General features: G+C 43.6%; 4 protein-coding genes across 4 annotated transcripts in view; 2 read left to right on the forward strand and 2 right to left on the reverse strand.

Annotated features, from left to right (window-relative positions):
- The first annotated feature begins 15,141 nt into the window (after nucleotides 1-15,141).
- On the forward strand, nucleotides 15,142-30,624 carry LOC306938595 (uncharacterized protein). The gene is made up of 5 exons (XM_079522848.1): nucleotides 15,142-15,405; nucleotides 23,215-23,304; nucleotides 23,586-23,827; nucleotides 27,164-27,246; nucleotides 29,302-30,624. Exons 1-4 carry the CDS (start codon nucleotides 15,330-15,332, stop codon nucleotides 27,212-27,214), a joined length of 459 nt encoding a protein of 152 aa, XP_079378974.1. The 5' UTR covers nucleotides 15,142-15,329; the 3' UTR covers nucleotides 27,215-27,246; nucleotides 29,302-30,624.
- An 11,692-nt stretch (nucleotides 30,625-42,316) lies between these two features.
- Nucleotides 42,317-42,823, reverse strand: LOC306938091 (neo-calmodulin-like; the record flags this gene model as incomplete). Its single annotated transcript, XM_079522106.1, has 1 exon — nucleotides 42,317-42,823. The coding sequence occupies one exon, from the start codon at nucleotides 42,821-42,823 to the stop codon at nucleotides 42,317-42,319; it is 507 nt and encodes a 168-aa protein (XP_079378232.1).
- Nucleotides 42,824-47,189: 4,366 nt separating this feature from the next.
- Nucleotides 47,190-60,620, reverse strand: LOC306938591 (ubiquitin carboxyl-terminal hydrolase MINDY-1-like). Its single transcript, XM_079522840.1, has 12 exons — nucleotides 60,489-60,620; nucleotides 56,125-57,360; nucleotides 55,300-55,539; nucleotides 54,675-54,850; nucleotides 54,289-54,346; nucleotides 53,193-53,257; nucleotides 51,665-51,823; nucleotides 50,655-50,757; nucleotides 50,426-50,568; nucleotides 49,924-50,109; nucleotides 48,810-48,968; nucleotides 47,190-48,235 (listed from the first exon to the last, which is right to left on the reverse strand). The coding sequence occupies exons 2-12, from the start codon at nucleotides 56,465-56,467 to the stop codon at nucleotides 48,155-48,157; spliced, it is 1,713 nt and encodes a 570-aa protein (XP_079378966.1). The 5' UTR covers nucleotides 56,468-57,360; nucleotides 60,489-60,620; the 3' UTR covers nucleotides 47,190-48,154.
- Nucleotides 60,621-66,261: 5,641 nt separating this feature from the next.
- The window catches only part of LOC306938092 (bcl-2/adenovirus E1B 19 kDa-interacting protein 2-like protein), a gene marked incomplete at its 5' end in the record, with an annotated part of 8,658 nt that continues 2,830 nt past the window's right edge, over nucleotides 66,262-72,089 (forward strand). Inside the window, 7 exons of the mRNA XM_079522107.1 lie at nucleotides 66,262-66,634; nucleotides 66,725-66,790; nucleotides 67,280-67,327; nucleotides 67,809-67,892; nucleotides 68,594-68,755; nucleotides 69,539-69,796; nucleotides 70,231-70,333. Of these exons, the coding sequence (XP_079378233.1) occupies nucleotides 66,262-66,634; nucleotides 66,725-66,790; nucleotides 67,280-67,327; nucleotides 67,809-67,892; nucleotides 68,594-68,755; nucleotides 69,539-69,796; nucleotides 70,231-70,333 (1,094 nt within the window). The remainder of the gene's footprint in view (nucleotides 66,635-66,724; nucleotides 66,791-67,279; nucleotides 67,328-67,808; nucleotides 67,893-68,593; nucleotides 68,756-69,538; nucleotides 69,797-70,230; nucleotides 70,334-72,089) is intronic.

Below are 72,089 nucleotides of genomic sequence, written 5' to 3' on the forward strand. Positions count from 1 at the left end.
GAAGAATGTTTCACGCACTTAAAAAGTTACGGATTGCAGCTTTAATGTAGATTTATTCAAATAAAAAAGCATCATTGAAATGTTGTTTTGTGAATGAATGATGATGACGATCCATCACTAGCAGACCTTGAGCATCACTGCCTGACTGTGCACTCGGCTGTTAATATACTGTACATGTACTATAGTGCATGATGTATTTATTGAGGCTTTTAATGTGTGTCAGCTGTAAAAACTACTAACATCTCTATGAGAGTATCCAACTGTGTGTGTGTGTGTGTGTGTGTGTGTGTGTGTGTGTGTGTGTGTGTGTGTGTGTGTGTGTGTGTGCGTGCGTGCGTGCGTGCGTGCGTGCGTGCGTGCGTGCGTGCGTGCGTGCGTGCGTGCGTGCGTGCGTGCGTGCGTGCGTGCGTGCGTGCGTGCGTGCGTGCGTGCGTGCGCGCAGCGTGGACAGTGGGAGACATGCGTGGGAGCATTCAGAAGATGGGCCGAACTAATTCCTTTGGGACCCCTGAAGGGGGGTCCTGGTGTGTGTGCGCGGGTTGTGCAAACGCAAGCATGTGTGTGGGTGGGTGGGTGGTGGGTAAGCTATCTGTATTCCATACATGCTGTTCACTGTGTGTGTGTGTGTACGTGCGTGCGAGTGTGCGTGTGTACGTGCGTGTGTGTGTGTGTGCATGCGTGCATGCGCGTGTCACAGCAGTGGAAGACATTAGTAACTTGTTGTTTACTGTCAGGGGACTCACAGAGTGGAATTTGGCCTCCGACCAAAAAACCTGCCAGTACAGCAAACAGAAACACATAGAACATAAACACATAGAATATAGCACTAGACATAAAATAACTACACAGAACATATTATCTAAAACTCACAGAACTTCATAGAAAATAACCAGCATATAACCACATAGAATAGAACTGCATAGAATATAACTACATAGAACACAACAATATAGAAAACAAAGCTACGTAATTCTAACGATGTGATTAGCTGAGTTGTCTTGTACATTAGAAATTGTACGAATGCACTTATTATTGTATGCCATTTCATGTGTCTGTTAGAATGTCTGTGCATGTGACGTGCTCTATATTACATTACCAGATGTAAAGACCAGTAAGCCATACATTGAAAGGCTACAACTTAGAAGTTCTTCATGATTTGCAGAGCAAACACTTCTTCTCTGGTTTTCTCATCAACATCAGTGGTTCTCAAATATTTTCAGGTCAAAGGATCACCAAAGTAATTGGCCGCAGACTCCCATTTGAAATGGGCCCCCATAAGAGAAGATATACCTCAAGGTTTTGTCAACATCCTTTAAAATTGCGTAGATGCAGGTGGGCTGCCCGTACGGGGACCTCACAGACACGCAGACTTGCGAGGTGCACCTCTGCTCCGTCTGCTGCCATGTGAATAGTCACACCATGGGGGACACGTCGGTGTCAACAACCCAGCTTACTGCTGCCAGGGGCCCATAGGGACCAACATGTCAAGGTGCACCATTGTACCAGTCTGCACCAAGCATGGCGCAACAAACACTGTTCAGGGGCCTGCCATGACAACAGTCACACCAGGGGCTGCATTGTATCGCCCAGCTTTACTCTGTCAGGGGCTCCCAGGGGCCATGTTGTACAACCCACCCAGCGTACTGCTGCCTGCATGCCAGCGACCACACGTTGTCAAAGCACATCGTTGCTCCGATCTGCACCAAACTTGGCACCCACTGGTTCAGATGTTCTGCTCTCTGGTATGACGACAAAAACCCTGCATTGCACACATAATGCTGCTCTATAGCGGTGTGTTACAGCAGTGAGCTTGTAGATATAGGCTATTTTCAAATATAAACTTAAAGGACCACTTCAGCACTTTTCAACCTATCTTCATATAATAGGTCATCACTAATAATCATGATAAAATGGCACGATTCTTTTCTACTCAGTCTGTGTCTCATAGGAGGGCTGTGGGCAGTTTAGAAACCGTCTTCCAGTGACATCATCATTAGGCAGATTTTTTTTTAAACAAGATTTCTTTACAAAAATGTTTAGATTTTCATTATCGTGAGAACGATGGCTTCCATTTTCGCATTGCAACTTTTCAGGACTAGAAAGCCTGCAGTTTCTATTAGCTTGGATTCCCCATCGATGATGTCACTGGAAGACGGTTTCTGAATGGCCCACAGCCCTCCTATGAGACACAGACCGAGTAGAAAAAAATTGCGCCATTTTTTCATGATTATTAGTGAGGACCTATTATATGAAGATAGGTTGAAATGTGGTGAAGTGGTCCTTTAATAACTGTTCCTCATTTTGCTGGGGACCCCCTGGAAGCCCAAGGGCCCCTCAGGGTTCCCTGAACCCAAGTTTACCAACCTTACTTGAAATGTGATGTGATGTCTTCTTATGCCCCCCCCACCCCCTGCCCTGTCTCCTTTATGCCCCCCCCACCCACCCCCCACCATTTTTTCATGATTATTAGTGAGGACCTATTATATGAAGATAGGTTGAAAAGTGGTGAAGTGGTCCTTTAATAACTGTTCCTCATTTTGCTGGGGACCCCCTGGAAGCCCAAGGGCCCCTCAGGGTTCCCGGAACCCAAGTTTACCAACCTTACTTGAAATGTGATGTGATGTCTTCTTATGCCCCCCCACCCCCTGCCCTGTCTCCTTTATGCCCCCCCCCCCCCCTGCCCTGTCTCCTTTATGCCCCCCCCCCCCCCCCCCCCCCCCGCCCTGTCTCCTTTATGCCCCCCACCTCTTCTTTGTTTTTCTGAGATGTACGGAGGTGAAGCTGACGTGGCGCTGCTCTGCGGCGACACGGACACACAAGGGCTCCGCAGCAACTTTCGCAGGGCGGGTCCTTGGGGTCCAAGACAAATTTCTCCCTCGGGAGACAAAATAAAGAAACCTCGAACCTTGAACCTCGAGAACCACTGGTCTGCATCAATTACATCTGGTGAATTAGCTGTAAAACGTGTGTGAAAGTTGCCGGGTTGTTGTAATTTTGAACGTATTGCGCTTGACAAACATGAATATTTACATTTTCACGTAAGAAAGCAAGCACTGCATGTATGATGGTGGGATATGTCCTCATTTCACCACCACTTAACTTTCATATTGTTTGCAAATCATTGATTTATTCAGGGAAAAAAAAGAAAAATACCAGAGCTCAGAAAAGGCACCAGAATTTGTTTTGTTTTACATATAAATCAAGTATGTTTAGTTCTAATCTAAAACAACTTTAAAACAACATAGAACACTGGTTCTCAACGTGTGGTCCTTGAGTGGGACCAGGGTAAGTAAATGATTGATAGTTAGGAACCAAATGGACCCTTGTGGAAACATTTGTACACTGTCAGAGTTAAAAACACTTTTGTTGTTTTTTTACTGTGGTTGCAGTCTTTAGAAACGGAGACAAATGAGCTCAGAGACCTGTCACTGATAGGTGCTTCCTGGCATTTATACATACACTTTTTAAATGATATGTAATCTATACCCTATTCATGACCTGCGACCTTTGAAACACAGAAATGAGTTCCTGTCGTTTGTCTCTCGGGTGGCGAGGACAATAGGGGACCTACAGGGTTGACGGGGGACAGCTCACTGGGGGACAAAAAGCTCATTGTCTTCAGAACACATGGAGATCCAAGGACACGGGAGTCCCAGTCGTTAAAGAGAATGAATGGCAGCTTGCAGGTGGTGAACACACAATGAAACATCATCTACATGATTTTAATTTTATCAGTGCGGTGGAAGAACTACTAAGATATTTGTATTTATTTAAGTAAAGGTAGCAATAACGCATTATAAACATGATTATTCCACAAGTAAAAGTCCTGTATTCAAAATTGTATACTTGAGTAAAAGTACAACATATTCTTCTTACATTCCAAAGTAAAGGTATTCACATTTTTTAGTGAAGAAAGCTGCTAGAGCGGATATTGCGTCAACCATCGCAAATCTCCCAAATTTGATTCAGACAGAGTTGTGTTGTGTTTTGTTATTTGTTAGGCTGTCTGCTGTCGTGAAAGTTTATAGTTTAGAGATATTCAAAGTCCAGCTGTCTGCCGTCCAGCCTCTCCCACCCCACACGCTGTGGAAGATTCCGGGAGGAAACCGGTGAAAAAGGCCCGGACGGTTAGCTCAACCGTCTGGGCACCTAGGCTGCCAAGCCAGCCGGACGGCGTGCCGCGGGTTCGACTCCCGAGCCCGACGGCCTTTGCCGCGTGTCACTCCCCATCTCTATCCCCCTTTCCTGTCTAGTTACTGTACCCTATCAATAAAGGCAAAAAACGCAAAAAAGAAAAAAAGGGGGTGAGTTGTCCTGTTACCCCCTATTCTGGGGAGATCGTTCGGCATGAACAGCGAATGTACAGCTATAGGTCAACTATTTACGCTCAAGCGATTTGGTGTAGGGGGAAATATAGAGCACCTATTATAGAGCCCTGGGGGACCCCGATCAACTAAGTAAACCACGTTTAAAAACCCATTCTGGACGGGAACCCCTTTTGGTGTTTTAACTAAGCATTATGTTATACTTTAGCTATTGAAAAATAGCAGATCTACGAGCTTGTAGGTCTGCTATTTTTTTTAAATCGTGAAAATGCGGCACAAATCTTTGAATATATATTCTTTCAGAAGACTTTTAAAAAAAAAATTACGTCAGACCTAAATGGGTTAAGTGGTTAAGCACTTAAGTGTGATTTATACTCTGTGGAATGATGACAATTCACGACATCACGCCGAAAATAGCCAATATAAACGCTTGTATATCTGCTATTTTTGCCGAAGGTTCACCCCAGAACAGAACAGGGACAAAGGGGTTCATGTGGTTAAGCAGAGAGGTTGCTTGCGGTGCCAGTTCGGCACGCTTTGGCACTTTAACTTCTCTGATTGGTCAGCTATAAGCCCTAGGCAGGGGTGTAGTGGGGAACGCTATTGTAATGACGCGCGCACACACACACACACACACACACACACACACACACACACACACACACACACACACACACACACACACACACACACACACACACACACACACACACACACACACACACACACACACACACACACACACACACACACACACACACACACACACACACACGCTAGTAAAATAAATAAAACATGATCAAAAACCAAATGCATGTCATGTCATAATGCACCGTATGAAAGGAACTGGCCCCACCCATCTCCTGGCCCCACCCATCTCCTGGCCCCACCCATCTCCTGCTCAACACGCAGCCATAAACTTCACATGTTAATGTTGTCTCAGGCCGCTGAAACAACATTATCATGTGAAGAGAATGAGAGAAATGTGGACGCAACTGTATGGGGGAGCACGCGCGCACGGACACACACACACACACACGCACACGCACATGCACATGTACACGCGCGCGCACACACACACACACACACACACACCAGTATTTGAACTGCTCAAAGAAGAAGGGGGGGACGACGCCGCCCGATCCCCTGCGTCCAACGCCCACATATATGGCTTTAGATTGCATTGCTCAGCACAAGCTTATCGCCTTCTCTGTCCATGATGGGGGCCTTTCTGTGTGGTATTTGCAGATCTCCCTGTGTTCACATGGTGTCCGTGGGGTCATTCCTGCCAATAAGTAGTAGTATGGGGAGCCAACAGTTCCTGAGCCCATATTAGTGGCCCATAGTTCAGGAGCCTGTTTCCTTGACGTGAGGCAACTTGATGTACAAGTACACCCTCTGGACACGATGCTAGTATGTCACATGAAGTAAAAAGTACACCCCCTGCCCCTGGACGTGATGCTCGTATCGTGTAACATGATTTACAAGTACACCTCCTGGACATGGCGCTAGACTTAAAGCCCCAATCCAACCCCTTGATGCTGAGTGCCAAGTGTATCAAAGAGGCTCCGAGGTTGATGCAGGGTAAGCAACTCAGAAGTGCAACGTCACACACCGAATACCGTGTGTGGGAACACGATGAGAGCACCGAATGGATGAGGAGGTATGCGGGGACGTTGAGTGAAACAAAAACAAGCGCTCCCCCTGTAAACCCGTGGGACGCGTCAATGAAGAACCCGTCACTGGCTTGTTGGTTTTGTTGCGGTGTGTTAAGGTGTGCAGACTGTTGCATTAACCGACTTCTGGAGGATCAAACTTAGAATTCATAGGATATGGAATATTAAATTAGGGAAAAGAATAACAGAGCAAAGTAAAAAGGTACCGTAAAATCTCCTTTTTGGGGGGAGAAAAATACTTTGAACAGAAAATTGTATTGTACTGTATGTGTTTTTGTATGTATTGTTTTACTACCATTTTTAAGAGCCTGCTCAGGGACTACAGGTGTAAATTAGCTTATGGCTAACTCTGGCCCATTTACATGGATGTGAAAACTGACATGTTGATTAATGAGCATTGTCCCTGTCAAAAAAAAATAAAAAAAATCACTATGGAACATGGAACTCACTGAACTCTCTCTCTCTCTCTCTCTCTCTCTCTCCCCCCCCTCTCTCTCTCTCTTGTATATACTGTACATATAGTTACAGTATAAGCCCGCAGCAATCAGGCCAATGTGTCTCTATCTATCTGTCTTCCACTCTGTTTCCATTAAAGCAGGCACCCCCTCTTTCTCAGGCTGTCTATTTCTCTTGCTCGTATGCAGGCATGCATGCATGCACGTACACGCACATGCACACACACACACACACACGCACGCACGCACACACACACACACACACACACACGCATGCAAAGTGCACACACACTGACTGCAGGGCAAGCTGAGAGTTATAACCTTGCCAAGTCACACGCTGTCTGCTGGGTTGTGTTCAAACCACTGTAAGATCACGTACAGAACTTTACAGAACGTTACAGAACAAAATAAAATGTTACAGGACATAATAAATGAGGACGTTACATGACACAATGCACAGAACAGAATACAATGGTACGGAACAGTTTGAAAACGTTAAAGGGTTTTATTGTCCCATATGCAATACAGCTGTCACAACATCGCAGGCAGTGTTCTCGTACTTAGAGTTAGACGTTCCTCCAAATTGTGGATCAAATTAAACAAAGCAAAACAAAACAGCATGTGTGAAACCGTAGACTACAAGGCTGTGATCCTGTACAGTGTACACAACCATGATAATAGACTATATACACATGTATACTGCATATGTAGCCATCTGCATATTAGTCTACTTGCCAGCCCATAGAGCCCCATTGTGAACCCGGACATGTTGAGTACACCACGGTTTTATGTTACAAATGTTGAGTATGGGTCTCCATGTAGAAACTGCCGGATGCTAACTTAATTGCATATGTTGAGCAATTTTCATAATTGGTATAATATGTGACCATGCCATGCCAAGGCAAAAAATTCAAAATTTCATCAAATGTGACATGTCAAACTAGGGGGTTTTCATGATGCTGAATCCAATCCAAGCATTAGTTTTGAAAAAAAGAAAACACTCATTGGGTGAACAAAGGGCCATAGCCACTTGCCCAAATGTGCTGACATCATCAGTGTGTTTTTTGTGAAAAACTAATGCTTGGAATGGATTCAGCATCATGAAAACCTCCTAATTTGACACATCACATGCTTCTTAAAGCATGGTGAAATTTAGATTTATTTTCCCCTTATAGGTTGTTAATGGTATGGTCACATATTATGGCAATTATAAAAATTGCTCAACATATGCAAGTAGGCAGTTTCTACATGCTGGGGACCCATACTCAACATTTCTAACATAAAACTTCGGTGTGGGTTCACATTCTGGCAAGTGGATATATGCAGCATTTATTTATATAAAAATCATGTGCATTTCGGGATACACATCATGGGAACAATGTGGCTCCAATGTGGATCTCAGACTTGCGGCTAGACTGTGATGACAGTCATCTAAGTCAGTCGTCTATGGCAAATGTCATATGACTCCAAAATTGGGCAAGGTTTCAGCCCGATCGGAGCCCCTCCATTATAAAAAAAAAGTATAAAACTTAGTGGAGGTACTTATGAGTTCTACTCAGTGGTGTAAAGTAACACATGTTCTCATGTACTGTACAGTACTGTAAAATATTGTACACTCCACTACAATTTACATTATTATTGCACAAAACGCACTATAACCACTTGAGCCCTATATAATTCGGCCATTTGAAAATAGCAGATCTACAGATGCGACACATTGTGACTGAGCTCGTAGATCGGTGTAAAGGAGTTTTCATACATTTTGAACATGTGAAATGGAACAATGATTACTTTTACTTTTAGTACTTTAAGCATATTTTGATGCCGATACTTTAACTTTTACTCAAGTACATTTTTAATATGGGACTTCTACTTGTAACAGAGTATATCTACATGGAATTATTGCTACTTTTACTTAAGTAAAACATGTGAGTACTTCTTCCATCACTGGTCCTACTGGTGGTGGGCACTAGAAATGTGTTGCTGATCAGTAGTCTGGATACTCAGACAGACACACAGACCACAGGGCAAAACAACCCTCAGATTGCTCCTGCAGAGCCAGATGGCAGACTGGGGATGTTTTTTATCCCACGATTTTGTAACCCATTTTTCACCCCTGTGTCAATTATCTACTGTGATCCTGGGCTCTACACACCGTCCGCCAACCTGGGGAGAGCAACGGACTTGAACTCATGCTCCCTTCGTGCATGAGTGTCCAAGTTGCTCCTTTACACCTGACAGGGGGGAGTTACCCTAGTTGGACATAGCACGTGGAAGGAACACGTTATTCCAATCAGTTCCTTTCCCCTCCATCAGGCGCCCCGGCTGGCCAGGGGGAGGCAGTTTAGAGACCAGGGATTTCTGCATGTTTTTTGTGAGGGTACCTACCCTAGGGGACACGGGGAGAACATACAAACTCCACACAGAAAGGCCGTCTCGCCAACCCCGCCTCAGGTATGGGCACTGATGACGCGGAGGAGAGGACACGCCACCAGCGCCCACAGCGTCCCCAGCAGGAATTGAACCCAGGACCTTCTAGCTGTGAGGCGACAGCACTCTGGGGGTGGTTTTTGAACAGAAACATGGATCTCCACCTCTCCACCCTTTTTTTGGTAGCACTTTTTAAATTTAGGGCGCTTTCACACCAGGATTGTTTGGTTCGTTTTAAAACGAACCATGGTTCGTTTACCCCTTTGGTTCGGCTGGTGTGAACGTGCATCCAAACTCTGGTGCGGATCAAAGAAACTAACCATGGTCTGCTAAAAAAACGCCAAACTCAGTTCGCTTCCAAACGAACCACGGTGCGGTTCGTTATACTGGTGTGAACGCATTCGGACTTTATAGAGGACCACAGGAAGATAGCCAAAATAGCCGCCGGGCGTCGGCAGTTGTGAGGTTGCATTAATAATTAGTTCTAGTCTTTTTTTACGGGGATCACTATTGATATGACAGCTGTCAGCTGATCTTTCTTCATGAGCTGCAAGCCTGCAATAATACTAGACCCGCATCCATGTAGGAGGCGCAGTGCAAATTTAATGGCAGCGTACAAGGTTCACATGCGCAAAAATAACAGATGTACAAGTTATCGACACGGAATGCCATGTGCGGTATGGTACAGGATATAAGCTTGCGCTTGTAGATCTGTTCATTTTAAGCAGCCCACCACGCACAGTTATGACGAAGCCTACATCATGAATGCATCAACTCGCCCCTGCCCAGGCTCCATATATGGAGCTGGCCTGTTCTGACATCACAACTCTCCATATTTGGGCATGCCTGACACAGAACTCCATAGGAATAAAGGGACACAGAGAGACAGATACAGAATCTCTATATATGGGCATAAAAGGGACACAAACAGATGGGTGGAACGGGTACTCTGACACGGGTACAACTGGGATTGGTGCTCTACAGCCGGGCAACGGTCTAGTACAACTGAATATGACCTTCACCACGACTTGAACTCGGTGGCTGCGTTCGAATGCGATGGATCATGCACTGACACTTGCAATCAATGGCAGAGGCTCTGGGGTTCACTCTGTTCCCGAGGAAGTCAAGGCGAGTACACCCCATCATGGTCATTGACCTCGACTATGAAGACGACATCGCCCTAATCTTGGATACAGTCGAGAAAGGAAGGGAGCTACTACTGGCAGTAGAAAAGGAGTGCAGGAAGATCGGCCTCAAGCTCAAGCAAGACGGGACGGTGCTCGAACAAGTCGAGAAGTTCAAGTACCTCGGGCCTGGACTGTCTCAACTGAACAGGATCTGAAGGTTCGGAGAGCACTTGCCTGGAAAGCCTTGCACGGGATGAGGAGTGTGTGGAAATCAGATATGGGAGAAGACCTTAAGAGGCGGCTGTTCATAGCTACTGTGGAGTCAGTATGTATGGGGCCGAGACATGGACCCTTACAATAAAACAGGAAAAAGCCCTGGATGGAGTCTACACAAGAATGCTACGAATGGCACTAGGTGTCACATGGACGGACCGCATCACAAATGTGGACCTCTATGGGGACCTACCACGGGTCACGGACAAAGTCAGAGAGAGAAGGATGAGGCTGGCAGTGCACTGCGTCAGGCACCCAGAACTTGAGGCAAATAAATTGACCCTATGGGAGGCCAACCCAGGGCAAAGCCAGGAGGGGAAAGAAGCGTACCACCTATGTAGACATGCTGCGGCGCGACAGCTTGGCCGACAACACTGAAGAGCTCAAGAACCTGATGTTGGATAGGAATTTGTGGAGGGCAGCGATCCAGGAATCCCGAGTTGGTGTTGGCTAGACCTCACTCTCGCAGTACCTTAGCTGGATAGATAGACAATTTGATCCCACGGTGATGTTGTCATGGCAGTACAGCAATTCAGCAACACAGGACAAATAATATTTATTTTAAAATTGGGATGAGGAAAAGAGTAACAGAAAGCCAGGTACAGCATACTACAGAAATCTTTCTTGGCCCTCTCAGCACGTGGACTGCCTTGGAATTAACGTGGTGACAGAGCCTTTAACATACCATAGTCAGAATGCACAGTATGGAAATGCATTGTAAAGCCATTTGGAGAAAAGCTCTATATGACTGCAGTCCATTTAACATTATATTCCCAAGTAAAGAAATCAATTAGAAAAATAATAAGAAACATACAATTATCATAAAGAAAAATCACACCCGTGTGAACTGAGTGGTGTAAGGTCTTATATAGACTGATCAGCTGTGGTCTGACATAATGTCTGACGTAATGAAATCACACCCGTGTGAACTGGGTGACCATAGCAACCATGCTCATTTTTTTTGGTACGGACAGACACGTAAACTAACAAAGCCAGTTGTAGGAGTGGTTTACACCAAAATCTGCATCTATATGTATAATAAAAATCACACCCGTGTGAACTGAGTGGTGTAAGGTTTTATATAGCATGATCAGCTGTGGTCTGACGTAATGTCTGACGTAATGAAATAAGGTAAGGTATTATGTAGCCTGATCAGCTCTGATCTGACGTAATGAAATCACACCCGGATGTGATTTCACAACTGGCTTTTTTTGCGCAGAGAAAATGACCACGGTTGCTACGGTCATCCAGTTCACCCGGGTGTGATTTAATTACGTCAGAAATTATTTTGAACATAGCAACCATGCTCATTTTTTTCTGCACACAAAAGCCAGTTGTAGGAGTGGTTTACACCACTCAAAAAAAGTGGTTCACACTCTATCTCTCTCTCTCTCTCATTAGCAGGCAACAGTGCAGCACTATCTCTCTCTGTTTCTGGCACAACAGCGCCACTTTTGGTAGTCATTGGTACTGGTGCTCATAGTCACACACAAACACACAAACATGAACACACGGTTGCACACACGGTTGACACGGACATTGCTGTTCCTTGGAGTGGTTGCACCACTCAAAAAATATAGTATTCTCATTATCTCATAGCAGAGTGAAAGAAGGAATACACAGTCTATGCCCCAAATAGACCTAAAGAGCAAAAAGCACCACTGTAATGAGCGTGAGCAAAATCCATGAGTCATTATGAACTATGCGTAGACCCTGGTAGCTGAGCTACTGGCCAACACTGGACCCTTTCAACCCCAACATGAATCATCTCTTTGGGGCAGCCTATTGATCATTCACTAAAATCGAGCTATTGTGATAACAGACAGACAGACAGACAGGCAGACTGTCCAGGACCCTTGGAACATTACGAAGTGTTACAGAATATGTCACAGAAGGATTATGAAATAGTGAAGTGCACATGAGGGTCACATATAATCTCACATTTCGTCCTCTCTCTCTTTCTCAACTCTATTGATATATGATATGAATTAGGGATGCACCGAAAGGGAAATTCTTGGCCGAAACCGAATACCGAATATAGGAAACAGTAGGCCGAAAGCCGAATACCAAATATCTGAATATGATTAATATTTTTAGCAATTTTCTGCCGAATATTTTCTGCGGTCGAATATTCGGTGCATCACTAGATATGATGATATAGTACTTTATTGTCACTTCACACAGTTTGTCTTGAGACCCAGCAGCCAAGTATGCAGAACACATACACACACATTTGACATAACAAAGAACAAGACAATTTACATACATAAAGACATGAAGACAAGAGCAATGTCCACCGCCTAGATTACCCCGTGGCTACTACAACTCCTGATTAAGCCTCAAAGTTGACTGGTGGACAAAGAACCTCTTTAGTCTGACCATATTGTATGCTGGTACACCATGTCTCCTTCCTGAAGGTAGCAACCTATATTCTCCATACAACACATGCTTAGTATTAGAGGTGATATTCCTTGCTAACCTTAAGATGCTGTTACCATACATGAATTAAATTCAATTGAACCTCTCTCTCTCTCTCTCTCTCTCTCTCTCTCTCTCTCTCTCTCTCTCTCTCTCTCTCTCTCTCTCTCTCTCTCTCTCTCTCTCTCTCTCTCTCTCTCCTCCTCCTCCTCCTCCTCCTCCTCCTCCTCCTCCTCCTCCTCCTCCTCCTCCTCCTCCTCCTCCTCCTCCTCCTCCTCCTCCTCCTCCTCCTCCACCCCCCCTGTCTCTCTCTCTCTCCATACTGTTCGGATCACTCTCAATTCAAGAAGCTTTGTTGACATAAGGTCACATTAGACACTAAAGCAGACGAATTACAGCTGATAAATAAACTATCTAAGACAAACACTGTTGGTACTGTAGGTCTTGTGTGTGTGTGTGTGTGTGTGTGTGTGTGTGTGTGTGTGTGTGTGTGTGTGTGTGTGTGTGTGTGTGTGTGTGTGTGTGTGTGTGTGTGTGTGTGTGTGTGTGTGTGTGTGTGTGTGTGTGTGTGTGTGTGCATGCGTGCGTGCGTGCGTGCCGGGCCATGCTGACCAAACCAAAACATGTTTCTTTTTCTTTTCTCTTTCTGAGTTGTGTGGGTGTACGCTGTGTAGTTGTGTGTTGTGTAGTAGGACTCTGTTCTTCATCACTCCAGATGTTCTGTGGTGATTTTAACGGGAGAAAGGAGGAGCCTACACCCCCACCCCAACACACACACACACACACTTCCTCTATCCTCTGTGCTCAGCAGGGGGTTAAGTGTAGAGACACAAAATGGGGGGAGGATAAAGAGAAAGTGGAAGAGCAAAAGAGAGAGAGAGAACGAGAGAGTAAATATGTCCATATTCAAACATATTCAATGGATACATATTTGACATTGTGTCGTTATCCGACTTCGTTTCTTTCTCAGTCTCGAGTCTTAGGTCTACTTTTGACACTGCAAAATACTGGACACTAAAATAAATCACTGCACTGTTTTTAAACCTGTACACTCATAATGTGTCTATAAAGTTGAAAGTGAGCCACCTCTGTCTCTTTTTTTATATGCCAAAACAGCAGATCTAGGAGCTAACAACACATCACAATCAGGAATGGATGCGTTTATGTCATCTCGTAATTCTTAGATTAAAAAATTAGAGATTTTCCACTAATAATGACATGCCCAAAACAGGGATGCCAGGTTTTTAAAGAGGTTAATCTATAGTCTACTACGGCTGGCTGGCATTTTGGCACCGGTGGCAACCCGCCAGCATTCAGGTGCTGTGGTGTGGATTGATAGAAGACCCCCTGCCGCCTGCAGGATGGGCCGCTTGATGGGAGCCCATCCATTCAAACACGCTCACTTCCTACACGACAGGAGGCCTGCAGCAGCACGACGACACTTGCAAATACACTCCTTTATGAGTTCATGATTCACAATGGGGACGTTTCCCTCACTGCAGGTCACAGGACACCACAAGAGGTGAAGTGACATTTGCAAGACATCAGTGTTGTTTTCGGCAGCAATTTTTTTATTTTAGTTTTAGTCGTAGTCTCTTGAATAGTGTTTAGTCTAGTTTTAGTCGACTAAATGTTATAAGATTTTAGTCGACTAAATCTACAGTTGATTTAGTCGACTAAAATGTATTTTGTCGGGCCTTGATGCCGTCGTAATGAATAGCCGATCTACAATGCGACGCGTTGTGAGCTTGTAGATCAGCTATTTTCAGCATGCAATTGTAAAACGACTTATACTGGATTTCTTGTCCACTAGTCCCTTCCTAACATTTTAGTCTATAGTTTTTATCTGTTGACGAAATTGTCAATATATTTAGTCTTAGTTTTAGTCACCATAGCTTAGTTTTAATTTAGTTTCCATTTAGTTTCCGTCAGTGAAAAAAGGTAGTCGACGAACATTTTTCGTCTTAGTTTTATAGTCAACGAAATCAACACTGTTTGCAAGACATGTCCTCTTGCACGAGATTCGCGGGACATCTGGTACGGGAGGAGAGAACAAATCCGATTTAGTCGTTCTAAAAATGGGCACAGAGATGAGAGACAAACAACTCGTCTCTACGTTCTTCCTTTGTTTGCAGCAGTTGTAAAATGTGTCTCTCTGTCAGTCTGTGGTTTTGTGAGTCTGATAAAGAATCCTTGGCAGGAAGAGTAGAGACTAGAGAGAGGGTCCCTCTTGCTACCCCCCATTCTCCTCCCCCCCCTCCCTCTCTCTCCCTCCTTCCTCTCCCCACCCCCACCCCCTCACTCCTTTCTCCTCCTCTCCTCTCCCATGCATGCAAACACACCCCTCCCTCCCTCTGTCTGTCCACTCTCTCTCTCTCTCTCTCTCTCTCTCTCTCTCTGAGTTCTTTCATTCACTGATCAGAGGAGAGTGTGGCCAGATCCCAAACACACTCTCTCTCTCTCTCACACACTTTCTGTTCATTGATCTCTCTCCCTCTCACACACACACACACACACACACACACACACGCACAAGACACACATACATACACACACACGCACGCACAAGTGAGTGCACGCACGCACACGCACACACGCACGCACACACACACCTACACACACGCCATGCACAGTCCGAAACAGTCCTGCTGGATGGGCTTTCTCTCAATTTGTCTCACAGGAGTCTTACTGCTGAACCAGGGTGAGTACAGAGGGCAGTTTGTGTTTGCTTGCTTGCATCCATGTGTTCCTACAGTATGTGTGTGTGCCGATTATCTTTGTATGTGTGCAGTCAGTGCCCTGTTTTTCCACGCACGTGTGAGTTTGTGCGCGTGCGTGTGTACGCGCGTGCGTGCGCTGTTGTCTTCTGTGTGTGCGTGTGTGTGTGTGTGTGTGTGTGTGTGTGTGTGTGTAAAATCAAAGCCTTCATGTATTGTATATGTTGAGAGAATGCATGTTAATATCATCATTAACTTATGACTGTTATTAGCTTTCAGAAATTAAACCCTATATACTTAGATGAGCGCAGCTAGTCCCCCAGAGCCCTATCCTGCCTTCGCTCTCTACTAAAGATCACTGCCAAAAATACAACAATATAATCGCATCAACTATTTTTGTTTAAAGATCAAGCTCAAAAATAGCGACGCTAGGGTTTCATGTATTTAATTATATATTAGTAGTAGTGATAGCAGCTACATTAGTATTACTGTCAGTAGTAATAGTAACAGTAGTAATAATTGAATGAATGAATAGTTCATTCAGTAGTAGTAGTAGTAGTAGTAGTAGTAGTAGCAGCAGGAATACTAGCCATGGTTCACATGATGCTCATACGAGTCGTACTTCACAAGCGTCATAGCTTAACTTCCACCTGTTTTACGCGATCGCTACGTTTACACTGAAAACGTGTACATAAACATTTAGATTTAAAATATAAAGTACTCACCACGTGTGCCACGGGTGTTAGACATTTGCTGGGACAGCGATTAGCATTGCTGCATTCCGCGTTGTTTAATAAAAGGCATTTTTATCCGAGCTGTTTTTTTGCCATTGGCTTTCAACTACGCGCCCCTATCGGTCGGGAGTAGTGTGGCACTCTGAAACACTGGGTGTGTTCGATATAGGCACGCTGACCGCACTGCCAATGTCCCAGCAAATTCCTAACACCCGTGGCACACGTGATGAGTTACTTATATTTGAAATCTGAATGTTTATGTACACGTTCTCTCTGTAAATGTAGCGATCGCGTAAAACTGGCTTCAGTTGCGTCATCATGACTGTCATGATTATGACAGTCAAACTAACAGTAAAACTATGCCTAAACCTAACCTTATTCCTAACCTTAACCTCAGTAAAACAAATACAAGAATACAAGAACCGCTGGGGGTGAGCGGCCGTGGAAAAAATGGTTACCAGCTGCACTTGGTGCCGCGCTATGAACTTGTAGCCAGGTCTGCTATGGCATATTACATCTAATTCTTGGGGTCTTTGACATAAAATATTGAGCACCACTGATACAGATTCAGAAAACTGTCAGGATTTTGAAGACATTTTTAAAATTTCGACATCAGGCCTAAATGAGTAGGAGCAGCAGCAGTAGTAGTAGCACATTTTCGGTGGGGGTCCCACAAGTGTCAAGTTCTTGGTCCACTGCTTTCTATAGTATGGATATGCTCCCACTTGGGGCCTTCAAACAGAAACAATACCGTTCCTACCCTGACAATAAATTAGGGTTACTACACCAAAGGGGGTTATACTTACTCATGAGAAAATAACTGCATGACAGCGGTGTGCAACACGTCGGGCCATTTACCTCCCCTGAAGGGCAGTATTTTCTCTAACTAACTTGCTCCACCAATGCATTTAGCTGCAGCTATACCTCCATGGCCATCTTGCAAAGCAGGCGTGCAACAGTTAATCAAATTGATTGATTTATAAATAAAAGCAAATAATCAGTTTTAATAAAAACACATTGTGAGCTTGTAGATCAGCTATTTTCACTATTTGACACCATTGTCTAGTAAGAAATAGGGCTAATCAGTGACTTATCACACTAATCGATTAAGGATGCATCGATACGATTATAATGATCTATTTCTAATGTATATATAGAAACTAAATAGAAGTATTATATAAATAGAACATAAACATGTTCATTGCTTATCCTTTATTGCCCTTTTGCTAAATCATTACAATTGTTAATGTTATTGTTAACACATTAAAAGGGCCGTGTTGTCATTCATTCAAGTGAGGCTAAAGTAACAGATTTGTGTCACCTATACGTGTCACTGCACTACTTAGATTAGAAGTGCTAAAAGTGGTATTCTTTTGTTAAACAAGTGTTAAATAGTTTCCTATAGTGTTTGTTCAGTAACATGGGATCTCCCCGTCTCTCCAGATCCTGAGTAAACAGAAACTATACATATTCAGGCCGGGATACCACTTTTTATCCAATCGCGGGGGAGAGATATGGGATGAACAAGTTGACATGATGAAACAATAAGACAAAATTGGAACCGAAGCACAAAATGATGAATGATCTTTGTGGGGTTCTTTCTCCTGAGCGATGACATTTATCGCCCACCTGAAAATGTGTTTTCTGTTCACTATAAAGAGCTGGAGCGATCTATAGCAGCGGTTCTTTTTTGGCCGTGCACCCCCTGTTATCTTCTGTGTGTGTGTGTGTGTGTGTGTGTGTGTGTGTGTGTGTGTGTGTGTGTGTGTGTGTGTGTGTGTGTGTGTGTGTGTGTGTGTGTGTGTGTGTGTGTGTGTGTGTGTAAAATCAAAGCCGACCTAGCTGACACATGTATAATATATATATATATGTAACATATGTTTATCATATGTGACATATATTCAAAATTGGCCGTCTGCATATGTCTCTACAATCTACATATAGGCCTACTGTATGTATGTATGTACATACAGTATATCCATATACAGTATATATGTGTTGGACATATACAGTATAAGGCATAAGCTATGAGACATACTGTATATATCCTATATATCCACATATATGCACATATTTACAAGAAACATTGTTTCTGACCAAAAAGTGTCACTTATACAAGTAACAACCTTTCTACATTGTACAACATGGTACGCTACAACATATGGTTTATTTAATTATTAATTTCAGCTGTGGCCAAATCCTATACATGTTTTGATTGATTGATTGATTGAATACTTCATTAACAGTTTGCATGGACAAGCACTTCAGGGAAGTACGTACAGTGCAATACAAGGTCTCCTAAAAGGATTTTATTCAAGAAAGCTTGTTTCCATTGGCATCCTCGAAACATTTAATGAAAGACAAATACAATACTATGCTAAAAACATAAATTTTGTCTGTTCTCGTTTATGTCATAGAACATTTATATAGCCCCACCACGCCGCATGTTTTTGGCCAATCAGGAAGGCTTATTTGTCCACGGTGGTTTTCTATTTTTCAGTTCTGCGGAATAAACAGTTATAAATCTCACTACCCCCCCCCCCCCAACTACGTTTCTCTCAGCTTCCCCTCTGTCTCCCTCTCAGCTTCCCCGCTGTCTGTCTCATGCTACACCGTCTCCCTCTCAGCTTCCTCACCTTTCTTTCCTACTCTACACTGTAGATATAATACTGTACTTTCAATGTGTTTTAAGGACAACCATTAACAGCTCAATGAGAGCTAAAATATATGGGTCTAAGAGATGGTGTATGAGTGAGCACTGTGTGTGCATGTGTGAGAGCGCACGTGCATCCGTCCAGCTGTTTTGTGTAGACATGTTTGTCACAGAGCCAACACTCTACTGCTCTCCTCTCCTCTCCTCTCCTCTCCTCTCCTCTCCTCTCCTCTCCTCTCCACAGATCTGGTACATGTTTCTTTTCTTTCTTCTTTAAGTTTATTTTGAAGGAATTTCTGATGCTGATATAACTCATCTACATTACACGCACATACACACACACACCGCGCACACGTGCGCACACACGGACGCAGGTATCATATTACGTAGCTGTCAGTCAGTGAGTCATACTGTGAGAAACAGCTGGTATTAATTATGACTTCATTTAAAATGCTGCTGCAGCTATTGGACGACTAATACTGCCCCTATTTATGTCTACTGCTGCTATAGTGTAGATTAGAACATCCACAGTCCTGAGAAATAATCAGGTAGTGTTTGACTTTCATATCACAGTTCTGGCAGGAATGTATTACATTTGTTGGAACAGTGATGTGATCTCATCGCACCTACAGGACAATCATTTCCAACAGCCCACTCAGTTCTCAGCAAAACACAAGGGAAAGGGTGGGATACTGTCTACACAATTAGCGCTAAATGGAGTGAGGCACGCACACACACACACACACACACACACACACACACACACACACACACACACACACACACACACACACACACACACACACACAGACACGATTTATCACAATGACCACGCGTGCAGAGCCACAGGCCAGCGTGGGTTCAAACCCCTCTGGAACTCTGTAAATCTTTTCATGTGTATTATTTTAGGCAATCGCTTTATTTAGAAAGTAGAGCGAAGAAGAACAGACTGTGTAGGAAAGCTGAGACTAGAGGGAGCCGGTGTAGGAGTGACAGACAGAAAGCTGAGAGGGCGCGTCAGAGAGATAGGAAAGCAGAGGTAGACTGCAGTGTCGGAGAAACAGACTGCAGGAGAGCTGAGAGGAAGACTGTGAGAGAGTCAGACTCTGTCTGTCTTGACAGAGGAGAGACAGATACAGACATTGTAGGAGAGACAGACAGTATGTAAGTACAGTAAGTATCCATGGGAACCCGAACCATGGTCATAGGTCAGGAGCCTGTTTCCACAGCATGAAGTACAAGTACACCCCGCCTTGGAGATGATGCTATAGTATCCCAGCAAGCACAGTCAGGACCTTGACTTATTAGTGACGTCTCTATTGGGGCCAAATCAAGTCAATCCAAGACTAGTCAGATCTGGCCCAGAAAATCACCTGATTTCAACCAACATAAATTCTGCCCATTAAGACGGACGTCCCTGGATGAATCAGAGAGAGTCCGATAGAGGCCAGATCAACTTAAGTCATATCATAACTAGTCAGATCTAGCCCAGAATAAGCTATATTATTTTAACTGGTGAAGACGTCCTGAAAATGATGTAAAGACCATCCCCATATGGGCTGTGATCTGGCCTAGACATGAACGTCACCGGAGTCACCGGAGGACGTCATCATAACATCATCATGACGTAATTAAGCTTGCTGGGATGTCACATAAAGTACAAGTACACGCCCTGGGCATGATGCTAGTATGTCACACGACGTACAAGTACACCCCCTGGACATGATGCTATAGTATGTCACATGATGCACAAGTACACCCCCTGGGCATGATGCTATAGTATGTCACAACGTACAAGTACACCCCCTGGGCATGATGCTAGTATGTCTGTCACATGATGTACAAGTACACCCCCTGGGCATGATTCTATAGTATGTCACACAACGTACAAGTACACCCCCTGGCCATGATGCTAGTATGTCACATGATGTACAAGTACACCCTCTGGACATGATGCTATAGTATGTCACATGATGTACAAGTACACCCCCTGGACATGATGCTATAGTATGTCACATGATGTACAAGTACACCCCCTGGACATGATGCTATAGTATGTCACATGATGTACAAGTACACCCTCTGGACATGATGCTATAGTATGTCACATGTACAAGTACACCCTCTGGACATGATGCTATAGTATGTCACATGATGTACAAGTACACGCCCTGGGCATGATGCTATAGTATGTCACACAACGTACAAGTACACGCCCTGGGCATGATGCTATAGTATGTCACACAACGTACAAGTACACGCCCTGGGCATGATGCTATAGTATGTCACATGATGTACAAGTACACACCCTGGGCATGATTCTATACCTATAGTATGTTACATGATGTACAAGTACACCCCCTGGGCATGATGCTATAGTATGTCACAACGTACAAGTACACCCCCTGGGCATGATGCTAGTATGTCTGTCACACAACGTACAAGTACACCCCCTGGGCATGATGCTATAGTATGTCACAACGTACAAGTACACCCTCTGGGCATGATGCTATAGTATGTCACATGATGTACAAGTACACCCCCTGGGCATGATGCTATAGTATGTCACAACGTACAAGTACACCCCCTGGGCATGATGCTATAGTATGTCACAACGTACAAGTACATGCCCTGGGCATGATGCTATAGTATGTCACAACGTACAAGTACACGCCCTGGGCATGATGCTAGTATGTCTGTCACATGATGTACAAGTACACCCCCTGGGCATGATGCTATAGTATAGTATGTCACACAATGTACAAGTACACCCCCTGGCCATGATGCTAGTATGTCACATGATGTACAAGTACACCCCCTGGGCATGATGCTAGTATGTCTGTCACATGACGTACAAGTACACCCCCTGGGCATGATTCTATAGTATGTCTGTCACATGATGTACAAGTACACCCCCTGGACACGATGCTAGTATGTCACATGATGTACAAGTACACGCCCTGGACACGATGCTAGTATGTCAGAGTGCTTTACCACAATCCAACCCTTCATGTTGAGTGCCAAGCAGCAGGGAGTCAGTGGTTTCCTACTGTATGTCATTTTTATAGTCCTTGGTATGACTCGACCAGGAAGTGAACCAACGACCTCCCCGTCTCACTCTAACCACGAGGCCACTGAGCTAGAGCAGAGACGGACAGTGAGAGAGCTGGAAGACATAGACAGTAGGAGAGTATTTCACTGATGATAAATTAAAACTTAATTCCCACCAAATGTCAGATGTGTGCTTGAGGAAACAGTGTCTCTGAGGGCTGTCACACACACAGTCACACACACACACACACACACACACACACACACACACACACACACACGCACACGGGCGCACACACACAGAGAGACCACATCTGACGATGGGAATATCCTATTCCTCAAGGTCCTCTTCCCCGGATATTGATTCATCTCTGTGTGTGTGTGTGTGTGTGTGTGTGTGTGTGTGTGTGTGTGTGTGTGTGTGTGTGTGTGTGTGTGTGTGTGTGTGTGTGTGTGTGTGTGTGTGTGTGTGTGTGTGTGTGTGTGTGTGTGTGTGTGTGCGGCAGTTTATTTTTAACGTAACTGTAATGTAATGTAACTGGTGTGACTGACGGTTGGTTCGCACGCTCTGACTGACTCAACCCAGACCTACTGAAGACACACGTCTTCATCATGTTCTGGGAGTTGAGACATGTGTCCTCCTCAACATGAATGAAGAGGCCTATACTGTCCTTGCAGTGAGGACATGGCAAATGTCCTTGGTGTCCTTGTGTAATGCCAGGGATTCTGACCAGGGCTGGACTGGGACAAAAATTCGTCCCGGTCATTTTCGTGCAAATTTGGCCCAGACCGGCCCACCACAACCAGCGCGCAGATAGCAGAAACTATACCGCCCGCTCCGTCGAGGCACACACAAACAAACAAGCCCTAATACCACTACTTACAGAACAACATAAATTATACAAACCAACAGACAACTACACAACCCTTTGTTGCTCTCACAAGAATGCTGGCAAAAGGATTCAAGATAGAAGAGGGTTTATTTGTCACTCACTTTGCCTGCCGATATTTTTTAATCATAGGCCTATCATAACTTGAGACAAACATGTTAACCAATAACCACTATTCTAAGAGGTAGTAGTCAGGACAGTGTCTCTGCATTGAGGACAGTGTCCTTGCAGTGAGGACAGTGTCCTTGCAATGAGGACACTCCAACAGTGTCCTTGCACTCTTGCAGTGAGTCAGAACATTTTTTTGGTTTTCTTTCCATGACCTGAAAACACTTTTTGTTATTTTAACCATGTTGTATATGATGACGTTTAACGTACGCATGTTGTTTGTGATTAATACATTCTAATGTATGGATACAGTTCTTATTGTTTGGTAATGATTGGTAATGTCTGGGTGTTTTTCAGTGGTCCAGTCCCAGTATGATGACTTTGACGATGCGACACCAAGCCCCGACTACATCGACTACAATTCTACATTTGAATATAGTTTCTATAGTATGTCTCTCTCTCTCTCTCTCTCTCTTGCACGCACGCATTCACGCACGCACCCACGCACTTCAATTTCTTTATTTGAGTCCACATTTAAAAAATACATTATTAAGGGCACAAATATTTTTCAGTTGCTTTTGACATCCCACACACTCGAAACATCATGCGTCTCAGTGCTTGAGTCCAAACAAGCCCTAAATGCACAGAATATAGGCAACACATGAACTTATTCACAGCCAACATTGGTCACTTCAGTCACACTTACGTTTGTGTGCGTCTCCTCCTAGGTAATGCCAGCACCGATGAGTTGGATAAGTTTCTTGGCGTCGACGAAGATTTTGAACCGGGAGAGGACATGGTGTACGACGAGGAGGTGACCTCCGGACCGGTCACCTTCGGTCCAGAGGTGACCTCCGGTCCAGAGGTGACCTCAGGTCCAGAGGTGAACGCTACTCCGGTGACCATCACGACAACCACAGAGAGGGAGCAGGTCCAGTCTAGCAAGGCCGCTTCACTTCCTGTCACATGGGTAAGACAGAAGATAATATAACAAAATTAGTTACTGCATTTAAATAAAACGACATGCTGAAATCTCACTGCAACCATTGTCTTTAAGGAAGACACTGTGTGCGCGTGCGTGCGTGCGTGCGTGCGTGCGTGCGTGCGTGCGTGCGTGCGTGCGTGCGTGCGTGCGTGCGTGTGTGCGTGCGACCGTGCGTGCGTGTGTGCGTGTGTGCATGCGTATAAACAGTGCGTAAGTAAACCGTGAATAAAGCATGCACGGCACATCTAACTCTAAAGTTGAAAGTCATGTGCTGGGCAAAGAAACAATCCAAAATAGAATCCACACACTGGATCCAGCTCCAAAAGTATTTTTATTTTTATTACCACCAGAAATATATGTTAAAAAAAAACCTTTGGAGCTGGATCCAGTGTGTCTGCTCTATTAACATTATTCATGTCTTATCTCAGGGGAGTTAAACTACCGGGATGGTCCAGTCTGACCTCTATGTGGGATGATTTGGGATTAAGGAATTAAAGAAGAAGTTATATTTTTTAAATAAACTATTGACATCCATTATCATCAATTATCATCAAACTACTCTTGTACTCTTGGAGTAACCACTTAAACCCGGCCTATCCAGAGCGATTTACAGTCAGCGAGAACAACACAAGGTAATACATCAAATACGTAGAAATAGTCATCTCGGGCCCAGGCGGTGGCGTAACCGTCTGGGCACCCGACTGGTAATCCAGTCGCAGTGTGCCGCGGGTTCGACTCCCGAGCCCGACACGGCCTTTACTGCATGTCTTCCCCCATCTCTCTCCCGTTTCCTGTCAGCCTACTGTCTGTCCCTTCAAAAACCAATAAAAGGCGTAAGCCGCAAAAAATATATCTTTAAAAAATAAATAAAAAATAGTCATCTCGGATCAAAAGTAAACTAAGAACCTAACGTCCGTCTAACAGTAGAATATCTGTACAATGAAACTATAAGTATACAATTACAATACTATGTCTACAAAATATGCTCCCTCGGTCCTCCTGTATTCGCCAAGGAGGCTCTCCAAAGCACTGGGCCCTAGTGGTAAGAGGTGGGACTGCAGGCGGACCCGTGGAGTTATGACGAGGAAACCCCCGTGCAGCTGGGGTTTAACATTGAGCGCTCGTTTGCACTTCCACATTTTGAATCGAAAAAATTACAAAGTAGACGGTTCTTCCGGCCCTTCCGGGTGCTTTAAAACGCCACTGAGCAACTTCCACTGAAATGAATTGCGGGGGCAGGGCTATCGCTCCGGTTCAGTCTCTATCCTTTTAATACTCGATGGTATTCGCTCTGCGCTACACTAAGCTGATCTTCATCATTGTAGATTGGATGGCAGGATGCCCCCCCCCCTTGGATGCCAGGATGCCCCCCCCCACACACACACACACACCCACACACACACACACACAACAGGGAGGCTAAGGTTCAAGTGGTTAAATGAACACTGAGGATGTCATGTGCAGCAGATAAACACATGCTGTGTGTGTAGCTTTAACCCAGCAGGCGACAACAGAGTCCTGTGACAGCAGTGGAGCATGTCAGCGTTGAACAGACCTAAATTAAATCTCATTTAGAAGACTGATCCAACCCTCCATCTAAAATGATTTTGACACCACAGTTGGCTGCACTCTCAAACAGCTGCTCATCACATGCATGTACACGCGCACATGCGTGCACGCGTACACACAGGCGCACACACAGGCGCACACACACGTGTGTGCATGCAGCTGAGCATGCAGACGGACATAAACACACAGTGGCCTCTTTGTATTTGGTGGTATGCTGGCTGGACACACACACACCCATGAAACAACCTTGTTTTCTACTGTCAGTGATGTCCTGAGGCATTCTGGTCGACTTTCATGATTCATCCAAAAGTAATTTTCCACTTGGATCTTTCGAGAGAAAGGGAGAGAGATGAAAGAAATGGAGAGGGAGGTGGGCGGTGGAGAGATAAGATGGAGGGAGAGAGATCACTGCGCGCATGCGTGCTACAAAACCAGTAATGTGATTTATTAAAGTGTTTTAGATATAGTTTCACTTACATTATACAACTGGCCAGCAGTAGTATACAGTAGCACTACAGGTCCTGGTAGGACAGAAAACCAGCCATACTAGAGGTCCTACGGGAGTGGCCTTGCGTGATAAAGTGTCCGCCCTAAGGACATCGGGGTTCAATTTCCGGCTGAGTCATACCGAAGACAATAAAGAAATCGTACCCAGCCTCCGTGCTTGGCACTGTCTCAGCATCAAGGGTCGGATTGGGGTTAGGTCCCTGCGACATAATAGTCATGTCCAGGGGCTGAGGGGGGTGTACTTGTCTTGTACATCAAGCTATCTCACCCTACAGAAACAGGAGATAAGCTCCTGGCCTATGGGCTGTGGGCCACATAAGAGTAAGTAGCCTTGCCGAGCCATGAGGCCCATAGGGCAGGAGCCTATCTCCTGTTTCTGTAGCGTGAGGCAGCTTGATGTACAAGTACACCCCCTGGACATGACGCTAGTATGTCGCAGGGACTTGCCCCCAATCCAACCCTTGATGCCGAGTGTCAAGCAGGGAGGCATTGGGTCCCATTTTTTAGAGTCTTTGGTATGACCCGGCCGGGGATTGAACCCCGACCTCCCAGTCACAGGGCGGACACTCTAACCACAAGGCTACTGAGCTGGTTGTGGGCCACATGGATCAGGATAATTTATAACAGTGGTTCCCAATAACCTCGCTTCATGCAGGCTTTCCACCTCGGAGGAAAGCCTGGTCTCTGTTACAAAAGTGCTGTGTGAACCGGAACTACTACGTCATGTTGTAGTATTGTTTTGTAGTCATCAGGCAGGGAACAATCAATCGGAACTTCCTTTTCCCTCAAACCGGAAGAATAACAATAAAAGCTCTCGTAGCCTGCAGCTTTTATTGAGAAAAATCGGTTTGAGGGAAAAGGAAGTTCCGGATGATTGTGAACTACAAAACAATACTACAACATGACGTAACGATATCATCCGCTCCCGACCGGATCATAAACCCAAAATGGAATGGTGCCCAGGCTAGGTTCCCAAGCGTTTTAGCTCAGGACCCAAAAGAGAAATTTGATGTCTTCCCGGGACCCAAACTAGTGAAAATAGACGATCTACATTCTACATGTTTTCAAATAATAATAATAATTAGGATAGAAAACCAATAGTAATTGCAGTCCTGATAGAATATCAGTGGAATTCCAGTGCTGGAGGTCCATCATAGTTTTAGGGCTGATTTCACACATTAGTAATTTGGTGTAGTTTAAATATTCAGTATGTGAGTTCATGTTCTTTTCTTTTTTTTATCACAGGTTCACTGGAGTTTACTGTTGGTGTCACTACAGCTTGTAAACACACTATGAGAGTCTACACACAGACACACTACACCGAGGTGGTGAGTCTTACACACACACACACATACACACACACACACACGCACAGTCGCACACACACACAAACACGAAAGAAAACACTATATCGCCCGAACAGGGACTTGAACCCTGGACCCTCAGATTAAAAGTCTGATGCTCTACCGACTGAGCTATTCGGGCTCTTCCAGATGTTGATTTACCCTTTTCTACCGGAGAGTCCCAGCTCAGCATGCCACGCCATGATGTGATCAAACATAGAGGCATGGTGTGTGTGTGGGAATATTAGCATATTTAAATGGGACGTTACCTTAGCCTCTTCATTGACATCCCATGTGAAGGAGATGGAGTTGTATGCAATCTCCTCAATGTTGCTGATGGTGTTGAAGCTCTCCTTGTAATCAGCTGTAAATCGCACGCACGCGCACGCGCGCACGCACGCACGCGCGCGCGCGCGCGCGCGCGCGCGCACGCACGCACGCACGCACGCACGCACGCACGCACGCACGCACGCACGCACGCACGCACGCACGCACGCACGCACGCACGCACGCACGCACGCACGCACGCACGCACGCACGCACGCACGCACGCACGCACGCACGCACGCACACACACACACACACACACACACACACACACACACACACACACACACACACACACACACACACACACACACACACACACACACACACACACACACACACACACACACACTTCATTTTAACAAATATGCATGGCACAATGATGGCAGAGTTAGTTAATACAATATAAAGTACAGTACTGGTTGGCGGTCTCCTTAGCCTAGATTGTAGCTAAATTAAGGAGGGAAATGTTAGTAACTCATAGCACCTCTTTATAGGGCATTTACTGTAATTCATTATAAATTGCTTGCTCACACTGTTGATTAACCTAGACAATATATTATTAATAAAAAAAAAACTCCAGCAGAGGGTGCTATGGGTTATTATTAGATGCAATGTGGAAGGATATTTTTTTTTTTTACAATATTTATTTTATTTGGAAAAAGCAGTACAAAAACATAATTTCTATGCATACATAGGACACAAGTGCAGTTCCCAGGATTCTTTTTTTCACCCCTCTTCCCTCCCTCCCCCCTCCAAGTGACTCCATCTCCAGTGTCTCTGTAACATCCTTGCTTTCTTCAGGACTACATATGGCATCAGGTCAACACTTAACAGGGGCAAAGGGCAATATCGCTTCAGAGTGTACATTTCAGAAGGAGAAAAATAAGAAAGAGTGGGCAGACAAAAGAAAAAGACAGACAAAAGAAAAAGACAAAAAAAAACAACAATCAAGAAACGAAAGTGTGGAAGGATTTTTTATTGAAGGAATGAGATGCAGCATCTCATTTTCAAGGGGGACCCATGAAAACACAAAGAAAATACAAAGAAACATACAGTGCACAAATACACAAAACATACAGTACACAGAATACAAATAGATATACAAATACATACATAATACACAAATAGCTTGCTCACCCTCTTCCAACGCCCACCCCACCAACCACCACATCATCAGCTGTTACGATACGATACGATAATTGTCAGCTTTCACTGAAATTTGCTTTGCGTCCATGACGTCACCGTGCAAGATACAGACAGGACATACACAATACAATACACAAGGTACATTACAGGACACAACTCACAGAAGCAGACAGGAACAAGAACAATAGAACATATCCTCTTGGTTTACCGATTTTGGTTCAAAAGCAGAACAGACTGGTGTACAAAAAAGTTCTTTAGCCTGTTACACAATGGAGAAAGAAGAGCACAGTGCAAATACAACCGTGTCATTACTGATTACACTGATACAGATTAGAAGCATAGACAGGTTGAGTCTAGATGTGAAAGTCCTGAAGCTACTGAATGATGAAATAGATCTGAGAGATAAAGGGACATTGTTCCACTCAAATGGGGAGAAGAAATGAAAAACTAACATATTTCCTATTCTTCTTAATCTGTTCATGCATTTTTGGCTTTAACTATTTTTTATGTAATACAGTATAACATACAGTATAGGCTATATGATGATATTATATTGTATTTCAGGTGATGTTGGGTGTGGTGGTTGACAGAATTTTACGCTGAGGCCACCATGGAGGGACCTTCACCAGCCTGACCTTTGACCTGTTAAAACCCTTTAAAATGCCTGCCGTCTCCAGAATGGCAACTGTCACAGTTTGAAATGCCACACGAGTCACGACTCACGACTCACTTCACTTCAAACAGTATTACTGTCTTCTAGAACTGCAATAACAGCGATTCCCAACCTGGCTGTGACCCACTGATTGGCCCCAGGAATTACATAAACTAAAAGTATACTTACTTATACTATTTCCATTGATCCAAGCTGCCTGCAACACAATTGAATGATGAAGCAAACCCATTTTGGGCGGGAACCCCTTTTGGTGTTTACAGCATTATGTTATACGTTAGCTATTGAAGAATAGCAGATCTACAAGTTCATAGAGCTTGTAGGTCTGCTATTTTTGAAAAATCTTGAAAATGTAGTGCAAATCTTTGAATATTCTTTCAGAGCCAACGTTTTTAACTCAAATCTTTGCTTCTGGGAGGGTCCCTGGAACAACATATTTTCAGATGGGGGTCTGGCGGCCAATTACATATAATCTTGGGGGTCCTTGACATGACATTTTTTGAGAATGACTGACATAGAAACATGGGTTTTTCAGAAAACTGTCAGGATTTAGAAGACATTTGTAGAATAGTTCCCAGGTCTAAATGGGTTAAAATAAACATGCTCTGATACTGCATGTGGTGCACCCATCTGACCACTTAACACGGCAGCCGAGTGGGTGCCGTGTTCAGTGGTCAGGTGGTTGCAGGGCCGCAAACTCTTTTGAGAAGTGGCCACGCTGATTCAGAAAAGGTTGGGAACCACTGCTGTAAAGACAAAACCACTCTTTTTTTATGAACTTTTTCACTGTACCTTCAAGTTATTATGAATGTGGGAGGAAAAATAGAAAACCAAACAGTCTTACAGTATCCTGTTTGTTCCCCAGGCGTTATTGTGGATATTGGAATGAGGCACTTTCTTTTTTACAAACTTTAGCACTTATGCATTGTGTGTAATAAAAACGTCTGGGTTTCCGAGGCTACATTGTGTGTGACTCTGAGATGATTTTTGTATGCGTGCTAAATGTTTTCTTTTTTTTTTAATAATGTGTGAATGTTTCATTCCACGTGCTGTGTTATGTGTGTGCAGTTTAACATCAACAGTTTGTATTCAATCAAAAGCATAAACTTCAACAGTAGAACATAATGTGTTTTTTATTTCATGTTTCCTGTCTGGAGTCTCAAATGCACAAATATGATTCTTTCCGTCTGTTCTTAATAAAAAAATGATATCCTATACTCAGTCTCTTCTCTGTTCATCCTAATAACTTTAGGATGGCCATATAGTTTAAAGGACAACTTTAGTAGTTTTCAACCAAGGTTCATGTTTTAGGTTGTTGTTAGAGAAATTAAAAGATGAATGTTATTATTTTTTTCATTTGCTGCTTTCTTTCGTTTTAGCTATTTTTGACAGGGGGGCAGGGGCATTCGAACAATGGGGCTATGTCTTTTTCACAAAATATTAAGGCGATTTATTTTTTTATTATTTACTATAGTCCTACTAGACCCCAAGAAATTACATCTGGCCACAAAAGATCACAGGATCTACTGAATGTGAAGGTAGCCTACTGGGGGGAAGCCACACTGTGTGTCATAGGCTCAATATGTCAGTTTGACACATTCAGTAGATCCTGTGATCTTTTGTGACCAAATGTAATTTCTTGGGGTCTAGTAGGACTATAGTAAATAATACAAAAATAAATCGCTATAAACTTTTGTAAAGAAAATACATATTTAGCCCCATGTTCGAATGCCACCACCCTGTCAAAAACAGCTAAAATACGTAAAATGAAAGAAAGCAGCAACTGAAAAACAATTAACACTCATCTTTTACTTTCTCTAATAACAAACTAAAACATGAACCTTGGTTGAAAAAAACTAAAGCTGTCCTTTAACCACTCACCTGAAAATACTCAATCTTTTATAAAATTATTCCAGGCCATTAAGGTGGGGTTCTCAATGTAGGGTCCATGGACCCCAGGGGTCCTTGAGGGGGTTCCAGGTGGTCCCCAGCAAAATTATATTTTGAATATGTACAAGCAAATGTACAATGGTGTCAATTACAGTTACAGTAGTAGGTCTACATACAGTATAAGTTATTTGGTCCCTTATACTATAAGGGACCAAATGACCAGATGAACAAATCATGCATGTTCGTAGATTGGGGTCCCTTGAGAAAGACTGTTGACTCATTCAAGGAAAAGAGAGCGCTGTTTTTGAGGGGCGCTAGCCCATGCATGCTATATCCAGCTTTTAGTGTATATGTTCACAAACTCGTCATGATGTACGATGACAAGAGCGCCCCTCACTTCACACGGGTGTGATTTTATTCCTTTATGTTTTTGACGATGGGTTCTCAGATTGGGGTCCCAGAGCAAAAAATGGGGGGGGGTCCTTGAATTTTTTATATATATACTTTTTTTTAAAGGCTATCAGAACGGTATGCCCATTGCCCATTGCCTACATATCAGGCATCAAATAGGAGCTGTACAGAACTTCAGCAGCAGGTGGCGACAATATGAAATCACCAGTTGCATCAACTGGTGATAAAAAAAAAGATTGTCAAAATGTTTACTTGCCAGTTGCCATGCGCGAAACGTCGTGGAACCCGGAAGTATATCTGCGCATAGTCATAAAGCAGAGCATAGCTCTATTCTATGGTTTAATGTTGTCAAGTTAAACCGCGTCCTGTTTAAAACAAACGCCCTGTCCAAAAGAAAACCAGTACATCTCTCATGATGGGTGAGTAAACCAACCAGTTTGTTGAAATGCACTGAAAGAGAGAAGCATCCATCCACTGCAGTGTAGTTCTGTTCTGTTCTGTCTGTGCCTCAACCATAGCCCTAGACTAGAATGTCTGTGATATTTACATACATTTTTTCATGTATGTGTATTCTCAAATGCACAGCCATAGACCGGCGCAATGCCAATACCATCCGTATTACGCGATTAGCAACACATGCATAAATGTGTACGCACGGCGTGTACTCACCCAATAAAAACATGAATTCCAAGAATTGGAGTCAAATATTGTCCTCTAGTTTCCATTTGAAAGTTGTGGCAGAAAATAAACGTGTGTTCAGTAAAATGTAGCCACGAGCTGCAGTGTTGCACATGGATTGGACGACATTCTGTCAGGGCGACTTCTCTGGGCGAGAATGATTGCAGGACTGAATATAAAACTTCCATTTGGAAGGGGCTGACAGGTGCGTTGCGATTGTTGCTTAATTAATCCCTGGTCAATTTATTTTGTGATGACGTCTGTGCTGATCAATACATGGGTCTGGTCTTAAAGACACGCACACAATTGTACCTGCAGGCTGCAGCAGTGCATTCATAATTCATTCACATCACAATGTGTTTTGTTCGTTTGATTGATTGAATATGAATATGTCGCCTGCGGCATGAATGGATACAGACTGAACAGTGAATAATGAATAGGCTACACATATCTCTGCTGTCTGGAAGAAACTATCTTACTTTTCAGAAAAAGAAAAACACATCCTCCAGCTCAAGTGGAGTTCGGAGGTTTTTGTCGAAGCACTCTCTAATACTTCAATATTGTTCAACCAACACAGATAAAGGGTGTTCAATTCAATAGCACTGATTTATGGGGGGAAGAAGATTTCTAAACGGGTGGATTTTGAGGATCCAACCAACACAGAGACATAAAGCCAAGGATGTTCAATAGCAGCATGTTCAATTAGCCCACGGCTGTCTTGAGTGACAGGCAGGCAGGCAGACACCGCTGTTAAGAACACAAGCGTGATGCGTTTTTTTAAACAGAATAGCGTTGTTTTACTTCGTATTTTAACGCGAGGCCCTCGTATGAATGACATTACACAAGCGATCTGTTTTTAACATAACCGTAGAGTTGTTCAGGCATTAACGCGAATGGAAACGCCAAAGTGATTTCTAGTAGGCACATTGGCATGACGATGATTGACCCAAGGCCATTAGTGACCCACCTCTATGCATTACATTGAATAACAAATGGCTGCAAAAAAGATTACCCAGATCCTATGATCTATCTATCTATCTATCTATCTATCTATCTATCTACTTTAGCATGTTATCTATCCCATAGATATAAAAAAAAAAATCACACCCGTGTGAACTGAGTGGTGTAAGGTCTTATATAGACTGATCAACTGTGGTCTGACGTAATGTCTGACGTAATGAAATCACACCCGTGTGAACTGGGTGACCATAGCAACCATGCTCATTTTTTGGTACGAACACATAAACTAACAAAGCCAGTTGTAGGAGTGGTTTACACCACTCAAAAAGCCAGTTGTAGGAGTGGTTTACACCACTCAAAAATAGATGCCTCATTGGCCGCTGCAGTTCATTGGAGCGATGTGAGTCGACGGGAGGGCGGAATAATTTACACTAGTGGGGGAGGAAGTACGCCGGAACAGTGGAAGGCATGCTACGTCACGCTGCCATTCAAGTGCCTACTGGCCAATCACAGCGCATCTTTTCGCAAGGAATCTCGGGAATTCTTTTCCCTCCCTTGAGCACATCCGCTCCAGAGCCAAAATATATCTATGATCTATCCATCCATCCATCCATCCATGAAAATATGAAGTATACCTAAGCACGTTAATTAATTACAAAGATTGTTTTATTCTATCCATCCATCTATACCATTGGTTTTCAACCAGTGGTCATTGGGTTTCAGGTGGTCCCCAGCTAAATGATGGAGAGTTGGTAACCAAATGGACCCTTATATAGATCTTTCACTCAAGAGTGTTATTATCGATCAACGTTTGTCTCTCCCCATTATGGTACCACATCAATCCAGCATGGAATTGTGGACAAAATTGTACGTTTGGCGTCTGAGAGGCTACATTTCAATGGTGGTCCGTGGCTCAATTTCTGAATAAACATATGAGATAGGCTACCTTAGCATGTTATTGAAATATTCCAAGAGTTAAATCGCGTTAAAATACGAACTCATATAACTATTAAAACTAATACACATAAAAACGGAAGCTTGTGGCCTGGGCCATGGCTCAGTGGTCCAGGCACCTTGGCTGGTAATCCAGTCTGGCAGTGTGCTGCGGGTTCGACTCCCGATCCCGACGGCCTTTACTGCATGTCTTCTCCCCATCTTTCTCCCCATTTCCTGTCAGCCTACTGTCTGTCCCTCCATAAAAAATATATATAAAATAAAGGCTAAGCCTAATGCCACAAAAAAAACATAAAAAAAAAAAAAAACGTCTGCTTGTGTAATGTCACTTGAACTTCCAAGTTCCAACCAATGCTTCTCGTACGAGGAAATCAAGAAATCACTTTGGCGTTTCCATTCGCGTTAATGGCTGAACAACTCTACTGTTATGTAAAAACGGATCGCTTGTGTAGGGCCTCGCATTAAAATACGAAGTAAAACGACACTATTCTGTTAAAAACACATCGCGCTTGTGTTCAGCGGTGCCTGCCTGCCTGCCTGGCTGGCACTCAAGACAGCTTGCCTCTAAGCGCAAAGGCTGTGCCTCCTTGTTCTTTTGCGGCAGGATCAATAATCAAGCCACCCTGACAAGCACTTGGAATTATAGGCATTACATTTAGTTTTGACTCGGTTGAGCTAGCAAATTTCCTAGATTTGGTATAGAGGGAAAAAAACAGGTGGCCTTATAATTTGTATGGACCTCTGGTGGACTAAGCTAAGGTCACCTTGGTATGCTGGCACTATGCACATGAAATCTGTCTGATGCTGATTGGTATAATAGTTTGTATAGCTGCGGGCGGACACACACACTGTTGAAGAAAACATAACCTCCGCCCTGCTTCACCTGGTGGAGATAATTATTCAAGATTTACATATTGTATCCACAAACCACTGCTTTTCTCTGCAGTATGTATGACTGTATCAGTGTCACATTGCTATACTGTAGGCTACACGAATCTGAAATGCATCTTTGTATAGTATACTCTCATCTACTGAGACTGCAACTATGAGTGAAGGCACTTAGAAGGCCTTATTTTTGATTGAACACTTGATTAGTCAAAAATACAGGGATACAGGTAGACAGACGGAGATCTCTATACTGTATATGGACACAAAAGGGACAAACAGATGGATACTCTGACAAGGCCCCCTGACACTATGATGCTGACATATCAGTCAGATCAGAAATGCGATGTAGGAACTCTAAATGAGAATATTTATCAACCTGGAGTTGATAAATATTTTATCAAAATATATTTGATTTATTAATGTATCAATTCTCTTCACCAGCTTGTCTCTTTGCCAGCTTATTCCAGAAACTGATGAAAGTTAAATTTGAATATTCTACAGCCCTGGCGAATATTTTTCAAATATAGTTCTGTCTGGAGTCTCTGTACTATGCTTAGTACTAGTAGATGTCCCATTTTCGCAATTTTGGAAAATATTAAAAAGATAATAAATGCAATGATAATGTTAAGCCTCTAATTTCACAGTTTGTCTCGTTTTCTTCTCTGCCTAGAATTCCCCACCCTTCCTGTGTGTAAAGAGGTTTCCGAACATCAGGAGAGGAACTCTAGTCTGGTCCAGGTGAAACTAGAACCTCTACAGATTAAAGAGGAACAGGAGGAGGAATGTCTAAGACCTGAGGAGGCCGCTGAGTCAACGTTGAACTCACTAGCAGCAAAAAGCGAAAATGATAATGATGAAAAGTTTGAAAACGGAGAGACAGAGCCTCGAGCCAGCCCCTCAACTGAACACACAAAAACACAAGCCTATGTAAAGTCCTGGGGAGTATCACAATCCAGTAGTGGTTCTGAATCTGACACTGAAGACTGTGATGAAGCGGAAGAGTCCTCCTGGGAACCACCAAAAACAAAGAACAAAATGAAAAGGAAAAAAATGTGTTTGAGCAACAATCCATCCCAGGACCTAGCCAGCACTTCAACTGAACACACGAAAACACAAAAAACAAAGAAAAAAATGAAAGGAAACAAAACGTCTTTGAAAAACAATCCATCCCAGGACTTGGAATCATCAGCACATACAAAGAGGGAACCCTTTAAATGTGAATTATGTGGCAAAAAAATATGTGGCAATCGCCCTAGAAATCTGATGAGGCACATGAGAACCCATTCGGGTGAGAAACCCTTTAGTTGTACAGTTTGTTCTAAAAAGTTTTCTCGAGATGATCATCTTAAGGATCACAGTAAGACTCACGAAAAGATCAAAATAAAAACACCAAAATCACAGTGCAAACCGAAACCACAGTGCACAGTTTGTGGCAAAACCTTTGGTAAAAATTCAAACTTGAAGGCTCACATTAGGACTCATACGGGGGAAAGACCATTTATTTGTGCAATTTGTGGCAAGCAGTTTGGTACAAAAGCACACCTGAAATTACATATGGGAGGTCATAAAGAGGAAAAAACATTCAATTGTGAAATTTGTAGCAAAGGCTTCAATGAAAGTGCAAAGCTGAAAAATCACTTGCGAATTCATACTGGAGAAAAGCCTTTCACTTGCGAAGCTTGTGGCAAAAGCTTCAATGTAAATGTGAATTTGAAGAAACACATGATGATTCATACAGGAGAGAAACCTTTTACTTGTTTAATTTGTGGCCGAAGTTTTACTCAAGGTGGAAATATGAAGGCACACATGAAAAAACATAAATCAGGCCTATATTTGGGAGGGGGGCTCTCAAAAACGGCATGTTTGAAAAAATAAAATAAATGAATAGAAACTAGTATGTATGTCAGACATCAGTCAGACTCAGTATTCAAGGACCACTGCACCAATTTTCAACCTAACTTCATGTAAGTGGTCCTTAGTAATGCCCATCATAAGATGGCACCATTTCTGTCTACAGACTGTCTCAGTGGATGGCTGTGGACAGTTCAGAAATCTGCTTAAAGATGGAGTGCCGTGATTTTTTTCCTCCCCACCCTAAAACATGATCATCATGTATTATTATATAAGGAGGAAGATTTTTTTCAAAATGGTGTACAGTATTTGTTAAAATTATGTTTTTATGTGGAAACGCCCACCAGTTATGCCTGGTTTGCGGTGATCCACCTGAACTGAAGCCGCACCCACAGCTGTTGTATGATAAACGGGGAGAGGTTAGGGGAGGGGATGATATTGTGATGTCACTATATCACTGTTGTTTTTTTCATTGGCACATTTGACTGTCAAGGTTTCAGCCTCCAGGAAGAAACCCTAAATACAAAGGGAAGACATCATTGCACATAACAACCACACCAAGGGGTCTAATGAAGTGCTGTCACCTCATAAACACATGGAAAAACTGGCAAAGATACAAAAATCATGGCACTCCATCTTTAACAATGACATCATCGGTAGGCAGGTTTGGAAGCTATTTCCTTAATGCAAGAGAGACTGTACTTTCCATCATTGATTTGTCATTGGTAGGCATATTTCTGAACTGGTCACAGACCACCAATGAGACACAGAGTGAGGGGGGCTCAGTAGAACAGATATAGTGCTATCTTTACATGAAGATGGGTTGAAAATGGGTGAAGTGCTCCTTTAACATTAATGACTTAACTATTTTCCCATAAACCACATTTTATGCCATGATGGACGATTGGTTGAGACTTGCTATAAGTGACCACAGGTTGTGCATTTTCTTTCTTTGTTTGAACAAATGGAGTGGTGAAGCAACTTGTTGTTTTACCTTTTTGTGGGTCTGTGTGAACACAAACATTGATGATTGGCTGATCACCCCATAGCAATGATTTGACTGAGCAAAGTACATATTTAAGATAAGTGAGGGCAGAAAAGTGAAGACGCCAAAAGTGATTGGGCGCAGATGACCTTTGTGATGAATTGATTGGCTAAGCACGGAATGTGATGTATGATGATAAGAGTGCCCCTCACTCACACGTGTTTATTTATTTTTGACAGCATGGAAACTTATTTTGTTAAACTGAAAAAACACATTTTAGTTTAAGTTATATGATGAGTTAAAAAAGCACCCTTTCAATAAAGGTTGTTTTAAAAAAAAAGAAGATTCTGCTGACTCTGATAACTGTATGTTTACACACTAATATCTGTTGGAAAGTAGTACCTTAATACAACAATATAACTATTGCAACTGGCATGTTGAAACCATAACCATTTAAGCCCTATTATTATCCCACAAAATAGAGATGTCGAGTTGAAAGTGATTACAGAAATATTCCAGTTTAATTGAATAGGCCCCACAAATAGTCTTTGTGAGCCCCAGGTAAATAACAGTTGCATCCTCTTGTTCACAAACGTGATGGAATTGTATGGTCTTCATCTAGCCAAAATACTCAGGTGTTATGCATCTGTCAATGACAAGTCCCCTTGGGCTTGATTTCAGATGCGACTACTTTGAAATTATAGCCTGGCTCCAGCCCCTGAATCGATCACCCCATTCAACCGTTATCACCCGATAATCAAGGAAATGTTCGTAATCAGCACCTTAGAAATACCCCCAGTATGTGATAATCAACATATTGGGAAATCCGGAAGAGAAACTATGGGAGCATTTGCTTTTTGTGTCACTGATGTCAATGACGGAGGCACGCCGCGTCGAGGCGCTAGCCGAGCGTTGCGAAGGCCACCAGACCTGACTCAGCGCCGTCCGAGTTACGTCCCGATAGGCAGAGAATAGTATATTAGTAGCCCCTAGTTTCCATGCCCCCACAATAGAGTTGGAGACACGTTCAGCAGGGGGAGTCCTTGACCAGGCTACCGGTATGTCTGCACCGCACCCTGCATGTGCAGTCCGGGGTAATACAGCCAAACACTAGCCTGGATCCAGCCCAAAGATCCCGCCCACTCTCTGAGTGGACTGCATCTCTAGGGACTCTTGAGGGAAGCTACAGTCTGATAATCAGGCTAGCCAAACACCACAATGTCTAGTATGCCAGTATGGCCATATTGGCCGTATTCCAACGTCCTGATAACGGTTGATTTTGTATATTTAATACAGTGATAACGGGTGAATCGGCTGTAATCGATTAAAACTAGAAATGCACTCTCGAGATGCCAACTCGAGCCATACGTGCCGTAGGCCACGTATGGCCTACTTGTGCTCAAGCAGAGCGCGCAAGTACTGCTACTAACTTATGTCCATTACAACTGCTGTTCTAAATCCTTCAGACCCATTATTGACCTTATACCAACCTTGAAAAGTACCGTAGTTACGTCACCATCAATAGCCAATAAGGGACCACCATTCTTACCCTGACATACTGTACATACCCAGCCAATCACCAAACGTACACTTAGTTACGTCACCAAGAATGGTGGTCCCTTATTGGCCGGTGGACAACACCGACATACATACCCATTGGCCGGTGGACAACACCGACATACATACACAGCCGATCGCAGTACTTGCACGCTCTGCTTGCGCAAGTAAAAACTTTTTCTCGGGGCGATTCAAGTGAAACTAAATGAAAATTCAGGTGTCAGGCTACTCAAATTATGGAGTTAATTTAGAAAACAATGTGCTGATACTCTAGTCTAGTCTACACTGCATGCATGTTAGCCTCTCTATTCTGGCCCCAATAATGACCTTTTAAAAACCTTCAAGTACAGATCCAAGTTGGCACAATATACACTTTCAAGAACATATAAAGATTGGATTTTCTAGTCCACTGAGATTTCACCAAATTAATATAATTTACCTACAGCTACAAGTTATTCACCTCTTTCTGTTTCCAAATTAGAGTTTGCTTCAATGGCGACACCCCCTAACTCAAACCTAACCAGCGCCAAAGTCCTGATGTCACTCGCTCAAAGGGGTTCACGGAAGTAATTTCTCTATGGAGAATAACCCCTATGGCTATGAGAATAACATGGGGTCATCTTAAAATCGTTTCATATAAGCAGTGGTCCAAACAAGCTGTCTCTGCATTAGGGAGGTGCCATGGTGGTTCACATGTCATGATAATCATGACAGTCAGTCATGTTTCAGGGCTATGATACAGTCTGTTTCTAGCGAAAATGTAACTAATTCAGTAGCAGTAACATAGCATTTTCTCTCCGTCAGTTGATTCTAGATTCTTCATATCCATAAGTGAAACAGCCGGGATGACATGTTTACTTTTCAAACACAGTTCTTATGAGGCGATCTAAAATCCCCCTATGGGGATTACAATGCAAATAGAAAGTACATGAAACCGTGTACTTTTACCGATATTGACGTCAGACGTTGGTGCTCTGTACCTACCTCTTGGGAACAGGCATCAAGGCATGGGGAACAGGCTATGGGAACAGGCCTTTTGGAGCAATCATTTACACTTCCTGATGGGGGCAGGTGGAAGGCAAAAACAAACCAATCACATCTCACCTCAGGGGTAGAGTGGCTGGATGGTAACCGCAAGGTTGCCAGTTCGAACTCGGGCTCCCCCAGAGTTAATGTCGAAGTGTCCTTGAGCAAGACACTGAACCCCTAATTGCTCCTGATGTGCTGGTTGGTGCCTTGCATGGTTTCCGCCGCCATCGGTGTATGAATGTGTGTGTGAATGGGTGAATGTAATGCACAATCTATGTAAAGCGCCTTGGATAAAGGCGCTAAATAAATGCACCATTTACATCTTGATTCTCCTAAAAAAGAACTTTGATTAGCCTACCAACCTTTTTACCAGTTGCTATGAAGTGCCTATTCTTTCTCAGCCAGCAGTTCTGCCAGTGCAAAGGAAGAAAAAAGGCCATATCAGTGATAAAATGACAAAATGTGCCAGTTCGGCGGGCAGGCGGTCTTTGTATGAACTGGGTGTCCTGGCAAATAGCTCTAAAAGTAAAACACTGTCCTGGTTTTCAACATTCACTATACCAAATTGTCCCGGTTCTCACCACGGTAAAAGAAAAAACATTTGTGAGTGCTTATACATAATTATGTTTATAATGTTCTGTTTTGTTGAAAGGTACATTATAGTTAAGTGCTAAAATAATTGTTCTGATGATAACACCAACCAGGTCTCATGGGAAAAAAGAAAACCCCAAGGTTCTTTCACCTTTGCAGGTTCCCAAATCATCTGTTTCCACATTAAGTTCAGTGGTTTCTTGTCGCTAGCCCCTACGTCTGGCTTTCGGAAATTACGTCATATGGCAGCGAATTAAAAACATGACCACCCCCACAAACTTCGTCTTAAACAAACATTACATTCCCATTGACAATGAATGGAGAGTTTTACATCAGTGTCTGAGCAAATAGGCATAGTTTCTTATTTTACGCCATGATGATGTGTGATGATAAGAACGCCCCTCACTTCACACGGGTGTAATTTGTTTCTCTTTTGTATGACTTCTTCATTGCCTTAGCGACTACATTAACTTGTGGCAGCAATAAACGCCTATCTATATCTCTATCGTGGCTGTGTTGCGCAACAGTTGCCAAGTTGATGTCAGTACTGTGACAGCAGACATGATGTCAGCTCTGTGCAAGTCTTTGTAAATACATCTGTACCTACCCATCTTTGCACAGGTCAAAGGGTCAGTCCTCCCATGGAGACCATGACGGTTATGGTTTCCTTTCCCCCTCGATTCGGCCTTATTGATTTACTCTATAAGGCCACATTTGATGCACTGTCCGCACTGCCCCAGTGTGTCAGTTGATTTCTCCTTTGCTTCTTGTTTTCAGAGACCAGTGTCTTGTTGAGTTGTTGGGATTCTGAAATAAATAATGAAAATCTAATTATTTGCTGATAAATTCAATTAATAAAATCTGTGTTTTATTCGCTGCCATGGCATTTGGTCTTTGTGCCCCCAAAAAGTGACCAAAGGTCAAGTAGCCTTGCCCCTAAAACAATGAAATTCCTGGCCTACTTCACACCAAGCACTATTGTACTAACTCGAGTGGATGGCAGAGTCCATCCATACCCATTTCATAACAAAGATAATGGTGAATCACATCAGAGGTAATTGACAGTAACCAAATAGTATCCCCAGCCCAGGTAATCTCACGACTCTGCCTAAAGGTTAGGCAGGCCGAGGAGGTTGATCAGGAGACGTTTCATCAACAGGAGGAGGCTTCGTGGGCAGACCACGAGTCATCATCAGCACTAAATCCTCATAGTTGACCTGTCCGTCACCGTCGATGTCACTTTCTTTGTACATCTCGTCGACCTCCTCGTGTGTCAGCTTGTCTCCCAGGGTTGTCAACAAACGGCGCAGCTCTACAGCACTGATGTATCCGTTCCCTTCCCTGTCAAAGACACGGAATGCTTCTCTGATCTGTTCCACGTCCACCACCTTAATCCTCCCCTGCATCATGCCCGTGAACGTCTTCAGACCTATCATTCCCGTGTTCCCCGGGTCCATGTCCTTGATGATGTCGCGCAGTTCCTTCTCTGTGGGGTTCTGGCCCACGGCACGCATCACAGCAGCGAGCTCTTTGGTGCTGATTTTGCTATCGCTGTCTCTGTCATACAGTGCAAAGACCTCCTTGCACTCTGCACTCCTCTCCTCTTTTGTGATTTCTCCCATGTTGATACAGACGCTGCAGTCAGGTTGCGAGGAGGTCCGAAGGAAAACTCTCAATAACTTGCAACCTCTATGAATGTGGATATAGAGAACTGTACTTCAGTCATCTATGACGTATCGATGACGTGGTATGACCACAAATCTGGGCAAGGTTCCAGCCATATCTGAAATGTTTGTGTCTATTAATAGGTACACAGGTGATATCCTTTGGTATAAAAATGAACACAAAAACAAACTTTTCAAAAGATGCAAACTAAACTAAACTAGAACTGCACTCTGTCGAGTGCCTACTTGCGCGTTGCACACAAGTAGGCCATAAATGGCTGGCCTACTAGTGCGCAAGCAGAGCTCGCAATTACTGTCGACCGCTACGAACTTTCAAATCTCAGCCTCCTCTGTAAAACATTTTAAATACTAAAGTCGGGTTATAACAGGCTGTCAATGGTGACGTAATTACGATATGTTTCAAATATTGGTTGGGTAACACCGTAACAGGTAACGTATGTATACATGTATGTAAGTCGTAAGTACTATACTGTGGTCGGCTGGCTTTATGCGTATGCTCGGAGGTATATATACTAGAAGTTGGTGACGTAATTACATTTTAAAAGATATGTATCAATGCTGGGTTATAAGTAAGTGGCTTTTGATGGTGATGTAATAAAGATAGGTTTCAGATTACATACATGTATACATACAGACCTTACCTTTAATTCACCCGACACTGAAAAATATCCTAATTACGTCACCATCGGGTTATAACCCAACATTGAGACATATCTTAATTAAGTCACTTAATTTTGTCACCATCAACATCTAGTATATCTCCGAGCATACGCATAAAAAAGACGACCACAATACTTGCACGCTCTGCTTGCGCATGTAACTAGAAAAAGTGCCCCTCGGGGCACAGGTCTCCACCAGGATTGATATTTGGATAAAATATGAAGGACTAAGTGTTGCACATAAATGGTGGCACTCGAAAAGGCAGAATTATTCTGAAAAATGCAGGCCAGATGTTTTTACTTGGGCTGTAGGGAGTGTGCACACGTTTTGTGCATTCAAAGTATTCCAGCAAGGGTGAAATCTATGGAAAATGTGTTTTGCCAAAATCGGCCTCATGGTGGCGCTATAACAGGCCGTCGTGGAATATGTGGGGCAGAGGTTTGTCGTTGGAATCCAGGGAGTGTGTGTGTGACTGTGTGCACAGTTTGGCATGGATGGGGCCCAACGGTGCTGGTCACGCACACGGACAGAGTGCAAAACATACTCTCTCCCCATGCCTTCGGCCTGGTGGAGATAACAAAATGAATGAAATATGTAAAACTATAAAATTGGAGAGAAGGGGAGACAAGGGAAGAATGGTTCATAACGATAAATCAAAAGATAACCTGAACAAAGTTTTCCAGAAACCTTTTAATTCAACATTTTTATTTACACAGAAATCAATTAATACATGGTTATTACATGTATTTTTTTATTGATAATATTAGTGTCCTTAATGTGTAATTACACAGCGTGTTACCACCCAGTGAGGAAGCAGCCTGGATGAACAACTTAGATCTACGTAACACAGTAAATAAAGGCCAATTAGAGGATTTTGTTTCATGAAGGACATTTGTATTGGTATCAGTGATTCATTTGAGTGTCGATTCAACTGGCCCTGCAGTTACAGCAGTGTTTCTCAAACATTTTGCTGTCAAGGACCTTAGGACCCCCACATTTGACGTATTTGGCCATGGAGTGGACCACTATCGGAAAAGATTTTGTACCTGCTATCCCCATAGTTAGGTAAAGTTAGCTTAAGTTGTGGCAAATCTGCAAAACAAATGCTTACCACTAGCTTTCTTCACAGATTTGTTCCAACCCAACTCCCTTGGGAAACTTTGTGACAGCTGCTGAAGGTTGGGGTACCATTATCAACCAATATAAGGCAAAGAATTCCAAATTTCATCATACTTTAAGTAGCATGTGACATGTCAAACTAGGGGGTTTTCATGATGCTGAATCCATTGCAAGCATTAGTTTTGCACAAAAAACACTCCTTTGCCTAAAAATGCCCATAGCCGTCATCACAAATGTGATGAGGTCAGCACATTTGGGTGGGCCAAATTTAGCCCAAGGAGTATTGTCGTGCAAAACTCATGCTTGGAATGGATTCAGCATCATGAAAACCCCCTAGTTTGACATGTCACATGCTACTTAAAGTATAATGAAATTTGGAATTCTTTGCCTTATATTGGTTGATAATGGTACCAACTTTCAGCAGCTGTCACAAAGTTTCCCAAGGGAGTTGGGTTGGAACACATTTTTCTGTGATAGTAGACACCTTTATGAACACATATGTGAAGAAAGCTAGTGGTAAGCATTTATTTTGCAGATTTGCCACAACTTAAGCTAACTTTTCCTAACTACCAGAAGAGATCTGTGTTTAAAAAAAAGAAAGAAATTAAATTATTTAATTTCCCCCCCCCCACAGATGTTCAAGAATAGCTGATCTACAAGCTCACGTGTTGCGATGTGATGCATGTGATCTTGTAAATAGGCTAATTTTTGGATATCCAAAGTACAAAACAGGGTTAAAGTGCTTAAGCTGATTGTGATGCTATATTAACACATTTTGCTGGGAACCCCCTGGAACTCCCCTCAAGGACCCCTGGGGGTCCCCAGACCACACTTTGAGAATCACGTCTGTAAGAGAACCAGTTAAACTTGTGATATTCGACTCTGTACAGCAGGGGGCGGCAGTGAGCCATTGAACTGAACGGATCCTCACCTCAACCTAAGGCCCTGGGCTATATCGACTCACTAATGTTTTAGAATTTAGACCAAATACCTCGATATTGTGACAGTCACTAATATCATATTGTAATGATTATGTCAACTCTTTCTTCTTACTTTCTGAAAGCATAAAATAGGGCTTAAGTGATTAAAATATATGGAAACGACAACACATGCCATATTACAATATCCAAAATCCCAGATATCTAGCCTCACATTACATCGATGCATTGCGCAGCCCTATATCAACCCATTACAACCCAGCAGACATCGAGCCATTGAGAGACAAGATGACCTTCAGACCAGCTTTTGGGTTTACCTGAAACAGGTCTGTAACCTCCATTATAATAGGAATTTTACTTTTAAAACATCTATTGGGTTATTTTCACATGCATTACATCTACCCCAGACAGTTTCAGTTGCTTGAATATGACCCCCCTCCCCCCCCATATAAGCTCATTCAACTTCAAGCTTCACATTAACCCATTTTGGGCGGGAACCTTTTAAGCATTACGTTATGCTTTAGCTACTCAAAAATAGCAGATCTACAAGCTATATATATATATATATAGCATCGTTTTAACTCATATATTTGCTTCTGGGGGGTCCCTGGAACAACATATTTTCAGATGGGGGTCGGCGGCCAAATACAGATCATTCTGGGGGTCCTTGACATGAAAAAGGTTGCGCACCACTGACACAGAAACATAAGGTTTTCAGAAAACTGTTAGGATTTAGAAGAATCTTTTTTAGAAATCGTCTTCAGGTCTAAATGGGTTAAGACTCATCGAAAACACTCGCTCGTCCCTGCTTTTGGTGACTACGTTAATTGTGTCCATTAGTTATGTCATGGCTGGACTTCATGCATGAAGGGAGATCGAGATTCAGTCCCATCTCAGACATCCCGACATCCTCCGCTTCTACAACTAGACCAGGGGTTCTCAACGTTTTTGGCCGGGGACCCCCGGAAATGCTTTGGCAACGTCTCGGGACCCCCGCCCCGCCCCCTCCCGCCCCCCAATATACATTGACTGCTACAATAACCTTAAACCATTTTGGGCGGGAACCCCTTTTGGTGTTTTAAGCAATGTTATAATTTAGCTATTTAAAAATAGCAGATCTACAAGCTCATAGCGCGCCACCGAGTGGCGCGCTACGAGCTTGTAGGTCTGCTATTTTTGAAAAATTGTGGAAAAAAAATAAAAATCTTTTTTTTTTTTTTTTTTAATAATTTGGGGACCCCCTAAAATAATTTGGCGACCCCCCGAGGGGTCGCGACCCACGGGTTGAGAACCCCTGAACTAGACAGTGGTGAGATGTACAAGGAGCCGATGGACGCTTTGACAGCAACACCGCCACAGACATGCAGACGTGTTTCATGCACTCATGTACCGACACGAGAAGAAAGTGATTCGCCGTTAACACCAAGCCAGAGAATCAACTGCTTGGCTTCAGGGGAGAGCTTACAAGACTCCTTGATGCAATAGTATAGCCTATTACAAACAATATTGATATAATGAAATAACCAATGGAAAAAAACAAAGGTCTCCTCATTCATTCGGACAATATCAGTCACCGGAAGCAGCGACATGTTTTCAATGACTTTAATGGGGACATGTCTGATCAAATTAATACATTTAAATAGATAAATATTGACTCAAGCAACTTATAATCTGTCTGGGCTGCACACAAAAGTCAGAGTAAATGAAAATTACCCCACGTGCTTAAAAGTGAAATTCCCTTTTAAGTGGACATGATTGTGGAAGTACCGGTCAGACCTTTAAAACAACAAACAGAGAGAGAGAAAGAGAGAGAGTGAGAGAGAGAGAGAGCAACTTATATATAGAGAGCAACTTATATATATAGAGAGCAACTTTTTCAAAAAACTGTAGTGATTTATAAGGCATTTTTAGAATGGGCCTCAGATCTAGACAGACTTTTAGACAGCGATATAATAGCGATAGCAGCCCCTCTATTGAAAAAATCAAACTCCAAGAGCACCCTGCCCACACTTTGACAACCTGTCCTCTGTCTTACGGGCCGTTCACCCTGAGGGCTATAACTATACAACTATATTAAAAAAAAGATTTATTTTTAAGTCAAGTGGATGGCAGAGACACACCAAATGAATTTAAAAAAAGAAAAATAGTGAACGATGTTGATGAACGATATATACTTATCGTTATAGTGCTCAGTGAAAACAGCCCATTACTCTCACTGTCTCTTTCAATGGCAAAGACAGATGGAAGGATGTTTGTGCTTCTCATTTCACATCTGTCTGTATTTCTGTCTGTCTCTATCTCTCTCTATTCTGTATGTCTGTCTATCTGCAAGTCTCTGTTGGCCATCCTGTCCGTATGTTGTTACAGGAAGTTCTATGGCAGTAGAGTCTCTCTGCGTTAATACAGGCAGTTTGGCATCGAGTTGCTTGGCTGTGTGTGTGTGTGTGTGTGTGTGTGTGTGTGTGTGTGTGTGTGTGTGTGTGTGTGTGTGTGTGTGTGTGTGAGAGAGAGAGACGCAGACAGGACGAGGTAGAGGAGAGGTTATGACAGGTTATAACAACACACAGTCAGAGTCTTTCTCTCGTCTTCTGGTTGCTGCCTGTGCCTGTTGACCCGACGCTTGACCTCTGACCTGGAAGCACATGAAGAAACAGGTTCAAGTTGACCTGTATCATGGCAGTGGTGGGGTCTGGGGATCTTCAGGTGTCCTCGAGGGGCTTCCAGGGGATCCCCAGCTAAATTAGGTTCCGAAATAAGTTTAAAAACTTTAACCGTACATTGGCTATTAACACAACGGATGTGCCAGCATATTTCACAATATAGGCGCTAGAGTGCCAGATTTTACTCTGAAAAGCCCCTCCCTTCCGTTCCCCCCCAAAACCGGGAGGCATAATGTTCCATTCTTACCTCACGCTGGTCAAGCTAAAGTCTCTCTAGAAGCGTTAATAATTCCAAACGAGAGGCATGCTCAAGTCAGAAATGAAGACAGAACATTTGCGCATGTGCAAACCTCCCGCAGAGACCGTGCCGCACCCCGCGAGTATTCTTTTTTTATTGTTCCTAGCCGCAAACAAGGAAGTGAACGGCATGCGCAAATCAACAAGGAGTACATTGCAGGAGTGGCCAACAAAAAAAAGACCCATACACGTCCTTAGCACCCCATGGTTTTGATATAAAAGACTTAGCAAAAATTGTGTTAATGTTACCGGTGGTGTGTTTGGTTGTGGTCCCTGTTGCTGCTGCTGCTGCTGTTGATATTCTTCCTCCTGCAGTTGTCTTGCTAACTCCAGGTCGCTCAATGGACCAGCAGACCCTTCAGCAGACACTTCTTGTGTCTGCTGAAGGGACATGGCTACCAGATAGTCCTAACACACACACACACACACACACACACACACACACACACACACACACACACACACACACACACACACACACACACACACACACACACACACACACACACACACACACACACACACACACACACACACACACACACACACACACACACACACACACACACACACACACACACACACACACACACACACACACACACTTTACAATTATGCATTTGGCAGATTTACAGTAAGCAAGAACAACAGATACACATAGAAATAGTCAAGGATCATAAGTAAGCTAAGAACAGTAGAATATCTGTACAATTAAACTATAAATGTCTACATAATATGCTATCTAAATGACAGAATTTAGCCTTTGTATACGCACAAACACACCACTTAACCCAGGACGGGAACCCCTTTTGGGGTAGTTATTAAATTGCAGTATAAGTAAGTAAGTAGCCTTGCCGAGCCATGAGGCCCATAGGGCAGGAGCCTATCTCCTGTTTCTGTAGCGTGAGGCAGCTTGATGTACAAGTACACCCCCTGGACATGACGCTAGTATGTCGCAGGGACTTACCCCCAATCCAACCCTTGATACCGAGTGTCAAGCAGGGAGGCACTGGGTCCCATTTTTTAGAGTCTTTGGTATGACCCGGGCGGGGATTGAACCCCGACCTCCCAGTCTCAGGGCGGACACTGAGCTGGTACACATTGCAGTATATAGCAACAGAATGTTTGAGCGGTGCACACCGCTCCTTTAAATGGTGTGTCCCTATGGCTGTCTGTGCCAATGTCTGTCTGTTTAGGATGGGGCCAACGGTGCCGGAGATTAGCTGGTAACGGACGGACAGACGGACACACACGGACGGAGTGCAAAACACTGGTAGCATTTGGTACATGCCACTTATAAAAATAGATGCTTCTCTCTACTGCCCTCATCAACAACATCTGGCACACGCACACCACACACAACCTGGTCTATCTGTCTCTGCTGTTGCTGTGGGTTGGTTTTGACGTCCGGCACTCTCTGAGGAGGATGACACAGTCTGAACTCTGAGTCACAGAAGTTCCCGTCCCCCTCCACGTTGTGCAGAGACTCCCAAACCAAGCGCTCCTCATTTAGGAAGCCCTGATCCGTCACCAGCAAGTACAAATGGCCCTGGAAAAAACACACACGCACACGCACGCACACACACACACACACGCACACGCGCAGACACACACGCAAAGGTAAAATATAATACGTTTTAGTAGTTCCATCTTTTGTAGGAAAGAACTTTCACACAGCTAGAAATCAGGCGTATGCACAGGTGCGTAGGCTAGTGGACATCAATGTAAGGAATAGAATACTTAATTAGAATTATTAAAAAGAAAATACTCTTGTACTGAGCAAATACACAGTGTGCGTGTGTATTCTATTCCTTTCACAGTAGTTCCATCTTTAAAAAAAACATATTTTAACACATTTACAGTACCTGGTGTTTGATCATGGTACTGAAGTGGTTGTTTCTGAAGAACACACAGATCTCTCCCTCTCTGGCTGAGGAATTCAGCTCACATAGACCATGGTACGACAGCTGAGTGGCTGTCGCCTCCAGGAACTGTTCTGCTACCAGACCTACAACACACACACACAGCTTACCTCATAAGAGGACCTCAAAATAAAACAACTTTCAGTGTGTGTGTGTGGGTGGGTGTATTTACCTTCACTAACTCTGCTGCTATCTGTTGAATGTTTGCAGTCAATGATTTTCTCCACCAGTTGGTTGTAACTCAACTTCCCTACTGCCGAAACCATCTCTGGACTCTGCGCACGCGCACGCACACACACACACACAGTTGTTTGTGGTCAAGAAAGAAGATACAAGTCCACCATCTTTACTGGTGACTAGAGAAGGTATACAAGTGGACGGACGGACGGACGGACGGACGGACGGACGGACGGACGGACACACACACACACACACACACACACACACACACACACACACACACACACACACACACACACACACACACACACACACACACACACACACACACACACACACACACACACACACACACACACACACACACACACACACACACACACACACACACACACACACACACACACACACACACACACACACACACACACACACACACACACACACACACGTAGAGTGGCTGGATGGTAACCGCAAGGTTGCCAGTTCGAACCCAGGCTCCCCCAGAGTTAGTGTCGAACAATCTATGTAAAGCGCCTTGGATAAAGGCGCTATATAAATGCACCATTTACACACACTTAGATATTGAGACACTAATATCATCATCATGAGACACTAATATCAGATCAATGTCATCCTCTATTGTCACGGTACAGCTGATTGTCAGCTCTGATATATTCACTATCATAATGTTTTTTTCTGCCTATAATGACATGCTCAAAAAATAGGGTAAAATGGTTACGTTTTCTTTCTTTTTTTTAATGTTTTTTTTTGCGGCTTTCGCCTTTATTTTATATTTTTTATAGCGGGACTGACAGGAAATGGGGGAGTGACATGCAGTAAAGGCTGTCGGGATCGGGAGTCGAACCCGCGGCACACTGCCAGACTCGGACTACCGGCCAAAGGTGCCTGGACCGCTGAGGCCCAGGCCCAAAATGGTTACGTTTTAAATGTTTCAAATGAATATGGTCTTTGATGTCACGAATCTAGTGGATGACGCACCTGTGGGTCGAGCAGCCAGCCGTGGTACAATGCGATGTCCAGCAGGTCAAACACGATGAGCTCTGGAGTGTATTCAAAGTCGGACACTCCGGAGAAACCCACGTTTACGTCCAGACCTGTGGACAGTTTGGGAAGGACGGCCATCGCGTCGCTCATGTTCTGCACACAAACAGGTACACAGAGACAGACTGAGATTAGTCCAGTGTTTCCCAAACGGTGGGCCGGGACCCATGTGTGGGTCGTCGGACACATTTTTATGGGTCCCTTAATTGTTTGTTTCCTATTAGAGAACTGCGGATGAGCTTTTTTGTCACCCTAATCCGCCCGTACATATTAATGATCCGCCCGTTATCCGACCGCATTAATTAATTAATCCAATTTATATATCCGCAACCACCCGAAATCCGCTGCAGGGATAGCCAATCTACAAGCTCACAACGCGTCGCTGGCTCGCTGCGACGCGTTGTGAGCTTGTAGATCGGCTATTTATAAGTTGTGTCACTCACCACTGCCGACAGTTCACCAAAGTTACGGTTGTATATTCCCATTTCCATGGCAACAAGGCTCCCGTCCGTTCAGTCAGTCACGTTCGCACATCGCAACGAACGTCTTTTCATGTGGCATATATCCAGCCCTCGCTCCCATGCAGTCCCATGTCACCGAGTCCCACGCCAAACTTATATTCTTCCCTTCTGTTTCAGTTAGTTGTAAGTTTCTTTCATACTCTCAGCTGCCTGTTAGCCTAGCAGCTAGCAGCCCACTCGTTGTTGTGGTCCTTCTTAGCCAATATAGGCGTCTAATTTGTGCCTAATGGAAAATATTAAAATACTACTAACGCACGCATGCTGAGATTTTGTGCCTTTTAAAAAATATATTATAAGACTATAGATACTAGATAGATATCATTAATTTATTTCCGTTTTAAAAGTTATAAAGCCTATAGATAGATGGCTGCCATTCATTTATTATTTCCAGCATTATTTCACCCGCGGTTTATCCGATATTAATTTATAATATATTGAATTGACCCTAATCCACCCTAAACTGCGGTTCACCCGCGGCAACCGCGGCTAAATCCGCCACCCGCTGGTCTCTATTTCCTATTGTTTGTTTTACATTTTTGGAATTTCAAACATTTTCAAAAAACATTCCCAAAAAAGCTTTAAAGTTTTCATGAATTAATACCAAATTAAATGATTTATCAAAGTAATTTCTTGAATAAAATCTAAGAAATTCCATAAATTCGAAAAGAATAGTTTAAGAAGTAGTGAAAGTAGCCGATCTACAAGCTCACAACACGGCACGCACAAAGCGACGAATTGGATAATCTGCTCTGGATAATACAGTCTGCTAAATACCTAAATTGTATATGTAGGCATTTTAAAAGTAATTTTAAATTAGACGTATTGTGAGATTGTAGACCAACTATGTTTTCTATTTTTACCACCATGCCACCATTGTACGACAAAGTATAATATAGGGCATAAGTAGTTAATCTATTAGAATTTAGAACGTTTTTTTTCCACACCTGCTGGAAGTTGAGCTCCATTCCTTCTGCCTTCTCTCTGGGTGTGACAGACAACACACACTCTCCTGACACACACACACACACACACACACACACACACACACACACGTACACACAGACAAATTCATTTTGTGTCTGTATTGGTAAAAATCGTGTGTATAGCTGTATAGCATTTCTGGCAGGTGGAAACCTCATGTTAAAAACTGTTACTTTTCAGGACTCAAATTCAAAAATTCAAAAAGTAGCATATCTAGATGTGCTACTTTTGCTACTTTTGTGTGACGCTGTAGTGTGATCAAGTAGGGCATTAATTTATGGAAAAAAACACACAAAAAGTACAAATATGGAGATAAGAGGTTGTATTAAATAGAAATTTCATGAAATACCTTTCATTCACCATATAGTTCAAAAGTACAACTTATTTAATTTTGACAGCTTTAAACATTTTGCAGATGCCTGCCTCATTTTTAATATCTCAAATGGACTTGCACCTCCACCACTGAAACAGTTCATAGATCGAAGGGACAGTGGTGACAGAGCAACAAGGGCAACTACTCTCCCCACAGAAGTAAGAGAGACTTCCAACTATCTGACCTTCAAATTCAAACAATTCAAATCTGTAATCATGAGTAACTATCAGCACTATTTAGTATTTATCACCGGTTGTTCTGTCCCCTGTACCATGTTGATCTGTTCCTGTATTGTACTGTGTTTTTGTATGGACATAGTGTTGGGTGCTGGCACATATGCACACATGGCATCAATGCATGGTGCTGTGTGCTGGCACACTACACACTCTGCCTTTCTTATATCTGTATTGTATTGTGTTTTTGTATGGATACAGTGTTGGGACTACAGATGAAATTTAGCTTTGGCTAACTCTGGCCCATTTTATTGAGGTGAAAACTGACATGTTGATTAATGAGCTTTGTCCCCGTCAAATAAATTAATACATAAATAAAATAAATAAATAAATTATGGGTAGGTTTCCTTAAAAGAAAGGTATTTTGTTCAATGTAACCGTGGTTACTAAAGTAACCTTTAACGTTTCTGCCCGTCGGCGATAAGAGTCGTGTAGCTGACTGTGTTGTCATACCCAGGTGAGTCATCAGGTCTTCAGTGGTGACTACTTCAGTCTGAGGCGGGAGTTTGGCCTGAAAACACACATACACAATTCAGAAAAGGTGAGTAGGAGTGGGAGTGAACTACAGTGCAGACTAGGGGTGTCGCTTTCCTCCGCTGATTTCTACCAGGGAGGGGAGGGACGGAGGGGGGCAGGGGGGGGGTGTTTATTCTACTTTTATTCATGTTGCCAAACTCCACATCTGCCATATTTTCTCATCACATTAACCCATTTTGGACTGAGGCCGATTCTAAAAAAAACGCCATCTAAATCCTGACCTAAGTTTTCTGGGGAAAAAAAACCCAAAATAGGTTAAAAAAATAGGCCCAGAATAGGTTAAAATAAAAGCAGGGTATCACCTTCCATCGTAGGAACAGGGTGTTCATGATGGCCAGTAGAGGACACGGTCCATTCTGACTCTGGGTGATGATGGGAGTTTTTTTCTCCTTCCATGTGATCCACTTCACCAGGTAATAGGCCGGCATGCACGGGTCCGTCTCCAAAGCAGCGCCAGCCGCGGACGCAGTAGCTCCCCCTGAGGATAGGAATTACCTATTTAAATATTGTGTATATAGTATATACACAATGTATATATATATACAGAAACCTAAGCCCAACAACAGATTCATGATGACGTCAACCATTGGCCCAACAACGCTGATTTTGCATAGTCAGTAACTATGATGTTGTGCTACACCTGATGGACTCTTTCTGTCTGCTGCTACCTTTTACTGACGTTTTTTATTATTTTAACTTATTCTTATTCTTGAATTACAATGTCTTTGTATAATGGCATGTGTTAGTTTTGCACCAAATTAATTATCTGTGTCCTACTCTCCTAATGCTTAATATTTTTGTAAAGCACTTTGAATTGCCTTGTGTAATTGTGCTATACAAATAATCTTATGGAGGGGTGTGTGAAATATCTGTTCTGTTCTGTTTTGTTCTGGAGAAGGAAATAAATAAATAAAATAATGTCTTCACCATCAGCAGCAGCAGCTCCCATTATCACCTCCTCCGCTCTCAGACTGGGAGACCCCCCCTCTGCCCCCACAGCAGGGCAGGATGACAACAGGGCCTCATCCACATCCAGGGAGTTTCCTGTGGCCGTGTTCCCGTCGGCGTTCCCCTCCGACAGGTCCAGGCTGGGGATGGAGAGCGAGGCGGAGTCTGTGGAGTGACCCTGGTCCACAGAGGAGGTCTCCTCCAACTCCTGGTCCACACCTACCAGCACACAAAACACAGTACCAAGAATGGGTAGTACTATTAACACTGGAGTGGACTCAGCAATACATGGACATAGCACAGTGAGACTGGGCATTACACAACAGTAGGAGTCCTGGTAGAATATAAAACCAGCAGTACTAAGAGGTCCTGGTAGCATAGAACAGGGGTTCTCAACGTTTTGGGCTGGGGAGTGGGGACCCCCGGAAATGCTTTGGCCATGTCTCGCGACCCCCATCCCGCCACCCCTCCCCACCTGACTGCAATAATAACCTTAATATTAGAGAAAATATATCATAAATCAATACTGAAACCAGATATAATCATTAAGGAAAGTTTATGCATGCACTATGTGTACTATGTTAACTCTTCATTTTCATTTTCCAGCCATTCAGTTGAAAAAAATAAAAAATATAAAAAATATAAATTGGGGACCCCCCAAAATAATGTGGCGACCCCCTGAGGGGTCACGACCCACGGGTTGAGAACCCCTGGCATAGAAAACCAGCAGTAGAGGTCCTGGTAGGAAAGAAAACAAGCAGTAATAGAGGTCCTAGTAGGTGTGCAATCAATGTAATCAGTTACCTGTCTCCGTGTCTGTGTCACTCTTCATGTGGCTGAGCAGGAGAGACAGGCTCTCCTCTTCTGTGGTGGCGACCGACACTGTTCCATTCTCCGACGACAGCATCTCTTCTGGCATGGTTTGTGTTACTTCCTGTGTTGTGGCAGCTTTGGCAGGGAGGGGAGGATTGTGGGAGTCGGAGTCTCCAACTCCTACACCTGACAGTTCACCTAACTTGTGGCTCTGCCCCTCCGTTGCTATGGCAATAGACGATGGGGCGAGGTCTTCTGCCATAGAAGAGACTTCCTGTTTGTCTGTAATCAGCAGAGCCCCTCCCCCCTGCGGCTCCGTACTGGAATCAGCCATGACTCAACGATCAATGCTTTGCCTCCACTTTAGCACTTGGATCAATATCGGCAAACGAAGTAAGGCCTTAGTTGCACAATACTCCGAGTCTCTGATACTGTACAAGAATACAAAAAGAATAAACAAATACAAAACAGGGAATTGTCCAAAAAGAAACTTGCCCTTTTTTCCCCCAGCACGTTGGCTTTGAACACGTCTTTACACCTGAGACAATAGCACTGGGTGATCTGGCTACAAATAGAAGACTGGCGATGTCTCTCTACACTAGGAGAACAGAAGAAACTCTCTCTCTCTCTCTCTCTCTCTCTCTCTCTCTCTCTCTCTCTCTCTCTCTCTATTCGACCACTAATCTAAGAGCTCAGATAAAGGCTGCCTGCTACTATCACTTTGACACAGAACCATGTATGTCATACACCATTTTAAAGCACAAGAATCTACCACATTATTTACCACCACACAACCAAAAGAAAACAATGTATCCGTTCAAATAAACTATGAACTGAATCTGTCAGTAAAACACCTAACTAACTTTTACACCATTCAGCCCGCAGGGATTCAACTTCATTAAAGCTGTGTATCTCGGCATAATTTCTCCTACAAAACACAAAAGCTTACATGTCCCATAGATGTGGCTGTACGGCTCCGTGCGGCACTCATAACAACAGAGTACAGCACACACACACACTGTGCCTCCTCTGTTCCCAGACCGGGGCACAAACAGAGAGAGACGTTTATCACTGGAACAGCGTGACAACAGGCCAGTCTGTCAGTCTGGTTCCCATCACTGTCTGTCAGCAGGCAGGACAAGGCTTGTGGATTGTCACCATCAAGGTCTCTCACTCTCTCTCTCTCTCTCCCCCTCGGCTCTGTCCAAACGTCTACGCACTTCACACCTGAACCAGGAAAAAGGACATAAAAGCATTACATTAATTTGTTTAGAGTAGAGACATTATTATTATGCTAACTAATGCTTCCATTCCATCCCTTGCCAAGTTTCAACCTGGCGTCCACATTTCGGGCAGGTTAAGTAAGGGATAATATCTGGCTAGGTGGTCATTGTCGGGAGATAATTCACAGACAGGTGAATTATTAATTCACCTCCCTGAAGGTGAATTATTATCCCGCTTATTACATGGCTACCCAACATAAATTAATACATTGACCCAAAACACAACAAAAAAAGTATTCCATAAGTTCGCGCTGGCTGCGTCTGGCCAGCTGCAGGGCTGGAGCACTGTCGGAAAACAAGGAAGTGGATCAAGGATCAAATAGAATCCATTTTCGGTTTATTTCTCACTCAAATGTTTTCAAGAACATTTTTTAGAGCAATATTTAGCTGTAAATGACATTGCGTGTCACTAGTGTGTGTGTGTTTACATGGCTGTCATGTTGGTAACAGCAGTATATCAAGCGGGGCGCAGCCGCACAGCTGGTGCTCAGAGGGTTTGATTAGGCAGGTCTGTTATAGAGCGGAGCGGTCATTATCAACACATAACTCACCGCTGAATTCAGCGATTGACCAATCAGAATCAAGCATTCAACCAAGCCATGTAATAGTATTATATAGAGCAGGCAAACATTTAAAATAAATATCAGCACTACTACTCAAGCGCGTCACATCTTATTTATTCATTTATTGAATTTTTAAATAGTGCTTAAGTGGTTACGGACCGGGTACAACAGTAAAACCACAAACAGATTCAGGTGCTAAATCTGATTAGCAAGGTCGACAGAAACAAGGAATTAAAACACTTCACGTGATTGCTTGTCATTTATCCTCTTGCTGACTAAACAAACAAAAGAACAGGGCGAGGAGATGACGTCAGAGCAACATGTTAGAACAAACGACAATGTGTGTCAGTTATTTGGACCGACAGAGGTTAATGATTATTGGGCATTAATGTGAGCATTTATCAGACTAGCTCTTGTCTTAGAGTGACGTACAAGCTCAGAGTAAAATAGAAAAAGTGCCCTTCTGGGCACAGGTCTCCACCAGGAGGATAGGATTGTGTGTGATGTTTGGCAAAATGTTTAGGAGTAATATAAACATGTTTATTTGATTGTGTGTGTGTGTGTGTGTGTGTGTGTGTGTGTGTGTGTGTGTGTGTGTGTGTGTGTCGCGACTTGGCCTGTTGTAGCGCCACCATGAGGCTGATTTGAAAACTGTCAAGTGGCATTTCTTCCTCAGCCTAGTAGTGGGAATAGGCATGCACAGTTTCACCTCAATCGGACGCTGCGGTGCGGAGTTGTGGCAATTTGTACAAAACGGATACAAAACGGGCTACTCCTGAAAACTTTAGAAGCCAATCGTAGCCAATCAGGATGGATAATTATGAGAAATCAAACAAATCACATGATCACATGACTATGGAGAGCATGTGTACCGATTTGCGTGAAATTTGGATAAAATCTGAAGGAGTAATATTAGAAAATGTGTTTTACATATGTCGGCCTCCTGGTGGCGCTATAAAGAGCAGATGTGAAAAATTCCAGGCAAAGGTTTTTCCTTGGCCTCTAGGGAGTGTGCATACATGGTTTTACACAGATCGGTGCAGTTATAGGTAAAAACACAAATCGGCCAGTTATAGCGCCACCATGAGGCTGAGTTGAAAATATTCAAGTGGCATTTCTTCCTCGACCTAGTGGGAATGTGCGTGCAAAATTTCACGGAAATCACACCATGTGTTCATGATTTGCAGCATTTTGTTTGAAACGGAGCACTCCTGCGAACTTTGGAAGCCAATCTTAGCCAATCAGGATGGAGTCTGAAAAATCTGAAAAACTTGTTTCGTTGAATGGCTCTAGAGAGACTGTGTACCAATTTGCGTAATGTTTGGACAAAATCTGTAGGTGTACTGTCAAAACATTTGTTTTGCACAAAGCGGCCTCCTGGTGGCGCTATAACAGGCCAATGTGAAAACTTTGGGGCAGAGGTTCAGCTCTGGCATTCAGGGAGTGTGTGTGCAGAGTATGGCTGCGATCAAGCCAACGGTGCCAGAGATTAGCTGTTCACAGACGGACACACGGACGGACACACGGACGGACGGAGTGCAAAACATACTCTCTCCCCATGCCTTCGGCCTGGTGGAGACAAATAGCATGAACACTAGTCAACAAATTAAATGTAACTAAAATGAAACTTAGATAGGGGTACCAGGCAGTCTGTCTATATCAATCAACAGTCTAAAATATAAACTATTGTTTTGATTCATTCACCTTTTATTTTATACATCTCATGCTCTATAAAATTACAACTGATTCGACTCACCAGACGGCACAACAAAAACTACAGCAGTGGGACACACTGAACTGGTCTCAAGTTGGGTGACCACAGTATGATCCTTTTAACATTTTAAATCAACCTGGGTGATTCAAAAATGTCAAAGGCACAGTCACTGTTGATGCCAGACCAGTAAGAGGAAGCGTTTACAGCTGATCTATAGAATTGCGTCACCTCCAGGGAGTGATGTTGTGGTTTTGAGGTTGTGGTATTATATGACAAGTCAGCTGACATAACACGCAGGTAACAAAAGACTATAATAAACATGCTTTGCTCTACTGATTTTTTTTACATTAAGCCCAGCATTTATCTGATGCAACACACACACACACACACACACACACACACACACACACACACACACACACTATGACAAAACAATAGTTTAACTTTAAGTAGATAAACAACTACTGTGAACTACTAAGTGTGAAGATAATAAACGTTAGAGAACATTTTGTAGCATTAGCAACTCCATCTCGCGATAAATATCAGTTTACTAGTCAAAAAGAGCAGATCTACAAGCTCCCCAACAAGCCGCGATGCGACGCGTTGTGAGCTTGTATATTTGGTCTTTTGAGCACGCGACACCGTCCATGCTACGAAGCATAAATTAGGCTTAACAGCTAGCTTAGCGAATTCCGCGTCGTTTTGCCAAAGAAACAAAGTCGACTCCTAAAAAAACACACGTTTATCCACAGTGAGTGAAGTGAGTGGATGATGTGTTTATAGTTGAACACATACCGACTGGTCCCCGGCGATAATAAACGTGTGAAACAGCGGCTGACAGACGGCCATGGCTAACTGTTTACATCCACAGTGACCAGAAAAGTATTAAAGGAAAACACCACTCGTCACCAGCAGCGTAATTTCCGGTTGGCGCTTTCAAAATAAAACAAAACCGTGTTTGATGAATAGATACCGGTAGATGAATATAATGAATAGATAAATAAATATTCACAGTAACTAACCGCATGGGCCTATGGATTAAGATAAAAGTAAAGAAGTCTGAATGGGATAGATGCCCCCTTTTTTCAGACCATTTTGTACAGTCTATGACCTTTCTTTACAGTCTATGATCCAGACTGACTATAAAGATAGTACCTGTTGTGATATTAGCCCATGCACAGTACATCTTAGTCTATGTACTTGAACTTGAGATACAGTGTACTTGATATGTATTGTGTACTGCCGGTACTGTAGCATACTTTAGATAGGCTACGAGAGACATCTAGGCGACAGCAAGGTCAGCCTTGCTGCAGTAGGCACGTTCTTCTGTCTCATATCTTATTGTTACGTCATTATGATCCAGCACTATATATGTTTCATGTTTGTGTAATAAACTTTGTGAACCTTAGCGTGATACTGTCTCGTGTCTCGTTAATTTGTTCTACCGTGGTATCCCCTAGTCAGCGCACTTGTCGCATTAACTGGCAGGCAATGCGTGGTACGTGGGCGACAGCCCACACCTAGCAGAGGACCGTACGAGACGACCTCTGTGAATAGGCAAGGCCAGTGAAAACGGTCAAAGCTTTGATTCCCATAGCCAAGTGGGGTCAAGGTCAGACCGTCGGTTTCCTCCCTGAGTGACCAATCATCACTACGGGGTCAGGGGTCGCGATCGACTGGGTCACTGGCCGGTTGGGTCACAATGACAGTAAGTCCAAGCCAGTTGCTTGAAAGATAGAACTGGTGGCCGTCATGCTCAGCTCAATGTACAGTCAGGCCACTGTAAGCCAAAAGCGAATGAGTTAGTAGGCGAGCAGTGCTCTTTGTGATCGGTTGGCTCTGAAAAGGAGCCGCCGGGAAGCAAGGAGACTTGAAATCTTCTCTCCAGGGTAGCCTGGGGGGGTAGACCTCAAGGGGAAAGGGGTCCAGCCCGGGATTGCACCCTGCTACAGGGAAGTCCAAAGGACCTAAGTGGGGGACTCGGTTACAATTTTCCTAGCAAAGATTGATATCACAGACGAAGTGATAAGGTGATATTGGCTAGTTTTTTCGGTTCCGAGATTGTGATTGCGACGTATTTCCACACCATATCAATATAGTATCAGTTGTTTCTTTCAGAATCAAAGACGGGAACTGTTGTGATATTAGCCCATGCACAGTACATCTTAGTCTATGTACTTGAACTTGAGATACAGTGTACTTGATATGTATTGTGTACTGCCGGTACTGTAGCATACTTTAGATAGGCTACGAGAGACATCTAGGCGACAGCAAGGTCAGCCTTGCTGCAGTAGGCACGTTCTTCTGTCTCATATCTTATTGTTACGTCATTATGATCCAGCACTATATATGTTTCATGTTTGTGTAATAAACTTTGTGAACCTTAGCGTGATACTGTCTCGTGTCTCGTTAATTTGTTCTCCCGGGTACCCGCCGGCCGCCGCCGCAGTCGCCGTACCAAAGCAATACTTCAACAGGATTGTCACACACCACCCAGCCTGCACACACTACCTGTCTGTCAACCCAGACGAGGGTCCCGTACTTAGATTACAACAGTACCATATGCAGTTAAACAGCAATACCCAACATCTGTCTACTCAACAACATACTGTATCTAAATAACATTCTTATGGTCAAGCAAACAAACCTATATGAACAAGTAGCCTAAATAACCCTAGCAGGGATACTCAGGGCCACATTAAGAAAATGGCAAAGGGGGGCCTGCGAGGGCCGGGGCTGTAATGGTGACCTTTCAAAGGTCACCTTTGTGATAAAACTTTGTGAACACTGTATGTTGGCAAATCAAACACAGTGTTAAAGGATTGGTGTGAGATGGAAAAATGAGTAAAAGCATCTGTCCATTTGGGGTTAAAGAGACAGTTTTTGGCAAAAAATGTCAGGTCAGGTGTTCTGCTGAGTGCTGTATTGTATTGTAATCTAAAGATTCGATAGGGCGCCTAGGCTGCCGAGCCAGCCGGACGGCGTGCCGCGGGTTCGACTCCCGAGCCCGACGGCCCTTGCCGCGTGTCACTCCCCATCTCTCTCCCCCTTTCCTGTCTGTCTACTGTTCCCTATCAATAATGGCAGAAAAAGCCCCAAAAACAAATCTTAAGATTCGATAGACCCTACTATATTTTATTCTGGCTACAATTACAATTAGGCCCTACTATTATTATTACTATTATTCCAACCGTAGGTCGCAGATTACTATGAAAACCTGCAAAATCTGTCCGTCCGTCCGTCAGGTCACGCCACCATATATGGCCATCAGCCCGTTGCGCCTCGTGACACGTCACGCCACCAAATGTGGTCGACGGCGACGTTCCATATATGAAGATCACGACACTGACCTCATAATACCCTGGATAGCCATACATGGAGAAGACTGGATCATCACCTAGATCTGCATATATGGAGCCGGGCAGAAACTCTACATCTGACCTCCTGAAGAGGTGAGTCTGAAGAGGTGAGTCTGAAGAAGAGGTGAGTCTCAAGAGATGGGGAGTGAGTCTGCAGTTTTGACTGTAGAAGGTTTGTTCCACAGTTTGGGAGCCAGAAGGGAGACGAGTCTAGGCCCGCCTAGTTTATATGACACGGATTGGACAGGGTGTATTAGGGAAGTTTCAAACAGCCTTCTTCCTGTGTGTTACATCATCACAGTGACCTGTTGTTTCCTGTATCTCCTCTTTCTACTTGTCTGTCTGTCTCCATGACATGTATTCATGTGTTTTCTTGTGAGTGTTACTGTGTGTGTGCATACATACGGTATGCGTTATTGTGGGTGTTACTGTGTTACTGTGTGTGTGTGTGCATATACGGTATGCGTTACTGTGGCAGCGGTGGCCGAACGGTTTGCGGAGCGGTCTTGATACCGGAAGGTCGCCAGTTCGTATCCCCGGACCGGCACGTTAAAATTACCACCGCTGAAGTGCCCTTGAGCAAGGCATTGAACCACTACCATGAAATGTTCTATGAGCAGGGCCTGGCTGTAAACAAGTATCTGATGCTTAGTCCAGTTACCCTGGGTAAATATAGTAACTTTGCTTTACTGTGGGTGTTACTGTGTTACTGTGTGTGTGCATACGGTATGCGTTATTGTGGGTGTGACTGTGTGCATACGGTACGCGTTATTGTGGGTGTTACTGTGTGCACACAACACAACAATGTAAATATAACAAATGTTTAACAAATGTTTGTGTGTGTCTGTCTGTGAGCGAGAGAGAGGGAGAGAGGGAGAGAGAGGCACAGGCACAAACATGCAGAGCAGTTTCTAACCCTACAGCTAATCTTGCACTGTATGCAGTCAAAGTCGCCATGGTTACCGGGCAGGGCCTTCGCCGCAGCAGCCACGCACCACACCTGTGTGCACACAGGAGGGAGGAATCATGGAAGGAGGGGCGGAGAGAGCAGTGGTGAGGGGAGGGGAACCAGAAGAGAGAGAGAGAGAGAGAGAGAGAGAGAGAGAGAGAGAGAGAGAGAGGACGAATGGCAGAGAGAGGTAGGACCGCAAATGAGTCATGTGACAAATATTATGCATATCTGTGGATTGAATTCAAGTTCCAAGTTCAAATGTATCAAATCAATTCAGTCAATCAAACAGAAGAATACCAGTAAATGGATGCCAGGATCGAGAGAGAAAGAGAGAGAGAGAGAGAGGGAGGGGGGTGGGGAGTTCTGGAGAGTGTGTACACACTAAAGGAAGGAGAGAGAGAGAGGAGGGGAGGGATTGTGTGTGTTTGAGTAAGAGAGAGAGAGAGGGAGGTTGAGTGACAGGTGAGATTTCAGAGTTCAGTCATTAAGTCATAAAACAGTTGCAACTGCAGCAACTTGCACAGCTAACTGACTGAACACACTGGTTAGCTAACATGAGCTTTAACTACAGCAGCTGGGCTCCTACCTAAAGGTAATGCACTGTTTTAACTTGACACACACTCACGTGTGTGTGTGTGTGTGTGTGTGTGTGTGTGTGTGTGTGTGTGTGTGTGTGTGTGTGTGTGTGTGTGTGTGTGTGTGTGTGTGTGAGAGAGAGAGAGAGAGTTTCAGTTTGCAGTGAAAACATGTCGAAGGCGTTTGCACTCTTTAACCCTGTGAATACAGGATGTTGAGCTGTAATGAAATACTGTGTGTGTGTGTGTGTGTGTGTGTGTGTGTGTGTGTGTGTGTGTGTGTGTGTGTGTGTGTGTGTGTGTGTGTGTCTCTGTAACTGTAACGTAACGCTTTCTATGTGGGTGTATCTGAGTAACTTTGTGTTTGTGCGTGTGGCGTGTGTGTGTCTCTTTTTCTCTCTCTCTCTCACACTCACACACACACACACACACACACACACACACACACACACACACACACACACACACACACACACACACACACGTGAGTGTGTGTCAAGTACCTTGCTTAAGGGCACCTTGACTCCAGTCAGAAGGAAGGTTTCTCACTCTCAGCTACTTCCTGGTTTACAGTACTGATTCCTGTCCTACAGATATGCCAGTGGACTCGGTTTACAGTTTACACTGTATTGGTCATTACTCATGCACAGTACTGGTTGTAACATTGTAGTTGTTATACTGGTTTATTAACTTTTATTCTATTCTACTTTATTTATTTATTTAAACTTTTTATATGATGTAGTATGAACCTTTATACCACAGGTTGTCCTCACATCATCATCAACATCAATAAACAAACAAGATGGCAACCAGTGAGGTGGAGCCACAGGAAGACCTGCCCAGCAGGTCAAGTATATTGTTTTTATTTGTGTTCTTTTTTTAAAATCTAATCTAAATGTAAAATGTAATGTAAAGACATGAAAAAATGAATTAAGACAGATAGAGGGGCCCAGGCGGTGGCGTAACCGTCTGGGCACCCGACTGGTAATCCAGTCGCAGTGTGCCGCGGGTTCGACTCCCGAGCCCGACACGGCCTTTACTGCATGTCTTCCCCCATCTCTCTCCCGTTTCCTGTCAGCCTAGTCTGTCCCTTCAAAAAAACCAATAAAAGGCGTAAGCCGCAAAAAAATATCTTAAAAAAAAAAAAAGAAAGACAGATAGAGGGACAGACACAACCGAATTAAGAGACAAACAAACCAGCGAAAAAGAGTCACTAGATTTCATACTGTAGGTTTTAGACTAGATGAAGCCAGTAAACACAGGGATTGTAATGTTCTTATACTGTAATATGTATTGTAATAGTCAGGACTCTGGTCCCAGTATTGGTCAAACGTTTCATAACTTGTCTGTCTGTCATGTTCAGGTCTGAGTGGAACGGACTGGAGAGCACAGAACACATGGATTTCAATAATACTACTTATCCTACTACTACTGCTTCTACAATAATGACAACTACTACTTCTAATAGTAGTAGAATAACTGCTCTTAATCCTACTACTTCTGATTCTGATTCTGACTGTGATTCTGCAACTATTAGAGCTGGTGCTACTACTACTGCTGCAATTATAACTAATACTTCTAGTACTCCTAGCACTACTGATTCTGATTCTGACTGTGAGTTTGCAACTATTAGAGCTGGTGCTACTGCTGCAATTAAAACTAATAATACTTCTACTTCTAGTACTCCTAGCACTACTGATTCTGATTCTGATTCTGACTGTGATTCTGCAACTATTAGAGCTGGTGCTACTGCTGCAATTATAACTAATAATACTTCTAGTACTCCTACCACTACTGATTCTGCTTCCACTACTGCTGCTACTACTACTGATTTTACTACCAATTCTACAACTGCGACTACTATTTCAACTAGTGATTTTACTTCTACTGATCCTACTACTACTAGTACTACCTGTGATCTTACTACTGATACTACTACTAGTGATCTTACAACTAGTACTAGTACCACTACTAATTCTTCTAGTGATCTTACCGCTACTACTACTACTACTACTACTACTACTACTATTCTGACAGCAGATGATGATCAAACAGGTATGGAGAGTTCCTCTGTGTTCTTACAGTAATAGAAGATGTAAGTCTCTGTCTAGAGGTGTTCTAAGCCTGTATTCTTCACATCTGCAGACGAGGAACAGCCAGATGAACTCTACATAGAGAACGCTACTTCTGCTGCGTCTGACCGCACTGCTGGTACAGTATGAGTTCTGATCCATACGGGTTATTGTCCCTGTTCATATACTGTAGGTTTTAATGGCTGTCCATGTATTTCTCTGTTGCTCACACACACACACACACACACACACACACACACACACACACACACACACACACACACACACACACACACACACACACACACGATTTCGCCTGGTTGATCCCTCCCTCTTATTTCGTCATGATATGACTCTCTCTGGGCTGTATTTTGCGTGTCTTAAGTACCAGGTCTTATTACTTAACTTAAGACCTGGAGGCGTGGTCAATGCTCTTTGGCCACTCAGAATAGCCAAATGGCATTGATCACGCCTCCAGGTCTTAAGTTAAGTAATAAGACCTGGTACTTAAGACACGCAAAATACAGCCCTCTGAGACTGTCTCTCTGTCTCTATCTCTCCTCCCCCCCCCCCCCCCCTTCCTGTACTCACCACTACCATATTGTCCTTTCCTGTTTCTGTGCTGTAGGTTCAGAGGACCATGTTGTTACTTCTACTCCGACTCATCTCAGACCAGGTGAGGTCAAATGCACTCGTACATTTGTCTAATTTTGACAATTCAACATCAGGATTCATAATTCATCATCAGAAATGGCTGAAGAAATATAATATAGAGTAGTATTATATTAGTACTTCCAGATCAGAATTACTTCAGTATCAGAACAGAAAGATGACAGACATCTCCGACCAATCAAAATTTGATTGGTCGGAGATGTCTGTCATCTTTCTGTTCTGATACTGTTTGGTGTGGATTTCATACCGTGTAACTTTTTCAACGTATTGTTTTTATATAATATTTCACTGGTATCATGTTTTGCACAATAATCATTCACATACCTTTTTTTGACAACTCTAAATACTATTTTACAAGTGTCTGCCCCCGGGCCCGACCCAAAATGTGTTCAAAAGTTCATACTGTACATGTCACCACATAGGATATATTTCAGTTTAGACAATTAATAAAGTAATGAAACTGCCACATGCTTATTCCTGTATAGCCCCGCCCATCACTCTGGCCCTGTCAGGGTCGCGACCCAGGAAGAAGAAGATTCTGGTGGCCCCAGCCCTCAGTCTGTCTCTAGGTAATATCGTTACTCTAGAACCATGTATCATGATGAATGATGATGATAAAAACATTTGATTTGGGCAAGAAAAATAATATGAAATGCAAATGAAAAAAGGGCATGTATTCAAGAAAAGACTGTGTACATTATGATGATAAGAGTAAAGGAACTACTCAACCCATGAACACAATACACATGTTATTTTAACACTTCCAACATAACTTTAGCTTACATCTGCATAACTTTAACCTGTGATCTATAGTTTAAATTGTAAATACTGTTGTAACTACAACTACACGTTAGGATTGTATAAAGTATTTCTTAAATCTGTGTTTCACAAGGACCACATAGTCTATCTTGGATGGTTACATTGGATCATAATAGCCTAAAGGCCAGTGTCCACACCAATGCATATCCTTGCAACTGCCATTGGAGATACAGTAATGGTTGCAACTAAGAAGTTGCATGTTCCAAGGAGTTGCATTGGTTTTGGACTGGCCTTAAAACGGTTTTGTTGCAAGGAGTTGCGACTAGTTGCAATGGTGCCTTAAAACATAAACATAAGACGTGTCTCATGTCTTACAGTACTAATAATACAATCCTATGTATACTATGCAGAATAGCAATGGTATTCTTATTTCAGAAAACTCACTGTTTATATAGGTAATTTACTTGTTAATTTTGTTTGGAATTGAACCTTTTACTGGTTGCTTCTGTAGGGCAAAGTGACTCAGCGCTTTCGGAAGACTTCCCCTCCGCCTTCCTGTCCCCGTCCCTTGACCAGGAGGATGACACCACACTGGACATGATCCTGGACGCCATGGAAACCCCCTCGGACAGCGAGTCTCTCCACTTCCCGTCCTATGACCTCGACCTAGAAGGTGAGTGGTCCAAGTTCAGGATGGATGTCAGCCCAGCTCCTTATCCAGACATCAGTCATATCAACACTATTGTAACTCCCTCCTTACTGGCCTACAGGAATGCGAACTTAAGCCTCTCCAATTGATCCAAAATGCACAATTATCACATGTCTCCCCCCTTCTCCGCTCCCTCCATTGGCTCCCGGAGTACAAAACTCTGATGCTGGCATTCAAAGCAACCAAAACGTATGGCACCCCCATATCTTGCAAGTCTGATTGAACCCTACAAACCCTCCCGCACGCTCAGATCAGCCATCGCAGGGAAGTTGGAAGTACCTTCACTAAAAACGCCGGGACAGCGCTCCACACGCCCCAAACTCTTCTCCCTTCTGGCTCCAAAACTATGGAATGCACTTCCCAAATATCAGAACTGCACTCACTCCCAATCTTCCACCATAGTCTGAAAACCCACCTCTTCAGACTCCATCTTAGCCCGTAGCACTTGCCCTAGCCTCGACGACCTTACAGGCGTATGCAAAGGCTCAACTTATGTAACTTAGATAGCATTTTATGTAGACATAGCACTCTATAGTATATACACATAGTTTAATTATATAGATATTCCACTGTACGTATGATTCATGATGATTTTTATGTATATGACGTATTACCATGTTTTTGTTCTTGTTTACTGTATGTCGCTCTGGATTAAGAGCGTCTGCTAAATGCCTAAATTGTAATTGTAAATTGTACATCATGACTTTTTCGGTTGATCGAGAAGCTGTCTGTTTTCTCTCTCTCTAGATGAGTTTCGTCGTCTTGGCGTGTCCTCTCATCAGCAGAGAAGCGGTTCCAGTCCGCGCCCCATGAGGAGGTCCAGAGGGTTTGGTTCGGAGTCGGCCTCCTCGGGCCTAGGCTGTCTGGACCGTGAGGACGCGGTGGACAGTGAAGGCACCAGGTGGCGCACTTTCTCCACGGGGCAGCCTGGGGATGGGCCTCCCGAGGAGGGCAGAGTCAACATGAGCGTGGTGGAACCCTACCTCCGGGTGCTGTCACATGGAGGTTACTATTACTATAATTTATTATTATTATACTGTTTAGACGCAGACTACTGTAGCTAGTTCTTACTAGGATAGAAAACCAGCAGTAGGCCACCTAGAGGTCCTGGTAGGAGATAAAACCAGCAGTACTAGAGGTCCTGGTAGGATATAAAACCAGCAGTACTAGAGGTCCTGGTAGGATATAAAACCATCAGTACTAGAGGTCCTGGTAGGATATAAAACCATCATAAAACCATCAGTACTAGAGGTCCTGGTAGGATATAAAACCATCAGTACTAGAGGTCCTGGTAGGATATAAAACCATCAGTACTAGAGGTCCTGGTAGGATATAAAACCAGCAGTAGGTCTATAGGTCCTGGTAGGATATAAAACCAGCAGTTCGAGTGGTCCTAAAGGTCTGTGTTAAGTGTGTATGTACCTCATTTTGTACCCCAGGTTACTATGGAGACGGTATGAATGACATCATTGTTTTCTCGTCCTGCTACCTGCCAGAGAACAGCCTGAACAATTATCATTATGTCATGGACAACCTCTTTAGGTACCACACACGCACGCACGCACGCACGCACACTTCTGCACATAGTACTGTATGCATGAACTCAGCAAGTAGAGTATTGTGTTAACTTGTTGTAGCTGTGTTGTGTCTGTGTGTATTGTGTTTGTGTGGACATTTTGTGTGGTCTTTAGGTGTGTGTGTGTGTGTGTGTGTGTGTGTGTGTGTGTGCGCGCGCTACAGTATCCTATGTTGTGTGGAAATGTTTGTGTTTGTGTTTAGGTATGTGGTGGGGACATTGGACCTCATGGTAGGTGTTTGTTGTGTTTACGTATGTGGTGGGGACATTGGACCTCATGGTAGGTGTTTGTTGTGTTTAGGTATGCGGTGGGGACATTGGACCTCATGGTAGGTGTTTGTTTGTGTTTAGGTATGTGGTGGGGACATTGGACCTCATGGTAGGTGTTTGTTTGTGTTTAGGTATGTGGTGGGGACATTGGACCTCATGGTAGGTGTTTGTTTGTGTTTAGGTATGTGGTGGGGACATTGGACCTCATGGTAGGTGTTTGTTTGTGTTTAGGTATGCGGTGGGGACATTGGACCTCATGGTAGTTGTTTGTTGTGTTTAGGTATGTGGTGGGGACATTGGACCTCGTGGTAGGTGTTTGTGTTTGTGTTTAGGTATGCGGTGGGGACATTGGACCTCATGGTAGGTGTTTTGTTGTGTTTAGGTATGTGGTGGGGACATTGGACCTCATGGTAGGTGTTTGTTGTGTTTAGGTATGCGGTGGGGACATTGGACCTCATGGTAGGTGTTTTGTTGTGTTTAGGTATGTGGTGGGGACATTGGACCTCATGGTAGGTGTTTGTTGTGTTTAGGTATGTGGTGGGGACATTGGACCTCATGGTAGGTGTTTGTGTTTGTGTTTAGGTATGCGGTGGGGAGTGGGGACATTGGACCTCATGGTAGGTGTTTTGTTGTGTTTAGGTATGTGGTGGGGACATTGGACCTCATGGTAGGTGTTTGTTGTGTTTAGGTATGTGGTGGGGAGTGGGGACATTGGACCTCATGGTAGGTGTTTGTGTTTAGGTATGTGGTGGGGACATTGGACCTCATGGTAGGTGTTTGTTGTGTTTAGGTATGTGGTGGGGACATTGGACCTCATGGTAGGTGTTTGTTGTGTTTAGGTATGTGGTGGGGACATTGGACCTCATGGTAGGTGTTTGTTGTGTTTAGGTATGTGGTGGGGACATTGGACCTCATGGTAGGTGTTTGTTGTGTTTAGGTATGTGGTGGGGACATTGGACCTCATGGTAGGTGTTTGTTGTGTTTAGGTATGCGGTGGGGACATTGGACCTCATGGTAGGTGTTTGTTGTGTTTAGGTATGTGGTGGGGACATTGGACCTCATGGTAGGTGTTTGTTGTGTTTAGGTATGTGGTGGGGACATTGGACCTCATGGTAGGTGTTTGTTGTGTTTAGGTATGTGGTGGGGACATTGGACCTCATGGTAGGTGTTTGTTGTGTTTAGGTATGTGGTGGGGACATTGGACCTCATGGTAGGTGTTTGTTGTGTTTAGGTATGTGGTGGGGACATTGGACCTCATGGTAGGTGTTTGTTGTGTTTAGGTATGTGGTGGGGACATTGGACCTCATGGTAGGTGTTTGTTGTGTTTAGGTATGCGGTGGGGACATTGGACCTCATGGTAGGTGTTTGTTGTGTTTAGGTATGCGGTGGGGACATTGGACCTCATGGTAGGTGTTTGTTGTGTTTATGTATGTGGTGGGGACATTGGACCTC

Source organism: Electrona antarctica (assembly GCF_951216825.1).
Source record: "Electrona antarctica genome assembly, chromosome: 15".
In the NCBI taxonomy this organism is placed as follows: Eukaryota; Metazoa; Chordata; class Actinopteri; order Myctophiformes; family Myctophidae; genus Electrona; species Electrona antarctica.

Bases quoted from the DNA above. Each gene is read 5' to 3' on its own strand.
- LOC306938595 (XM_079522848.1), top strand. From the start codon at position 15,330: ATGCACAGTCCGAAACAGTCCTGCTGGATGGGCTTTCTCTCAATTTGT. The intron at 15,406-23,214 runs GTGAGTACAGAG...GGTGTTTTTCAG, and splicing joins AGTCTTACTGCTGAACCAGG to TGGTCCAGTCCCAGTATGAT. The intron at 23,828-27,163 runs GTAAGACAGAAG...TTTTTATCACAG, and splicing joins CTTCACTTCCTGTCACATGG to GTTCACTGGAGTTTACTGTT.
- LOC306938591 (XM_079522840.1), bottom strand. From the start codon at position 56,467: ATGGCTGATTCCAGTACGGAGCCGCAGGGGGGAGGGGCTCTGCTGATT. The intron at 50,569-50,654 runs GTAAATACACCC...TGTGTGTTGTAG, and splicing joins TAGCAGCAGAGTTAGTGAAG to GTCTGGTAGCAGAACAGTTC. The intron at 48,969-49,923 runs GTTGTGTGTGGT...TGTGTGTGTTAG, and splicing joins AGCAGAGACAGATAGACCAG to GACTATCTGGTAGCCATGTC.